Source organism: Pinus tabuliformis, chromosome J, assembly GCF_031772625.1.
Source record: "Pinus tabuliformis cultivar Carrire ecotype Pingquan chromosome J, CPIR1, whole genome shotgun sequence".
NCBI lineage: Eukaryota > Viridiplantae > Streptophyta > Pinopsida > Pinales > Pinaceae > Pinus > Pinus tabuliformis.
Window position 1 is genome coordinate 1,052,151,963 of NC_142295.1, and position 72,089 is coordinate 1,052,224,051.

General features: G+C 38.7%; 1 protein-coding gene across 1 annotated transcript; it reads left to right on the plus strand.

Annotated features, from left to right (window-relative positions):
* The first annotated feature begins 27,128 nt into the window (after positions 1 to 27,128).
* On the plus strand, positions 27,129 to 28,507 carry LOC149230537 (metallothionein-like protein EMB30). The gene is made up of 3 exons (XM_089379014.1): positions 27,129 to 27,285; positions 27,586 to 27,636; positions 28,075 to 28,507. Exons 1-3 carry the CDS (start codon positions 27,236 to 27,238, stop codon positions 28,154 to 28,156), a joined length of 183 nt encoding a protein of 60 aa, XP_089235140.1. The 5' UTR covers positions 27,129 to 27,235; the 3' UTR covers positions 28,157 to 28,507.
* Positions 28,508 to 72,089: the final 43,582 nt, after the last annotated feature.

The following is a 72,089-nucleotide window of genomic DNA, read 5'->3' on the forward strand; positions in this document are numbered from 1 at the left end:
AGGTTAGTTTTAAATAAATTTATTTTTGTACATAATTTCAAATTAGATGTAAATAATAAATTTTGTTTCATTTTGATTATTCGTATCACATTTTTACTAATGTTTAACTTGTACATACAGGTAGGTAATAAAACGAGAGAATGGTTACATTGGAAGTATGACTATACCTAGTCATTTTCCCTCCATTCAGTTAGTAATTAGGAGTAGATTAATTTAGATTAGATTCTTTTTTGTTTTCATTGCAGATTTCAATAAGCAAGTAATGAATTTAATATTTTCAACATATATTTCTCATTTTATGATAAAGTTATTTAAAACATATCACAGACTTTTAAATCACATGATTGCCTTTATTTTTCAAAACTCCATCACACTAAAAATAGCGCTTTTAGAAAAACATTTGTGGAGAATTCTATGTTTTGGAAATATTTGATTCACAAGTACTTCTGAGAAAGTTATAGTCATTATTATTGTCATCCTATGTGAAATCGAGGTGAATGTAATCCTAAAATTCATTACTTATCATTTTAGATTTAATAAATAATGATTTTGAGTTAGTTACCTTGAATTGGAGAAAGTCATATCTCTCAGGAAAGATTAAATGAAGTTTATTAATGGTAAGTCCATCTACTCACTTTCATTCATTTCTTTACTTTTTAGATTTAGTTTTGTTTTTAGTTTTTACTAATATATGACTCTCTTTTGCATCTCTTCACAAGCATTTTTACACCTCCACCAGATCAAACTTTGAGCTCATTTTCCTGATTTTCAGTTTCATCGAATCAGTCAAAATGGGGGATTTCTAAACCTTAATCTTTTTCTTTAAATCATTACTTTGATTTAAAGATGGTTAAAAAACTTTTTGCAAGTTTTTCTTTTGAAAAAGAAAATCCATAGTAAACAGAAATTTCCTCATTTGAACTAAATTTTATTGTTACTAAATGCTTATAACTTTACAAGTCAAAATTTATATAAATTTCAACATAAGAAGGAATGTTTACATGATTATCTTCTTCTTTTTCTTTTGTTAAGAAATTTATAGAAGCAATCTTTTGGAGTTTTCCTTTAGATTTGGTTTTGGTGATTTTACCAACATACTTGTGAATAGTCATATCTTGAGAAAATTTTGTTATTATATCACATTTACATTTTTATTTTAGATAATAATGTTAATAGCATACCTTTGGATTTTCACAAACATCTCTTGAAACCATTTTATGATTTTTTCAAATTGAAAGTAGAAATTTTTAAGAAGAGGTTACCAAAATTGAAAACTAGATAAAAATTATATAACTCAGAAATTTTTCCATTAAGTTGTAAAAATTATATCCTTTTACCCTGATTTCAGTCAAAAAGGTTGTCTTTAAAAAAAATTAAAGACTGTCGTACGACTAAGCACTTTCAACTCAGATTTGTCATCCAAAACTCTTAAGGAGTCAATGATTCTCCCCATCCATTAAAAAGATAATTTTTAGAGTGTAATTCTAAAAAATAATAAATCTAAAAGATAAGAGGTCTCATCACGAGCCTGCTTACTTTGATCACAGGGAACCAATTACACCAACATTACCAATACTGAACACCAAATCAGGGTAATGGCTTATGATTGTTTCAATTATAAGACAAGGGGTCTCATCATGAACCAGCTTGTTCAGTTTGATTATTACCAGTGAATGGAATTGTTCTTATCTGGCCACCAAAATGGGACAATGAATTTTAGCATCAGTTAAAATAGGAAAGAAAAGACAAAAAAGAAACTTACCTCTAATTATTGCACTATTAAATGGATGGGATACTGGACTATTGTTGGTTAAAAGCTAACCCTATTGAAGCTATGAATGCTTTCTGACAGTAGTGACTCTACCTGTGACAAATGAGTACATCAGAAGCTAAGTCGTAAAAGGCCCCCTACTTTATCTCTATATCTGATTAATGACTGATACAAGTAAATAGGTGTTTTTCATTCACAAAAGGTTTTTAAAGAAATTACAATTAATGAGTTTTATAGTCAGATTAATTTTATACTTCCTAAATTATTTTCACTGAATTTTTGAAATGTCTTTATCATTCATCAGAGATAACTGGTTCTTCTAGTGAAACACCAATTGTTGTACTATTCAACAACCCCCATTTTAATATATTGTAAATTTACTATGAAATTTATTATATTAAAATAGGGACCTTTTAGTTTTAAAAAACCTTTGATTTTATTTCTTTAAAAATGAAAAATTAAAAAATAGAAAATCAACATAAAAAAATGTTAATAAAATCCCATTACCAAAGTTTAATACTTAGGCCTTTTAATTAAATCCAAGTATTAAACCTTGATTATCAAAAACCAAATTTTAAATAGCCCCCGAGACCAAGATCACACTTAGGCTTTAAAAGCCTTAAGTATTAAACATGGGTTATTTAAATTAAAAAACAAAATAATCGAAGCTGTTTAAATTCCCAAAGGTAAAAATATTTATAACCCCTCCATACTGTCGCATCGTAAATCAACATAAAAAACAACACACTGTGATAAAATACGCTGCCTTCACGAAATGCAATTGCGATTTGATAAGGTCGAACTCGACAAGGTCGTGAACGTCACTTGAATAAAAATATCACATCCGCAAAGATCGCATAAACCATAGCCCAAGTCCCGTGACCTATCCCTTATCCGATTGTGATAGCTGGGACCCAACGGAGTCGTACACTCCATTTAATAAGCTCCCTGCGTCAGGGAAATCAAAAAAAGTCACAAGTTGACACCTCTCTGCGATTGCGATTTTCTTTTAACAAGAACGGTTAGTATATTTATTACCAAAAGTGGAGCATGCTCCTATTACAATCGATAGTAGCTTTTAAAAACTAAGCAATGAGAATGAGCTATGGATGTAGTCCCTTCTCCTATGCTTAAATTCAAAAATTCATTGGATTCTTTGGCTTTTCATGTTTTCTGTCTTACATATTGTCTCTGTAAGATCATATTCTGTGTCCTTTCCCTTGTGTTTTTCATTAGGCTGTTCCTTTAGTTTGTTGTTCCTTCTGCTGATGTTCTTCCTGCTTGTTGTTCCTTCCGCCTGTTGTTCCTCCTGCTGTTGTTCCTTCTGCTTGTCGTTCCTTCTGGTGTTGTTCCTTATACTATTGTTCCTTCGGTTGTTGTTCCCTCTGCTGTTGTTCCTTCATCTTCTTGTTGTTCCTTATGTTGTTGTTCCTTTGGCCTGTTGTTCCTTCGGATGTTGTTCCTTCTGCTGCTGTTCCTTCTACTTGTTGTTCCTTCTAGTGTTGTTCCTTTTGTTGTTGTTCCTTCTGGTTGTTTTTCCTTTTGCGGCAGTTCCTGCTACCATCTGCTACTGTTCCTTCTACTTTATATTCTTTCTGCCTGTTGTTCCATCTGCTTGCAGCTTGGCGATCCTGAATGTGACTTTCAGAGTTCCAATTACCACTCTCAATCTGACTATTGGGGCCATGTAGATCGCCTTCTGTAGATTGTCTAAGGCAAAGGATGAATCGAGCAGGTTCCTCCATTAATGCTAAGTTTTCCTTGAGATAGTAGGCAGCCTTTATTGGCCAGCGAGTCTGCTTGTTTGTTTAAATCCCGCAGAATATGATATGAGTCTACTGTGTCGAAGTCTTTCAATGTATTTCGAATTCTCTGCAAGGTTTTGTTTAAAGCTGGGTTACGAAAATAATCTTCGGAGTTTAAGAGATTAATCAGTAGCTCCGAGTCTCCGAATATTTGGATTATTTTATAATCTAACTCCTTCGCAATCTGGCAAGCTTTTAAGAGGCTGTAACTCTCTGCTTGGTTATTCGAACTTATGCCTAGGCCCCAACTGTAGCTGGTTTTATTCGATCTATCTGGGGAAAGAATCAATCCTCCTGCTCCTGCAGTGCCTGGATTCCCCTTGGACGCTCCATCAAAGAAAATAGTGGCTTTTGAGGTCCCCTGCCACCACGAAAGAAAGTCACCCTCAGTGAGACACAGGCGCCAAGTAGGAGGTTTCATTGGTTTGCTGATTGATTCTTTCCTTTCTCTTGTCACGCAGGGTCCTAGCCACACAGAGACTTCTGCAGATAAAATAAAGGCAAAATTTGATTTATTTACTATTTCCAACAAGAGAGCTTTTACTTTGGCAGCCACTTCCACTAAATTCAGGAGCCTGTTGTTGAAAACGCATTCATTTCGAGCCAACCACACTTTCCACCAAAGGCATTTTGGAATAGCTTGCCAAATGTTTTTCCAGCCTGCGTTTTTTGTTTTTTTCTCAGGGTTTTGATCTGCCCAGGAGGTGTAGAGAGAAACGACTGATATCTAGGAGGGGGTGGGTACACTAAGTCCATGGAGGACCATCTTCCAGACTTCTTGTGTGAAAACACAGTCAACAAATAAGTGGTCAAAGGTTCGAATAGTAGAAGTGCATAGGCAGCATCTAAAGGGGCCGCAGAACCCTCTTTTGTTTAGATTTTCTCTTGTTAGTGCCTTTTTATGCATGAGTAACCAAGTGAAGAAATTCACCTTTGGAAGGCAGAAGGGGGACCAGATGGATTTCCAGAGCTTCGATGTCAGCAATGATGCGTGTGTAGATTGTAGGGAGGAGAATCCTTGAGGTACTATATAAATTCCAGTTCTTCCCCACCCCCATTTATCTTTGGATGAACGATGGAGAGGGGTGAGGCCAAATAGCAAGTTTTTTTGTGATTCCAGAGGGTCAAGAACCCCTGGAAAAGTCCAACCTGTCCAATTCCCTTTGCTATCCCAAGAGCTTATGTATGCCAGCCGGAGGAGGCCCTTGTTCACTAGCTAGATCTTCAAATTGTTGCAGGCGTTTAGGGTGGCCAATGGGGCATTCCCTTGAATGGTATCCTCCCACAGTAATGTTCTTTGACCATTGCCTGGAATTTTGTATAAATGCTGCTAAATATGATCGATGCTTCTTTTGACTAAGTTCCATATTGTTGTTCCTGTTGGAGTAGAAGTTGTTGTAAGGTTTCTCAGGGAACCTCCCTTAAGGTATTTCTTCCAGAGGATCTTGATGACTAGATGATTTTTATCTACATACAATTGCCATATGATTTTTCCTCCGAGAGCCAGATTTGCTAAGCCTGGATCCCGTATCTATAACCCACCTTGCTGGAGTGGTCTATTGAGGATATCCCATCTTACCAGATGAAACTTGCTCTGGTTTCCCTTGCCCCCATTCCATAGGAAGTCCCGAAGGAGTTTGGAGATTTGTTCCATGGTAGAATTAGGAGCTAGCGGGAGGGAAGACTGGAAGATGGGAAGGGCGGAGAGGACTGCCTTTATCAAAACCAACTTCCCTACCTTTGTTAGCCATTGGCCTCCCCAATATGCTATTTTTTCTTTTATCTTGCTTATTACTTCAGTCCAAAGGGAGGGAGGGCTTGGTCCCAAGGTTAAGGGAAGGCCTAGATATTTGATCTTTTCCCATTTGTCATACCCAGGGAATCCCAATATGCAGGCAATTCACGGAATAGTTGGGTGATCTACATTCCAGCCATAAATCACACTTTTTCTTTTATTGATCAGGCTCCTGTGGTTAAGCAGAAGTGTTGAAGGATTTCTTTGAAAGTCGTTGATATCTTAATTGAGGCCCCTCCCAATAGGAGAGAGTCATCCGCAAAGAGGGCGTGGTTTATAGGTTCCACCCCTCTTGCTACCTTGATACCTGGAATATTACCTACTTCCATTTCCTATGTCAGCTTTCTACTTAGGGTTTCCGCCAACAAGATATAAAGAAAGGGTGACAATGGGCATCCTTGGCAAAGCCCTTGAGTAGCTTCGAAGAATTCAGAAGGTCTGCCATTGACCAGGGGGGCTATCCAAGGTCTGTGTGTGTAGGCTTTTACCAAATTGACAAATTCAACACTAAAACCGAAGGAGAGGAGTATTTTATAGAGAAATGAAAGTTTAACCCGGTCAAAAGCATTTGACATATCCAACTTGATGAGCATGCCTTTTTCCTTCTGAGTGTGGCTAGAGTGGAGGGCTTGTTACACTTGGATCACATTGTCTATGAGGTGCCTTCCTTTAATGAAACCACCCTGTAGAGGGGAGATCAAGTTCCCTAACAGAGACTTGAGTCTATTGGCTAAGAGTTAGGCAAGGATCTTGTAGGAGGCATTGCAGAGAGAAATTGGTCGGAACCTGTTGAAAGTCTCAGGATTGACTTCTTTCGGGATTAGGGTAAGGAAGGTGGATTTGGTGCACCCTCCCACTTTGGCTTTCTTTTGAAAGGTTTTCACCATTCTAAGAAAATCAAATTTTATTACATTCCAGCAAGCTCTGTAGAAATGGATGGTGAATCCGTTTGGCTAAGGTGCTTTATCTGGCTGCATTGACCAAATGACTTCAACTATTTATTTTTCAGAAAAATGCATTATTAACCTAGCGTTAACATCTGCAGTGGCAAGAGAGAGGATGTTTGACAAAAAATTGGTAGCCAGGGCTTCGTCAAAGGAACCATCCTCCTAGAACAAATGCTGAAAATGGGTTGTGGTTGCTTGTTTGAAGAGAGGTTGTCCTTTGATGATTTCCCCCTCCCTGGTGGATAATTCGAAAATGTGATTCCGAGAGAGATAGGTTCTGCATTGTCTATGAAAGAAAGTTGTATTTCTATCTCCAACTTGGAGCCAGAGGCTGCGAGACTTTAGGCGCCAGTATTCCTCTTCCTGTCGAAAGGAAAGAAAAGAGTTGAACTGGGTGTTCTATTCGATGAGAAGCTGAGCTTTGGTGATTTCAAATCCTTCCATGCCTAACTGAATCTCAGCTAGAGCCTGAACTGTCTTTTGTCTATGACTCATTGGGGTGGAAAGGGGTTTTTTCTTTGCCCAGGCTTTTAATGCAGACTTAGTGTATTTGAGTTTTTGTTCCCACACAAAGCTGGGGGACCCATCAACTGGTTGTGACCAAACGTGAGCCACTATGTCCATAAAGCCCTCTCTCGATACCCAAAGAGGGTTGAATCTAAAGGGAATAGGGCCCAAGTCCTCCTCTTTCTCTATCAGCAGCGAGATGGGGTTATGATCAGATGTTATTTTGGGCAGTATTTTTGAAGAGATTAAATGCTTCCCCTCTAGCAGAGTACTTTGAACTAGGAACCGGTCTAAACGGGCAACAATGTTGGCGTTACCAACTCTATTATTTGTCCAAGTATAACGACCTTTCTTAGATTTGAGGTCAAGAAGGTCCCAAGCAAGAATTAGAGACTCCACTGAGGTGTGGAAGGGATCTTTACCCCAAACTCCTCCTTTTTTCTCCTTTGGGTCTAACGTGATGTTAAGATCCCCCGCCAGAATGATGTTTGGGGGTGCATAGATTTCTAGGAAGTCTGAGAGAGAATTCCAGCAGTCCTTCTTTTCCAGGAAGTTAATAGGAACATAAAGATTGAAGAGAGCTAAAGAAATCTTACTTGGGAGATGTAGAAGATCTGTATATATCCAGTGTTGGGTTGCGAAGGAGCTTTTAAGCTGGAACATATCCTCCGACCATAAGGTTGCCAGGCCCCCTGAAGTACCTTGGGCACTGACCGCTTTTCCTAAGTTCTTTTTCCATTTGGTTCGACTTAGAGATAGAAGAGAATATTCTTCTAACCTTGTCTCTTGGAGCAAGAGAATGTCTGAGGTTTCCATTCTTAATAGATCTTTTACTGCTTCCACTTTTAGAGGGTTTCCCAAACCCCTGCAGTTCCAAGAGACAATCTGCATTATTTACTAGAGAGGGGTGGTGCAAACCCACCCTTTAGGGGTCTGGTCCTTGTGTTTCTCCCTAGTGACATTTTGATTGTGGACTGACTTCCCTGCATCTTTAGTCGCTCCGCCTCTTCTTCTCTGATCTCCTTGCGAGACTTCCTTCCTGCCTTTTTTTTGGATTGCTCAAGAGGTTCATCTTCGGAAGAACCAGGACTGTCTATCAGCTTTTTCTTTTTGGTGATTTTTGCATATGAGGGTGGGGAAGTGGCACCTACTGGAGGGCCCTGTTTTTCCTGTTGGATTGCATCTTTGCAAGAGGTTTCTGAAATTGCTTCTGCAATTTGTTCTTGAGATCCTAAGTTTATTTCTGCATTTGCTATCTATTCCTTATTCTATTGCACATCTCCCTCTTCAAGTTCTGGTTGGTCTTCTGTGGGGTTTAGAGTAGCAAAAGGATTTGTTGAGGTGGTGGCATTTGTTGTGGCTTGACCTTTGGTTAAACTATTCCTAGCAGAGGGTCCTCCGGCCTCTGGATTCCCTCCTTTCCTTTTCGCTCTCTTGGTCTGTTTGGATGTGCCTGCTTTTTCTGGCTTGTGTCCATTGTTCGCCCTTTTCTTTTTCAGATTCTTCCTCGGTTTTCTTCTTGCAGTTTCGAGCGAAATGACCATAACCGTGACAATGTCAACACTTGAAGGGGAGCTGTTCATAATCTAGTTCTCGAATATGAGACCAACCAGCTATGGTCAACTTGATCGCCTCAGGTAGTCCTATCTCTAGATCGACTTCAACACATATTATGGCACACGAATATTGTTCTCTCCTTTCTACCCTATCAATGTATTTTCCTAATTTGTTCCCGATTGTTTCCATAGATTCTGAGTTCCAGCAATGAAGAGGAAGATGGGGTAGCCTTACCCAGACCAGTACGGCTGAAGGAGTGTCCTAGGAAGGATCAAAGTCCAGCATCCATTTATTCAGATAGAGCCCTTGGGGGCCCATGAAATATGGACCGTTTCAGAAAATAAGATCTCGATCTTCTGCTGATTCGAAAACAAAAACATAATAACCTCTGCCTACCATGTGGCTTCGGATTCCTTCAGAGACAAGGGGCCTCCAGTTTCGCTGGACCCATCCATCAATAGCTTTGGGAGAGGGCCAGAGGCCCGTGAATTGTCCAATGAGCCCTCGATCTGCCAGGTTCAGCGCAGTCCGGCATGGATGTTCCGCAGGCAGTTCTACCGAGGGGATGGAATCGGCTTTCTTTACAAATTTCTGATGGTTTGAGTTTGCTTTCCTCTTGCCACAGGAGGCTACCAGTCATTTGAAGGCATCAATCTCGGGAGGGGGAGGAGGGGGACCCCCTCCGGCGTCCATGCTAGTTGGACTCAAATTTTTTGGGGAAGAGACTCACCGCGCAGGGCTTTCTCCGCTCTCTTTCTGGTTGGTCTCAGCAGCGGGAGGTTGCTGAGAGAGCTCTGCAGGAGGCGGCTAGTTCTATTGATGTGCCAGAGTCGAACCCTAAGGTTTGCACTTACCTCTTTAATACTATGCGATTGCGATATTTAAACCAGACCCGATCACGCAATTAAATCCAATGAATCAAAATATCGCATCCATGGCTATCGCAAAAGTTCCAAAGGCTTAATTCCATACTCGTCTACACCATCGATTGCAATATGCGAGATAAGTCAGACCCAATGGGATTATATATGCTAGTCCATAAATTCCCTGCATTCACGGCTATTGCAGTTACCAAAAGGTCATGCCTCCTGCCTCATGCCGATTGCGATTGTGATAAGCCAGACCCAACAGGATTATACACTCCAGTTCATAAATCCCCCGTGTTCGTGGCTATCGCAAATTCTAAAAAACATGACCGCTCCACTCCAAGTTTGATCTCCCGATACGAAACACAATTTTTATAAAAATAAATATTAAATGAAAAAGCGTTTAAACAAAGGAAGCCCCGACTAGACCCATTCCACTTCCACATCACCCATGACGTCCTCCACCATGTCTGTTATATACCTAGGGGAGATAATATGGGGTACAAAGGGAGGTACCCAAGGGAATAATGTAATAATTGGATGGGCCATAGTAATAAATAAGGTTGTTAACCCGTATCATGTAAAGGACCACAAGTAGTTAGTAATAATGTAATGGGCCCACGATATTAGATAGATGGTATTGAGGGAACCATGGTAATGACCCATGGTATTGTATGTATGAGGCCTATATAGAGGCTAGAGACTCCACATTTAGGGGTGTCAAGGATTATTGTATGAACAGACATATGGCTTGTGGAGTGTACTCCTTCCTTAAGGAGTGAATGTATGGTGTTGCCCTACCTTAAGGGTTTGATCAATAAAGAAGCATTTCTATTCTATATTCAGATCTTGTTATTTATTGGGTTATTTCTATTATCATATATTTTTGGGTTAGATCTATAACAAGTGGTATCATAGCACTTTCTTAGGCAAAAGTGGAGAAATTTTTTTAATTTTTTACAGGATTTCTGGGTCGGCGAGTTTGCAGATCAAATCTGTACATTTTGGGGCAAAATCTGCAAAATATAATTATAGATCTGGATTCTTTGTGAAAAAATACCCGATTTCTAAAAAAAAAATTGGCCGAATCGGAGTCCGGATGAAGGAGATATCGCTGATCTAAAAATCAGTGGTGTTGCAGACAATTTTTTGGGGCAGCGAGTTTGCAGTGCAGATCTGGACGTCCTGGTGTAAGATCTACAAAATCTAATTGCAGATCTGGATTCTTTGTGAAAAAATACCCGATTTCAAACAAAAAATCAGTGGAATCGGAGTCCGGATGAGGGAGATATCGCTGATTTAAAATCAGTTCTTTTTCAGAATTTTTGGTGACGGCGGGAGAGTTGTAGCGCAGATCTGAAATTCCAGTACCTGGATCAGGATTTCTATCACATGGGTAGATGCAGAATGGTTGTTCCATTTCTGAAAATAGGTCATAATAGGGATTCTGAGCAATATTGACTAAACTGTGACAATTTCAAATTTTCGCCAAGTAAGTGATTTTTTTCTTTTCAAAACACCCTTCATGGCGATTCTATATTTTATAGGAAAAGATGATGGTCCTACTATTGAAGAATACATAAAAGAAATAAAGTCAGTATGGGAAAAAAATTGGAAATTTTGGGTAGTGTACCAATTTAAAGATGAGGCTTACAGATGGTGGAAATCAATTTACAACACGCAGTTGCCTAAACTTTCGGATAAAGAATTTGAAAAACTCCTTTTGGACAAATGGTCTCAGGCTAGAAAACAAGATAAGGGGAAACATGTGGGGTTATTTCCTACTGGTATATCCTTATTGCAGGTTCATGGATTGATTCAGAAGGAGAAAATCATTGTGTCTATAAATCCGAGTTGCAAGAAAAATCTCATAAATGTCAACTTGGCAAAAAAATTGCAAGTGCCAGCAAAACACATTGATAACACACAAGTTGATGATGAGGAAGTTCAAGTTTATAAGGATTTGAAGCTTTCTATGGATAAGTATGTGTTGCATGGTGATTTTTATACTTCAGATATGGATAACATGGATGTTGTTTTGGGATATCCTTGGATGGAATCTGTGGGTACTATCAATATTAATGTGCAAAAGAAATTCCTGAAGCTCTGGTATAAAAAGAAGAAAATTACATTGCAAGATATTTCCATTAAGACCCAAGCAGAGACTATGGAGGCAGAAGCACAAAGCTCTAAGGACACTTACACATCAGATGATGAGCAGTTGATGGTCGACAATCAAACACAAATAGAGGCTGAAGCAGAAAAGGTTACAGGTGCTGACACATCAGATGAGGGCTCAGTGGTTGAAGTAATATTGGAAGATAAGACACCACAGCAGGCACCACAACATGCACCAGATAACAGTCAGGCTCCAGTAAGGGGTGAATTAAAGAAAAAGACACCGTGGGTTAAAACTTCAACATATCATCACCCACATCACCCCGCAAGAAAACAACCAACAAGATGGAAACCAATTAGCCACAAGGACAACAACCCCCGAATGATAGATAGAGAGGAGCAAAGATCCACCTACTACACATCAACATAGAAGAGTTGCCAAGGTCAACTTCCATCTCAAGCAAGCGAGGCACCAGCGAGATCGAGGGTTCACCTTTCTCTTGGATGGCTAGATGCACGTGCATGGTACCAATGGACTACTCTTTTGAGTAGATCTTATTATTTGTGTTCTTCCCATGTTTCGGGGACGAAACATGTTAAGGGGGGTGGAATGTTATATACCTAGAGGGTATAATATGGGGTACAAGGGGAGGTACCCAAGGGAATAATGTAATAATGGGATGGGCCATAGTAATAAATAAGGTGGTTAATCCGTATCATGTAAGGGACCACAATTAGTTAGTAATAATGTAATGGGCCCACAGTATTAGATAGATGGTGTTGAGGGAACCATGGTATTGTATGTATAAGGCCTATATAGAAGCTAGAGACTCCACATTGAGGGGTGTCAAGGATTATTGTATGAATAGGCATATGGCTTGTGGAGTGTTCTCCTTCCTTAAGGAGTGAATTTATGGTGTTGCCCTACCTTAAGGGTTTGATCAATAAATAAGCATTTCTATTCTATATTCAGAACTTGTTATTTATTGGGTTATTTCTATTATCATATATATTTTGGGTTAGATCTATAACAAGAAGTTTGCAGATCAGATCTATACATTTTGGAGCGAAATCTGTAAATATAATTGTAGATCTGGATTCTTTGTGAAAAAAATACCCGATTTCAAAAAAAAATCGGCTGAATCGAAGTCCGGATGAAGGAGATATTGCTGATCTAAAAATCAGTGGTGTTGCAGACAATTTTTCGGGGCAGTGAGTTTGCGGCGCAGATCTGGACGTCTTGGTGCAAGATCTGCAACATCTAATTGAAGATCTGGATTTTTTGTGAAAAAAATCCCCGATTTAAAAAAAAAATCAGTCGAATCGGAGTCTGGAGTAGTAAATAAGGTGGTTAACCCGTATCATGTAAGGGACCACAAGTAGTTAGTAATAATGTAATGAGCCATCCCATTATTACATTATTCCCTTGGGTACCTCCCTTTGTACCCCATATTATCCCCCCTAGGTATATAACAATGTCATCTGCCACATCAGTAGTGACGTCAGATCCACATCACCATTATGTCATCCCATAGATCGCAAATCACAAATCTTTCAGAACCGATAACCATCCACCTTTCCATTGTTGCAATATCGATATCATAATCGTAAGTTTTCATGGGACTTAAGTCATTCCTCCTCTTCCCATTCCAATTGTGATTTGGTCCTGATTCATATATTTGGTTTTCATCTATTTCAATAGGGATTCTCCCTGCTCAAAATATGATGATAATTCATCTGCTCCTGGCTTAATTGCGATTGTGATTCAATCCCTTTCGCTATGATTTTGATTTGATTCTGATAGGGATGCTTCCAATCCTAATGCGATTGCGATTTTATTTCAAATTCCCCCATCGGATTTTAATTATAACTCCCTGATTGTATGTGATTGCAATAAAATGAGTCATGTTTCCAATTAATAACAAATTGCGATAAAATGAGTCATGTCTCCAATTAATAAGTGATTGTGATTTAATTAAACAACCTGCTTGTTTTCAATCGGTCTTATCTTTTTCTGAAAACACAACTTCAATTTATGATTGCTTATCCATGTTTTATCATTTTCCAAGTATAAACGAATAATTCAACAGTGAAGAAAACGAATAAGAGAAAGTTACACAAAAACAGAAGAAGATCAGTTCCACAGAATATGCAAATGCAAGGATCTTTTGATCGAAATACGAGGCCAATAAGCCAGAATGGCATTTCAAAAGATTATCTTTGAAAACTGTTTTTTATTTTTTCAAGATTTGAGGGATTCCATTAATTTCCTCAGCATTGTGCGCAAACCTGTTATTTAAAAAAAAAATTGTATTTCTATTTAAACCCACTTAATGGATCGAATAGGGGGTCCAAAATCTGAATAAGAAAGCCTTCGGTGCTTGCATTTTTGTATCTCCAAGTTTGTCCTAATAGACTAGGCCGGGTCCAGAATTCGAAAAAGAAAACCTTCGAGGCATGCATTATTGTACCTCTTAGTCTTTTTAATAGAATGATAGGATTTGAATTTTTTTTTTTTAACTTAAGGAAGCTTCAACTAGTTGCATTTTTTGTACTTTTGGAGAGCTTTGAGATGAAGAAAAGGGATCGAGACTGTGAATTTTACAAAATGAGCGTGCTACATTGAGTATTTTTATCAAGGTTTTAATGTTGTATTTTGTATAATTTGCAGTCATTCCATATTTCAATTTTCCTATGATATGTATATTATTAACACAGTTCAGGATCATCTCATTTCTGAATATGTGAGTGCTGTAATTTTTCAATACATATAGTAGCAAATTGTTATTTTATTTGGATGGCGATATATGCTTGACAATTCTTTTAATTAATTATTTAATTAAAAGAATTAACTTAAAAGTTTTCATTTCTTTTAGTATATGATTAATTTTTATTACCATGTACTAAAGACAACCATTTTAGATCGCATTCAAATAACAAGTAAACCCGGGAAATAAATAGATTTTATATGCATATACCTTAGGAATTGGATATACTTCAATCAAACACTTATGTAACTACTTACTAAGTGTTTGATTGTTAGTATTTAGATTAACAAGGAGTCAAATCTCGAGAGCTATCTCCTTGATCTAATTCCTTCATTTTTACTTCAATTCCTTAATATTTTCTTTTAGTAAATCAACTCTTGATTGGGAGAAGGATTTTTCTTTCCTTCAATCAAGATAGAATAGATTAATTACATACTAGTTAAATCATGCATGTGTTATCTTAAAAGTCCTCTCTTCAAGGCAAAACTTTAGATTGGTTTGGTTGTTCCACAAAAACAACTTAAGGGTCATTCTTCTTGCTTGATCAATTAGAAGAATTGACCTAATGTCCCTAGCTATTAACAATTAAAGATATATTTAAAGCTGATAGTGATTGGGAAAAGGTAATTAGACCTAATTTAACCAGTTGGAGCCACTACCCCAAACGAAAAAGGAGCTTCTTTAAGATCCGGACCGAGTGGTTTTCCCCCATGTTGGTGCAGCGAATTTCGAGGCATCAACAGGTTGATAAATGGTAATCTATACCAAAGTTAAGGTAATTATGTGACCAAACCACTTCAAGCGAATGTATGGTTCATCAATCCTTCCTTTACCGCTAGACTCATAATGAAGTAGAAGTAGGCAATTTACTTGACCACTTGGGAGCATAATTTTCTACAAGGCTTATTTCTTCAAACATAATGCATTTAGGATATATGATGCTTGGTTTCAGGTACATTTATTTTCAAGAAACCGTTTATTTGTATCTCATCCCAATTCCTAGTTATAAGGAGCCCCTTCTTCATGTATAGCTACCCTGCCCCCAAATTTCAACAAGATCCAATCTCCTCTACAATTTTGTGTCACCTTTCATTTAATTTGTTTCCATTTTAGTCATCTATTTCCTCACTTTGGTTCTCCCCTGTTGCACATGTTTCCTCCTCCCTTAACATCTCAACTTCTTGCTTCCCCCCTATTGCTCTCCTTTCACTCTCCCTGCTCTTGTGTTGTCACTGCGTGACAAGATTCAAACCCCTTCTGAATTCTCATATTCATTCCTCAGTCCCTCTTCCTCAACTTTATACTATGCTTTCTATCTTTATAGTCGTAATGTAGCCTCTCTTTGGCCTTCCACTAAGTTCTCTATTTCCTTAGTTCGAATTCCCATTTGGTTCAACATCCTAGTCTTGGTGAAATTGCCCCGACATAGAACAATTCAACATAGTAGGAGCACATTTGGAAAGAAGGACCAACCTGATACAATGTGTAAACAAATGCAAGAAATTGAGGGACTACTTTGAAAGAACATCCCCTTACTATTAGATTAAAAATAAACATAAGAGAGGAGGCGGCTAGAGAAAATAGGATATTTTTACATGATGATGATGTAGTTAACATGATGTAAGCCAATGTATTCCAAATACAGGAACCAATAGAGATAGGTTCAGTAAATACATGCAAGTTGTTGACATATAATGGAAAATCAACATAATCATGGGGAGCATCCTAGTTGAAATAAGCAAAGCACGACAAGAGATTTTGTTGTGTATAAATGCCATAGCTACAATTGTAGACTTTGGAAAACAAGGTCACTCAACTCAGAAAAAAATTAGCTAATCTTGAGTTCACGAAGCCTAAAGAAGAGGAGGATAAACTAGAGAAATCTAATGACATCACAATATCTAATTAGGGGTACAAAGCATTTTCTATTTTGATATACTTTTATTTCATATTACAAATGATATCCATGCATAGATAGAACAAACTCACTCTAATGATGACAACAATCTGAAAACTATCTCATTTAAATTATAATCTAAATTAGATAAGTCAAAATTCAACTATGATAATGTTCGAGAAGCTATGTTATTGGTCTGGTTTCCATAGTGATAGACTATTGATTAAACATATGTAGATTTTTATTATGTCCTAGATTAATACAAACTAGAGAAACTTACCAAAAAAACAAGATATATAAGTAAGGCTAAGTTGCACGAAACGGGGAAATGGGTATGAGTTTCCAAAACGGGCACGGGTACGAAACGTGACCCCCCCCAAATTTTGGAAATGGGGAAACACAATCTATATATATATATATATATATATGGATGGACATTTAATAAATATGTGCAATCATAAAACATATATGATACATTCTAATTTATTACATTATGATTAAATTGTTAATTGTCAATGCATAAACTATAAGTCTCTAAATTTACATCACATTTACTCGTGAATGATCACATCATGAAAATAGCAATATCCAAACTCAACCACGAGAAATTTCTAATTTCTTGTCTCGTGCTTGATTGGGAGTCTCCTCCTATATAGTCAAATGAACTTAGTGCTCTTGATTAAGTACAAGTTCCATACCCTAGTATCCCACATGCTCTTGATTATTGGGAGTCTCCCCTGCATAGAGGGCTTGGTTCTCTTGCTTAAATACAAGTTCCATACCATAGTACATGACAAAATCCAATGGAAACATTACAATCCCCCCAATCCTGAAATCCTGAAAAACAGATAAGTCTGCTGGATTTTGAGTGAGATATAAAATTCTACTTTCTCCATATGAAATCCAATGAGGGCGAAACCACTCTCAAACATCATGAGTCATTTCATGGTAATTTTAAAAAATTTAAGTAAAAGGATGAAAATGAAAAATAAAGGAAAATGTCACTTTTACTTTGAGAATTTAACATTACCATGAACTGCATATCAACACCACTTTTACTTTAAGAATTTAACATTACCATGAACTGCATATCAACACTAGGGCCATAGGCTTGAACATTAGGCTGCCCCACTAAAAAAAATCCTCCATTTTATAACTTGAGAGGCATCTAGAAGATGTTTTAGTTGCCCAATAAAAAATTAGAAGCGAAAAAATAAAAATAAAATACAAGAAAAAGTCAAGTTAGAAGAGGAAACTCTGTCGTACGGCCTGGAAACGCGTTTCCAGCCGTACTTGCCACGTTTCCTTCTCGAGAAACAGGCAAATACAGCCGGAAACGCATTTCTAGGTTGTATGGTACGATTTTCCTCGTTTCCAGCCAGAAACAGACCCTTATACAACGTTTCCTGCAACTTAGAAATAAGGTAATAAAATTATAATCTTAATTTTGTATATTATATATGGTTATATTTCATTTTTTTCCCATGAAAAGGTTAATTTTGATTTTTTTTATTTTAATATAGATTTTTTTATATTGTTTTATGTTTATGTTATTTTTTTTTTTGTAAGTTTGGCTTGACTACATCTTCATCATGTCCAATATATCACCCCAGGGTGGGGAATTGAACCAATGACTTCACATCAAAGAGGCGGAATTGAACTCATGACTTCACATCAAGGAGGCAGAATTGAACCGATGACTTCACATCAAGGAGTGCCTTAGAAGAGCAACCAATCGCCATGTATCCAAGACCCTATGGACTTTTATGTTTATGTTATTAAATTATTGGTAAAAAACAAAGTATTTTAAAAAATATTAATAAAATAAGAATAAAATTGTTTTTAAAATTTAGCCAGAAAAGTAAATTTGTATTAGAGATTTAAATTTTGAAGGTCTTTGTTGCCATGTTTATGAAATTAAGGGTAAAAGATATTAATGAAAGTTAATTTAAAACTAGATTAGAGGTTAAATATTAAAATAAGAAAGTTAAACATTTTGATTTTTAATTCTTTTTAATTTCTCAATGGGTTTGGGTAGATTTTTTTAATTGTAAAATTTCAAGTTAATAAAATTGTTTTTAATAATAGAAAATGGATTTAGCATTTTAAAATAGATGGACATTAATCAAATTCTTTAATATTAAATTTCAATATTTGCATCTAAAATTATAGATAAATGTCTTTCGAATTAATCACATTATTAGGATTTGTTCAACTTTTCGAACCAACTAATGTGGTCCATCCCCAGGACAAGGTGAAAAATCAATCGATCTTTATGAATAAACAGCATGGATGCATCATTGCCCAGAATTAGCCATTGGTAATTAGTTTTTTTTTTTGGTAGGTAAGCAACCATGGGGGATTTGAACCAGTGACCTATCGTAAGGAGTGCCTTAACAGTGCACTCATTCACCGTCAATCCAAAGCCCCATGGGCCATTGGTAAATTATTTAATAAGGTAAGTAAAATATATCTAAAAATCAATGGCAAGGAGTTATCTATTAAAATATTATATATTTAGTTAAAAATATATTTAAATAATTAAAAACATTGGCCAAAGCCTAATAATATGATTAATCCGAAAGACATTTATCTACATTATGGATCACAAAAGTCTTAGATCTAACATCTAAAATTGTTCCAAAGATAAAGTGAATATAGTAATTCATTTAATAGTTTTTAAAAAAGAAAAATCAAACTGTATTGTATTGTAATCAAATTATATAGTTTATTCACATCATTTTTTGTTTAATATTAAATCAGTCTAGATTCATTTTAGCTCTAGATTCCCATATCAAATCTCTTTTTATTTTAAAAGTAATTTTCATTTCAAAATATTTGATCCCTCTTAGTACATAGTAGATCCCAAGTTAAAATAGATTTAAGATGATTTAATTATTAATTATAATTATAATGAAATATAATTATCTTTGGCCCATGGGGCTTTGGATTGACAGTGATGGGTGCACTGTTAAGGCACTACTTGTGATAGGTCACTGGTTCAAATCCCCCGTGGGTGCTTACCTACCAAAATATATATAATTATATTTGTAATTTTATTTATATTTTTATGAAATTTGATAGAGTCAAAACACTTTATTGATAATTATAATTATTAATTATTAATTATTTTATTTTTATTTTTATGTAATTTGTCCAAATCAAAATGTTAAAAAGACAATATTTATCGTATAGAATTTGAAAATACCTCTCAGCTCAATTAAAAATATATATAATTCAATATATAAATAAAATAATCTATATGATACTATTATTAAATTATATTTTGATTTTTTTCAATTATTATTTTTGTTAAAATTATAATTACACTTCACGATCACTAATATCAATATTTTTAATTTGAATTATTTGAATTTAGGAAGAAAAAAAAACTAACCAAACAAATTAATAATAGGAACATCAATACATATTAAAAAATAATAAATTGAATTATTTAAATTAGATTTTTCCTTCAGGAAAACAAGTATCAAAATATAACAACAACAACATTAACATTAATAATAGAAAAATCTATTTTTTAATCATCACATGTAATAATATAAAATTCTTAACATGTATTAAAAGATTTTAATAATTATATTGACAGGGGTGGTAAAAGACGACTTTGAGGTTCAAGGGGGGACATATAATTCCTCCTATTGTATAGCAAAGTTTGGCAAGTTAGGAGTTGATGATGGCTTGGGAGATATTCAAGGTATATTGGTCTGGGATCTTGAGTCATTGCGACTTGTAGTGGCAAAGAACAAGCACCAGGAGCTTGGCATGTTGGACCTCACTTTGGGCAAGATGCCATTGATTTTACTTTCAGGCTCTGCGACATTCCTTTCTTCTAGGTAAAATTCCCAAGGCTGGTTGTTTTTCTTGGTGAAAATTTATGTTTTGGGTGGTTTGAATTAGGGTATGCCGGAAGTTTCATGGGGTCACTGACGCCAATTGAGGAGGTAACCAAAGGTGGTGTGTGTCAGTTATCCATTCAAATTTTCCTCTTTAGTGAACTAGTTTGGTGGTGAGTCCATTGTCTTTCAGTGATTTCTTCTACTGGGAGAGTCAGGGTATGCTCTTAGCCTCCAGGTTGTTGGGTGGTGGTCGTGTTGTAGGTCGTGGGGGTCTGATTTAGGCTACAGGATGCTCCATCTGGTCAAGTGGTTGGAAGTTGGGCTTAGTGAACGTTATTTGTGTGGGACTTCTCCCAGGGAAGGTTCTCGGGGCTGGAGGTGGGAAATTGTGATGGGAGGTTCAGTGGGTGTTATGCGCAGTAGTAGGCTAGAGGATTATGCAATGACAACGAGGTCATTCTCATTGGGGGATAGTGATCCGAATTTAAACAAGAACGCAACAAATTATAGATATAACCATAAATACAGATATGCGGCAAAAATAACACTTCATTTCATTAATGTCAAATATTGAAATATGCTTACAAAGAGAATGGAAATAAGACTAGCTCGGGCGATGGTAGCTTATCTCTGAGAAGAGATGTGGTAGCAACATGCCTCTAAGCTATGTCATAATGAGGCTCAAAGTCCTATTTATTATTGAGAAATAAAGGAAAACCCTAAACATCCAAAAAAATAACCCTAGGACTCAGATGTAGTGCCAAACTATGGGCCCCGTTTGGGTAAATTGGTACCTCAACTTCCTGGGGTCGTAACTTTGGCATACGATCTCTATTTGACGCACACAATACCTCGTTACAAATATCTATTCTAGGACTACAACTTTTGAATGGACATCAACAATCTATATTTCATGTTGGCCCCAATTTTCCAAAAAAAGTTGTTTAGGGCCTCAAAACTGCTCCAGAAGTTTAGGACCCAAAAAACTGCCAAAAATAGTAAATTGTGCTACAAATAAGGAAACTGAAAGAAACAACGGTGGGGGTCCAAGTGAAATAGGCGGGTGGCCACCAATATCCACCTGGATCAGGTAGGGCCTCGAGACCAAGGTGTTGTCCACAACATGGAAGAGCGGGATGTGGGTGAAGCAGTGGACCAACATCTTGCCAATTCACCAGGGAGGATAAAGTTACCTCCCCCATTTGATTACCTAGAAGCTTAGATTCGTCATGTCACCCTTATAGTGGAACGACTAGCTCAAGATAGGAATGATCACTGCAATGAGGTGATAACATTCATGAACGACCTACAACTCAACCAGTGGCATAGGATGGAGGTTGGTCTCACTCCGTCAGGGGTTTGACAAGGATTCAAGACTAACATGACCGACTTGAAGGCCAACTGGCACATATGGAGGCCCATGTGCATGAAGCCTTCCGTCCTCCTTAGCCACATGGCAGGGGATCATATGCTCCAAGTTCGGGCAATGTTGATGATCACATATGACTATAGGTTGTATTCTCATCCTTAGACTTTTCTGGTTAGTTTCAACCATTTGCATGAGCTCTTTTAGTTTCCTTTTATTGTTTTCTTTATGTTTTTGCCATTATATTTTGGTCAACAACTCTGGTAGGAATAAGGCCAGAAGCATTTTGAAACCAAGCTCCACACGATGTACTCTTACTATGACTTAATAGAAAAAGTTGACTTATAAATAAAAAATATTTTAATAATTGAAAAATTTATTCTAGTTGTCTGAATCTTTCAGAAATAAACTATGTGGTTTTTACCATGCCCAAAGTTTCGAGTGGACACTTCACCCATCATCCCGGACTAGAAAGAAAACATATGATAAGAGTGTGTGTTGATAAGACCTTAAATAAGGAGAGATCGAGATTAGATTAAAGTTTAACAAATTTTAAATTATCCACCCATCATCACGTATGATAAGAGTGTGTGTTGATAAGACCTTAAATAAGGAGAGCTAGAGATTAGATTAAAGTTTAACAAATTTTAGATTATTAAAATAAAGTTTAACAAATTTTAAATTATTCACCCATCATAGGACTAGAAAGAAAACATATGATAAGAGTGTGTGTTGATAAGACCTTAAATAAGGAGAGCTAGAGATTAGATTAAAGTTTAACAAATTTTAAATTATTAAAATAAAAAATAAACGGTCAAATGACTAATGAAAAAGTGTGAGAGGAATTGGGGAGCAGAGATTTGAAGGGTCTGGGAGATGAGAGCTTTAAGGATGCCAAATTTTTTGGAAGGGTGGTGGTGAGATAGGGCGTGACGGTAATGTTTAGTGTGAATCTTTTTATAATTAGGTAGCAACATGATCCATTACGAAGTCGGGTGAAGAAAACATCAAGAAAAAGAAGGGATTTGTTACATTTAGTTTCCATGATAAACTAAATATGGGGCTAGATGCTATTAAGATGGGTAGGAAAGGCATTGTTGCAGACCATGCTGCCAAACAACAAAAATGTCATCAATAAAATTATTCTTTAATCATCATTGCCATAAAAATCACATTCAACCCACATATGTGGAAAAAATATGCTTTAATCATCATCACAATAAAATTAACATTCAACCCACACATGTGGAAAGGTCATTTGCATGAGCTATATAAATTATCTTTATATTTGTTTTGGTTGAAATTCATGGTAATTCAACATTTTTAATATATATTAATTATCTTATATTTTAATTTTTTAATCAAAATTTTATGATATAATTTTTATTAGAATTATGATTTTCTATTTCAAATATATTTTTGAATTGAGGCTTCTGTGATCCATATTAAGTTTATGAGAGATTTTTCGGCGTAAATCACATGATATTTCATTTGTCGACGTGTTTCGAACCAACCAGTGTGGTTCATCGTCAGGACAAGTTGAATGAACAGATCTCGCTTTGCATATTAAATAGATAGAGCAGAACATCCAATGGCTATATTTCTTGACCAGGTAACGGCTATATTGACAACGGCTAGATTTGAAGCTTAAACCCTTAGTTGGTCGTACAGGGTCCTTCGTTAAAGACTCGGCTTCCTTTATTGAGGAGCTCAAGGACATTAAGCTGGACTCTGGAGACATTCATGTCAGTTTTGATGTTGTTTCCCTGTACACTTGCATCCCTATAAAAGAGGCCTTGGAAGTGATCAACCGTCTAACAGATCCTGATACCGCTCGATTAATTGAGATCTGCCTAACTTTGACCTTTTTCAGTTTTGAAGGTGAGTTCTTTGAGCAAACCTGTGGGGTTGCCATGGGCTCACCCCTATCCCCTGTTGTTGCAAATCTTTTTATGGAGGATTTTGAATCCAAGGCTCTAAACTCAGCCCGCCTCCTGCCTAAGCTTTGGAAAAGATATGTAGATGACACTAATGTCATCTGGTCTCACGGCCAAGAGGAGTTAGATCTCTTCTTCGATCATCTCAATAGTCAATCCTCGGCCATTAAGTTCACAAAGGAACAAGAAGTCAATGGTTGCCTCCCTTTCCTTGATATTCTTATCTCTAAGAATAGTGATGGTTCCCTCTCCCACTGAGTGTTTCGTAAGAAAACTCATACGGAGCAGTATCTTCATGCTAGTTCCCACCATTTCCTGGCTCAGAAGTTGGGGGTTCTCAACACCCTTGCTACTCGTGCCTTAAGGATCTCTGATGAAAAGAGCTTCGAGGAGGAGAAATCCCATCTCCTTAATGTCTTTGTTGAGAACGGTTATAGTAGACACATGGGACAAAAGGCTTTCCTCAAAGCAGCTAAGAATTCATTAACTAAAAGAGAAACGAAGGAACGGATTCCTGGTGTCCATCTTCCGTTTGTTCAGGGGACCACGGATAGGATTGCGAGGATTCTTAAGAAGCATAATGTCCCCTCGACCTTTAGACCTCTTAACACCATTCATAAGTCCCTCAGATCAGTGAAGGATCCTATCGACCCTAAGGACATGAAAGGGGTATATATTATTCCTTGTTCATGTGGGGCACCCCTATATTGGTGAGACTGGTCGCTCCATTAATCAAAGGATTAGTGAGCACGCAGCTGACCTTAAGCATAGGAGAACCAAGTCTTCTGCTTTAGCAAAACATATGGAGAAAACCAATCATCATGTCTGTATCGAGGAGGCTAGTGTTATTGCTAGAGTGTCTCATTTCCATCACCGGAAATTTAGAGAAGCCCTTGAGATTGAAAAAAGGCCGAACAATCTTAATAGAGATGATGGTTGGAAGATCAGTAGTTGCTGGGTCCCAGCCCTCTCCTAGTCATAGTTTTCTTCCATTCTTCCCCTCCCTAGGTATAGCTTTATCTTGTTGTCTTTTAAGTAATTTCCCCTTGTTTCCCGTTTCTTGTGGCCTTTGTTCTTTGAGGTGTGATTGATATAGTTGGAGGTATTGTAATAGCACTTAATTTATGCTATTAGTTTTATTCTAATAACAGAAGGAAAATAATCTTGAAATTAATCTATGATAATATACTAATTTTAACCCTTAAATAAACTATTAATTAATTTTAAATATTCTTTCTAACCCTTAAATTACTCTAATATTTATATATTTAATAACTTTTATAAATAACTATTAATTTAAAATTAAATTATTTTAATATATATTTATAAATATAAGTGTATGAAACAGTACATTTAACTTATATTTTAATAAAAATATAACTAACTATTTATATATTACTCTAATATTTATAACTTTTATAACTAACTATTAATTACTCTAATTATTATATATAATAACTTTGATAACTAACTATTAAAATAAATTAATTTATTTTATAATTTATTTATTTTAATATATATTTATAATTATAAGTTTATAAAATGGTCCATTTACTTTTTTTTTAATAAGAATATAACTAACTAAATTAACTTATTTAATTAAATATAGGTTATATCCTTAATCCAGTCTAAACTAACCGTTTCCCGATCAAATCTAGCCGTTGTCTAGCCGTTACCTGGTCAAGAAGTATAGCCGTTGGATGTTCTGCTCTATCTATTTAATATGCAAAGTGAGATCTGTTTATTCAACATGTCCTGACGATGAACTACACTAGTTGCTTCGAAAAGCATCGACAAATAAAATATCATGTGATTTACGCTGAAAAATCTCTCAAAAACTTAAAATATATTTTTAAATATATAAATATTTTAATTTGTAATCCTTTAAATTATGTTTTTAAATAAATAAATATTTTTTTTGAAATATTTAAATTATATAAATGTGATGTAATCCAACTAATCACATAGATTTAAAACAATATCAACTAAAACATATAGCTTAAAAAACAAATAAAACACTCAGAGGATAAATTTTAAAAACAAGTAAAAACTAAAAGATAATTTTTATTTTCTTGATTTTTAATATGAAACTTCAAAAATGAGCGATGATAAAGACAAATGTATAATAGTAAAAATTAATTCCAGGTGATAAAGACAAATGTATAATAGTAAAAATTAATTTCAGATGATAAAGACATAAATGTATAATAGTAAAAATTAATTCCAAATGTCTATGACATTTAGAGGACAATAACTTCAGAAATAAAATAATATAATTTTGTCCATATACGAAAGGCATCATTGGTGGATGGTCCATCTCGCAAACGACTTGGAGTCAAAAAAATCAATCTTTACTACGGACGAATCAACACCAAATCTTTCCAAGAAAGAACTTGGAAAATAATAACACTCACCTCATTAAATCCACAGCCTGTCAGGTTTTTGACAGAATAACCCTGTGTCAGGATTTTTACTAAAAAAATCATATTGAATTTATATCTATATTAATTATAAATTAATTTTCATATAATAGGGAAATTGGATTTTAAATTTTTTTATCCGTGTTATTTCAAGAAAATTAAAAATTAAAAATATTTTCTCTTATATTATCTGTTATTGACATTTTATTTAATTTTCAAAATATTTTATTTCACTATTAATTGTTTAACTTTTTAAATAAAAAAATTATAATAATTTAGAAAATAAGAAAATAAAAATAAAAAAATATTTTCTTTAATATTATCTATTTTGTATTGACATTTTATTTAATTTTCAAAACATTTATTTCACTATTAATTTTTTAACCTTTTAAATAAACAAATTATAATAATTTAGAAAATAATATGGAAATATTTCTTTTGTTTTTAAATATAAAAATAAAATATTAAATTTTTTTATTAATTTTTTATTTTTTAAGTCAATATTAATCCTAATCATTAAAAAAAATTAAATATGAATATTTTATATAATAAATTTTATTTCCATAGTTGATTCCTTCTCTTAACCTCTACTTATAAAATTTTAATTTCAATTTCCCTTTTTAAAATTAGAACTTGTGCAATTTTAAATTTAAATCCCTACTCTTTACTTAATTGGATTGCGGATTTTAAAAATATATCAAAATTGAATTCTCTTTTATGTGGGTAAAATATTTTTAACAAGTATAAACACGTTATAGGTAATAATAGAAATTTCCTGGGGCGTTGTTCCTTGTGGCCTCTTCTTTTCGGCGATTTGTAACGGCTATGCTGTATTCTGCTGGCTTCGGCCATAAATTCTGATGGCTTCGATCATATTGATTGTAAAAATCTGTAGGCTTCGGTCATATGAGGATTTCTCTAAAAAAAAATAATAGAAATTTCAACATAATTTTGCAAAAATATATAAAAAATTTTGAAAATCTATGCCCCAAATTAATAATACTGCTAATCTATTTTCCCATTAAAAAAATAATATAAACATTTGCACAATCAGATTAAAAAAAAAATTCTCACCAAATTCCAGGATGTTTGACAACGCACTTATTTAAACCCAGAGACATTAAACCCAGAGACATTATCACTAGCTTGACCGAAACCACGAGTGGCCGACTTTGGTTAGGTTTTCACACACAATTCAAAGTTATTGTAAGCACGCCATGGAAAATGTACAGTAGAACCCACACCAATAATGAAAGATTCCTGTCCTGGTTCATCCAAGTCAAGCTTGTGGGCCTAAACATGACGTGCGCGCTCGGCTTTATCGAGTTCAGAAGATGCTCTGCACTTCCCATCCCACAAATCGGATTTCCAAGATAGGAAGGCTGCGACCACCTGCCGGCTTCGTCACTTTCGAGGAGGGGTCTTCGGCACGCTTCCCGAGGCCTAGATTCCATATTTCCCGTGAGTGAGTCGCCGGCAAAGAGCATCGACAAATTTTCCCGGCCGTGGCCTGCACTATATATATGGGTGGGCGACCAGAGACTCACAAGCCAAGGGAGCATTTGAGAACTTAGAACTTCAGAAGTGTAAGTAATCTGTTTTTCTGATAATTGTTATTGCAGACATGTCGAGCGATTGCGGAAATTGCGACTGCGCTGACAAGAGCCAGTGCACGTATGTTTTCTACTCCTTTTTTCATCACAATTTATCTTCATTCGCTTTCCAAATTTCATTCACTTGGTCATGCGTTCGAATCTAAGCTTTTTTCGAGAAAGAAAAAACTAAGTCTTTTCCGAGATAGAAAAACTAACAACTTTTTATATGAGATGGGTTTTAGGGTTAAGTTTGTTTGATGTTTGGATTGTTTTGGTCAGGGTTTGAATCTAAGTTTTTCTCAAAAAAGAAAAAACCAACGATTTTATATTAGCTGATTTTTGTGACTAAGTTTGTTTTTTGGATTGTTTTGTTCCACAGCAAGAAGGGATTCCAGATGGATGGTATTGTGGAGACAAGCTATGAGATGGGGTACTGTTTTGTTCATAGTAGTTGTTATCAATTTTATTTCATGGTTTTAGAGCCATAGGATAATGGATTATAATATTTGTTTTGTAAAAAAAAAATATTCGATAATGAAAATTTATCTAAAAGTTTAGAAATTTTAACTAATTTTATTAGTTTTTAATATCTAAATTATAAAATGTTTGGTCATATTTTTTAAAACATATTTAAATTTCTAATAATTTTATATAGTTTCTATATAATTTTGGTAAATTTTAAAGTAAAATAATTTTTGCTGTTAAATTTTGGTGAATTGAGATTTTTTTGAGAAAAAAAAGAAAGATGAAATTGCTTAAATAATTTTATCACATAATTGTTATTTTTTTTTTGAAAAAATAGAAAATTAGCTCAATTACAAAGATTAGTTATTAAAATTTTCCATATATTTGAAATCGCTGTAAACAGATATGGTGCAGATGTATCTCTGGAAAATGATTGCAAGTGCGGGCCCAACTGCAAGTGTGGTACTTGTACCTGCCACACCTGATTTAGTCTCTTCAATAGTACTAGTCTCTCCAGCGGGTGTCTGATAAGTCCAGTATAACATGTGATATGTATATTTCATCAGACGGTAGACCCCATGTATGGTCCTGTAGTGTCATAGAGACTACTGTACGTGGTACTCCTAAATAAAGGTTATAGTTTTTACAGACTTGGGGTTTGCAGTATGGCATGTTAATTACTGTGCTGCTCTGCAGCTTAAGCTATTTCTTATTTCTATAGACTTTAGACATATAGTTTTTACAGACTTGGGGTTTGCAGTATGGCATGTTAATTACTGTGCTGCTCTGCAGCTTAAGCTATTTCTTATTTCTATAGACTTTAGACATTTGGCTTTGAGTGGTTTCTTTAGTTTTGTTAAAAATTAGATCTGCCATTTTTAGATCTGAAGATCTAATCATTACAACGATCCCAAGATTTGATCACCAATTTACAGTTTTCACAATCAATGGATTAGCCATCACACTTAAATTTAGAATTTAATCTCCACTATCAACCTTGTAACTTTCAGCTGCATATAATCGATCCACTATAAACCTTGTAAATTTCAGCTGCATATAATCGATCTCACAAACCTGCAACTCATCGTTATAAAAGAAATGGCGTTCATGGTGGTCATGGAGATATTTACTTAAATGTCTATCTGCAAGATAGCGATCCTATTTTAAAGAAGAAAACCTTGCTTTAAGCCAAGATCATATATGTGTGCATTAGGGAGGAATTAGATTATGTTGTTTGGGAATCTATATCGCAGTTTTATTGTTTAACTTGAACTTATTATATTGGATGTCTTCAAAGAACACTGAATAATATGTGAGTAGAGTGTTTTGATTGGGTGATATGATTTTTGATAAGGTTAATAATTTTAGTTGTTTAAAATACCAGAATTTGATATTCTCCCAAAAGAGAGGGACACATTAAAAAGATCGAAAGGAAAAGATCCAAACAAACTTGTGACAGCTAAATTTCTTGAAATTTCTCAATTACATTTTTTTAAATTAGAAGTAGTATTGAATCTGTCATGATTCTATATGATATAATTAAAAAATAATATTATGATAAAGCAATGAGGAAGAATGGGTCCTTAAAAGCAACTGATGTAGAATTGGATTTTTTCTTTTTTTAATTAACATTTTTAATTTTTAGAATAATAAGTTTTTAAAAATATATATTATTATTAAAATGAAAATTAAATTTAAGATTAAAATTATAATTACAATTTATAAAATATTATTATTTTGGATATATAGTCATATTCTTTTAAGATGATTTAATTCACTTATTGGAAACAAAATTCCAAAAAAAAATTACAATTTCTAAAATAAACATTAAATAATCTGTATTTAGCCATAACAAGGACATAAGTTTATTTTTTGAAATTTATATAGGGTAACTACTCCCACAAGATAAGGCTTGATAGAGATAAGTTCAAACAAACACTATCATTTTAAAGGAGGGTTTATAATATAAAATCTCTCAAGACTAACTTGCTCTTTGTACATTAAACTCAAACAAGTCTTCTCCCATAAACAATTTTTGGATTATATTGTTGGTATCTTAGCCAATTTATTATCCTATTCACAACACATATCCCCAATTCAAAAATAAATATTAGAAATTGAAAATATGTTCATGAAAAAGCTACTTGGTGAAGAGACTATGTAATGACTCTCCATTAGATTGAAACAAATACAGGGTTAATAAAATATATTAATATAGATTTTATAAATGATTTTGTTTCCACCCAGTAAGGAGTGATATACATATTCATACATTGATGACCCAAAAGACAACATTTTTGCTAATTTCTTTGCTTGGTTTCTCCTTTGGGAAAGAGAGGAGGAAGCATATTTGGGTAACTCAAACACTTTTGATATCATTAAGCGATGCAAAGAAATTCATGTTGTCAAAACCTTCATTAATCTCCAAATAGTTTATTGGTTCTATTAAAATAAGGAGGGGAAAAAAGTTGTCCATATGTTTTCGTAACCCTCATCCAAGGTTTTTAAGTGTTGTGTCGACATAATAGGGGTAGACATAAAAAGGGGTATTAAAAATATTACAAAAAAATGGAGGTTTGTGTTAACTAGTGAAAATTGATTCAACTGAAAAGGTTTATCGAGATGGGGCTTTAATAAAAGGATTTTGGGATGCATTCTGCAATATCTAATAAACTTAGAGGTATTATTTAATTTTCTATGAACTCATGTGCTTTGTCATAGGTTCATGGAGTGAAACCTCATGTAATTGAATGATAGAAGACCAGTATTCCCTCCATGTCCAAATTGAATGAAAAGCAAAAGCAACCCCTGTCCTCTTCCATTCCATTGACAAGTAAGAGAAAACAAAATCTTTTTCAAGTTTCCTAAATTCTTTATAGCACAAGAGACTCATCAATTCAATTTTTTTATATAATAGTCAAACTTCATTGAGGAGGATTTGTCTTGTAATCATGTTTACATGTTTCACATTATAAATATTATGGTCCCTTGCATAAAGTTGAGGGGAAAAAAGTATCAATGGGGTGCCCAGTACTGTGTTGATTTAAAGACATGCACTTGTTCTAAAAAATGTGCATGTGTTCCTTTTCATATAGATTCGAGTCCCTCTAAACCATCATGTAGATAACAATTAAATTTCCAAGTTATGATTTAAAAGAACATGTGAATCCCTAAGCACATATGTATTCTTTTGTGTATTTAAAAATCACTACACCTTCTATTTCTATTTTAATCTGCATTGCATGTTTTGAGAAGGATGCATAATATAAGAGGAAGCAATAGTGCATATGACCACCATAAGGAGAATGGATGTTTCCATCACTACTATTCATTTGAGGTAGTTTTATCCATCCATTTGTTTTGTTTATATTTCACAAATTCTTCAATTTCAGAAAAGAAATAAAAAATATTATATTCTTGTGTAAACACAACACATAAATTTTATTTTCATGGATCCTACACGTGAACAAAACCTAAACCCACACGAGTCAATTAAGAAATACCCAACCCTAACCCCCAATCACCAAGTATAAATGCAAATACTATAATTGACAATAGCCTTGAGTCATTGAGAAAGTTAACTATCGCTTTCATCAACCCCAAAAATCCCCCACACCTTTACTTGCAACATCACTTAAGACTATTACATCTTCCATTGTGAACGAATAGGGGCAATTATTTGTTATGTTCAAATACAAGGCAAAGACATTTGAATATTATAGGACAATTTTTAAGTAGAAACCAAGTGAGATATTTTCAAATTTTAAACAAAAATTCATGACCTTATTTATTGACCCTAGAACTGGTTTATACCCAACTATAACAAAGAAGCATATTTGTATGGACTAGTGACAATACCATCCATTTATAGACTATTGGATGGATAGGTCGTTTATGTTTTTTCAAAAGCCTCCGTACTATAGCATGAAGGTGCAACCCTATTTTCATAGAAAATATTGGGTTGAAAGTGTTTCAAGTCATCATGGCAACCACTTTGACATTAGCAAATTCCAAGGGGGACAGAAGGCTACATAAGATCATCATAATGTCGGTTCTAACCCATTAAGAGGGCCTTATTGTCTTATGAAGAGGCCTAATTCCTCTACCCAATATCTTGCAATTTCAAATAACAATTATTAGACCCAAAAATCAATTTTTACTTTAACTAATAGTTTACTTAAGCATGCCACATTCATTTCTTTATCTCACTAGGAGGGATCTTCAAATAATGTGTAATCTAACAATAGAGGAGGAGGTTTTGGGAATTAGGCCCTATCATGGAGTTTAGTTAGGTGAGTTCACATGAACAAACTAGGTTTTTTTTTATTGTAGCTCATGGAATCCTCATTGACTTGAAGTCAAAGTTGTTGTGGACCAATGGAGACTCCCATGTAAGATAATTTCATGGATGTAGTAGTATGAATCCATCTTTATGGACTTCATTTATTATCCATAAATACATACTATTGGCATTATGGTTGGTTTTCATGTTGGCATTGATGTCAACTTGGTGGTGAGCTTGCTTGATGAGGTCCCTGATGTTTGGAAAATGTGTTTGGAGGTTATATAGGTCCTACACGTGCTTGAGGAAGTATTGGAGCAAGTGGCATTAGTTATGTGTTATGCAACCAAGTCACAAAATAGAAGAAAAGATAGAGCAACAACTTGAAAATTAGCCTCTTCAAGGGGGAAACCTCCTTTACATCACATAAATGAACAATTCTTGGATGATACAAATGATTAGACCTTCTTGATATATATAGGAGTATAAGAGGTCACAATATAATCAGAACATACATAACAATAATAATATAAGGGCACAAAAATAACAATAGTGGGCTTCTATGGGGCACAAAAAGAACAATATGGGGCTACACGGGCACAAAAATAAGAATAGGGGGCTACACTAACAATAACAATAAGGGGTCTGCACTAGTATTATAGGGGCCTAACATGCTCCTCTCCTTCAAAAAAGTGTTGTCCTCAACACTTGAGTAGTTTCGAATGCTTTTGTATAAAATTTTCATCCTCCCATGTGGAATCCCCAGCAAGTAATTTCTTCCACTTAATGAGATAGTTTGAAATTAATCTATTATGTAGCTATCGAGTTCTTGTTTCCGTGACTGCTTCAGGCTCAAATATGATTTTTCGTTCTTCGTCAAGTTCTAGCAATATTGTTTGAACTGGGATCTTGTCACTGATAACCTTCTTTAAGCATGAAACATGGAAAACTAGGTGTACTCGAGAAGATGAAGGAAGCTCCAATTTGTATGTCATAGTACTAATCTTTTACAACACCTTGTAAGGACCACAGTACTTAGGTGATAATTTATTATCCTTCTTAGCTTTTTGAAGATACATTTTTTTTGTATGGTTGTCTGCATAAAAATACCCAGTCGCTTACATCAAAACTTCTTTCACTACGATGCTGATATGCCTGTTGTTTCATTCGATTTTTCTCCAGAGTGAGGTTATCTTTTAAGAGTTGGAGAACTTGTTTTTGATGCTCGATGTGATCTTACACTGCATGAACCTTAGAATTTTCTCTTAAAGATGATGTGATGGACGGTGGATGATATCCATAAAGTTCCATAGATGAGATCATTTTTTCTGCAATGTCGAAGGAAGTGTTATAACACCATTTAGCCAGAGGTAATCACTTGACCCATTGTGTTTTTTATTAGATACAAAGCAATGAAGATATCCTTCCAAACATTTGTTTACTATCTTAGTTTTCCTCTAAGATTAAGGATGATAAGATGGGCTATGATCTAATTGAGTACCAAGAGAAGAAAATAATTCCATCCAAAAAATTCCAGTGAAAATGGGATCTATGTCATTTACAATAATCTTTGGGTTTCCATGTAGCTTGTGAATTGTTTCCATAAATGCAGTAACAATTGTACTGGCTTTAAAAGGATGAGATAATGCATAAAAGTATGCATACTTGGTAAGTCTATTAACTACCACCATGATGACACTCTTTCCTTTTGACTTAGGTAAACCTGTGATAAAATCCATTGAGACCTCCTCCCAATGCTGACTTGGAATGACTAAAGGTTGTAATAGACATGAGGTCTTAAATGTATCAACTTTATTTTTTTGGCAAACTAAACATTCTGCCACAAACTTCTGAAAATCAGATTTAAGGGCATCTAAAAAAAAATTCCTTCTTGACCATGTGGTAAGTTTTTAAAAATCCTAAGTATTGATTTTCCACAAATTTGGGTCTGGTTAGAGTCTTAAAATCACTGACGCTACCAAACCAAGAATATCAATCATAAAGCAGTAAATCACATATGCACAAAACATAGACAACTTTTTATTTTTTCAATCCAACTTCGTTATATTAACAACATATAATACAACAGTCTAGGGCTCTCGTACCAAGGATAATGGCCCTCATACATCCACTAGTACAAGACAAGATACTCTGACCTTCTGGTTGTAGCATCTAACATCTCCTCTTGGTCGTATAATGTAGTTGTCTGTTCCTTCGGCTCCCAATCTGAACCTCCTGCCTCTATCAATGCTCCAAGTCCATTTAGCCATTGAATCTTGGCTATCCAATCTGCTCTCTGGTTGTGCCTTCATCCATCAAGGCCACAACGCATTGAGAATCCTATTGAGTTGATCAAAACTCCACTTATGAACAACTCTAAATCTGCCCACTACTTCTCCTCAACTACTTTGGGACTTCATCCCACTATGGTCTTCCTGTGTTGCAATGATGAAGGCCAACATAGGGCACAAAGGGCTACCACCTGTCACTGAAAGATGTCCATCTCCTATAGTGAACATGGGCTAAGAGGAATTCCCTTCATCTGCTGCAGAAGTCCTTCTCCACACACATGCCTCGGGCTACATAATCTTGCTCTTGGTTGATCATACCCTTGAGCTTATCAACAACTGCCAGGCTAGCAGTCACCTTTGTCCATCAAGGTGCTGCACTTCAACTTCAACATGGAGACTAACACGTTGTCTTCCGGTAGACCATAAGTCTACAATCTCGTCCACACTTGGTCTTTTCTCACGTTGACCTCCAACAATCCTCGAGATACTAAGTTCATGTTGTAGCCTCTACTCCTAGTTGGGGAATCCACACACTTGGGAGACCCTTACACATGGTTGCCCACAGACTCCACCAATCTACTATGTGTCCTTACCTAGGACACCAGAAATCCATCGTACATGAGTTAATCTGCAACATACCTTGTTGTTGTCCTCTTGCCTCTTGATCTAATGTGATTGTGGTCACCTTGGCTCCTTGGTAGGCCTCCCAACAATTCACATGGGATCCACCAAACAACTCCTAAGGGTTGCTACAATCGACACATCAAACAAATCCTTGCAAGAGTCAACCCTTGACGCAATACACCTCTAAGCATGTTGTTATTCACCATGCTACACTATCTCTGTGGGATTTGTCACTAGGGCATCTAATCAATAGATATGTCCCCTGTCCTTGACTCCCATAGGTGCCTTTAACTGATCAAATATTGGTCAATACAATGACACAAAAAACATCAAATTCTACTCCAAAAGGCATACATCAATTCATAGTTTTAGGGCTCTCTGTTTGCTGCATTGTTGGACTGGTTAGGGCACTCTAATATCACTCATGACAACCTTCAAAATTTGGCCAGAATATCCCTCCACAAGTGCAGTTTCCTTTCTAAGAGGGGAGGAAATCCTTAGCTACAATGTTGGGTTGTTCCAACCCCATTCCACCCTTCAGCCTCCTCTTATCCACCGTGGCTTGCAACAACAAGTTGTCCCTTAGCTGTGACAACCCTTATAAGGGCTAAATTCCTTCACCTAAACACCCTAAAACAGTCCCCCCACCTCTCGTCCTCTAAGATATGGGCTACATCCCTCTTCAACAGCTCCTCAGCCTCCTGAAATAGCCTCCTAACACCTCGTTGTTCTCTTCTTGGTTTGTTGTGGCTATGCAGAAAAATCTGAACCCTTTCCTTGTGTTTGTTGCCCTTAAATGGATCCTAAATTGTTCAGAAAACACCCTAAGAAACTCGGCCTTCCTGCAAGGTTTACTTGGCTTCCAAACGGTCACTAAGATACCTAAACACAACCTCTTCTCCTTCATTGGAATCAGGCCTAACCTGCTACCCTAAAACAAAAGTAGTCTCCTCCTTCTTGCCTTAATCAAGTTCCTCTCCTTGTGCCTCCAATATGATTAGAATTACTCCACTCGTCCTCAATATATATCCTTTAAGGCCTCCAACGAGTAATTTAAAGCGACACCTCTATTTGATTTTCTCAAGTCAGCGTACTTTAAAAATCAATAATTATGTCAACTTCAAAAATTCATATCTCCCAAATGGAAACTCAAATTTGGACAATTTTTGATGCATTGGAATCATCTTTCCGAGAACTATCATCATCATCCATCACATGCCATAAATCCATCATGGATTTGTCCCAAAACACGATGGCTTCCAAAATCCCCAAGCTTGGGTCCTCAAGCCCACAAGGCCATTTGTGGTGCTTTGACTTCCAACCCTCGAATGCTAGGGCTTGGAGTACCTCCCAAGCTACACAAAAAATCAACACAGAGTGCCCTCCTAAGGCAGAGATGTGCACTTGCAAAAGAATATTTTCTTTGAGTTTGGAATTCTTACAAAGATATAAGCAATCTTTGTACCATAATGAATCATTTTTCCAGCTAAATGTACTAGATGTACTGGGATCTTGCTGTAACTTTTGAATGAGTGTCCACACCTCTTCGTCATTATTTCATTCATCCCTTGCTTCGGTTATCTAATCAGGTTATATAAAATAAAATGGAACAAAGTAATACTTCCACATCCTCATCCTTTCTTGAGATTGCATCTGCAACAACATTTTTCTTTCCTTTTTTGTAGATGATTTCAAAGTCATAACCCAACATATTTGTGACCCATTTTTGCTACTCTTCTGAAGATAATCTTTGTTCCAAAATGTATTTTGTTTTTGTAAGTTAGTATAGAAGATTTATATTACTAGAAAACCATAGAGTAAAAGAAAATTAGTTGGCCTACCAGATTGGAAACCAAACCAGCTACAGTAAAAGATAGTGTTGACCACACATTTAACCATACATTCCATAAGGTTTTTCTGTCTCTAGTATCCCTTAAACATATCTACAAAATTAAATTTTCTACCACTGATAACTATCATTTTATAGCTTAATCTCAGTCTGTCTATCATTCTGTCTACATATTCTGAAGCTACAAACCCAATTAGCACAATATAACTACTATCTGGCCTAAGCAGTCATGCGACTAAACTAAGCAAAAAAATGGACAAAGTCATAATCATTTGACAACAAACATTGGTGTTATTTATTCCAGACCTATTTCAGTCACAGGCGTTGCTCCTTCCAATGGATTTGCTGCAAATGCCAACCCCACTCCTTGAGTCATCTGTTGACGACCACCTGCTCCTGTAGTCTGCCTTACATGATATTTCATCAAACGGGTCAGATCTCCTTGTTCTTGCCCTAGCCTGATATCTAGGCTGTGGATATATTTCAGGTAGATGGAGAACATCTTATTCATGTCTCCAATCCTGTCATCTTTCAGTCGCTCTATATTCACCAGCCTTTTGAGGGTCTCTTCTATAGCTTTTAGTCTCTGGTCAATCACCTTCAACTGGAGTTGGTTCTATTTTCAGTATTTTTAACATTCCAACAATGTTAAAATACATTCGTGCGAGTCTAGGGACATCTTCCTTCTCATTTCCCCTTTCCATTGATCTTTGCAGAATCATTATTACCATGGTCCTATTCTAGTACTCCTCCCCTCTAGGATTTGTACTTCTCCACTCCTAACGCCACCCTTTCCAATTAATGTGACATTCTGACGGACTATTGTTTGAAGCTAAATTCCTTTCCCTCCCATCACCAGTCGTCACTTCTTTTGTATGCTCTAAACATGCACCCCTTCTCATCTCCCTAAGAGCCACTACCTATCTTACCATAATAAACATTATTAATTTATATCTCCAAGTGGGTCTCTATCATGATCCGAGCCCACCCCTTGCCTGTCTCCCTTCCTTCCTGACGTGGAGTAATCTCGCTCTGCCAGTGTTCTGACATATTCCTTTAACTAACCCTCTGACAAGTCCTCCCACGCCACCTCAGTAATCGACTTGGTCCTCTCTACCCCTACATTTTACACCCTGTCTGCTAACGCATTAGCTGAGAAACGATCCAAGGTGAACTCCACAATTTTCAGCCCCTCCATGTGTCCTAGTATCTGTTGGATTATCCGGGTGAGGCACCAATTCTTCGTGACTTTTCTCAGTTGTGTGCCACATTGCAGCAGACGTGTCTCTTGGATAGCTAGGACATAATACCTTCGACTATCACATTCACCATTTCTTCCCTGTGTAATGTTTCCAACCCATGCTCTAGGGCCTGGAATTTTGCTGCATTGTTCAAAGCTTGTCCCATATTGATGAAATATAGTCTTCAAATTTTACCTGTCTAGTCCCGAATGATCCCTCCAGCCCATGCCTTTCCTGGGTTTCATTTGGACACCCCGTCAAAGTTCAGTTTAAGAAAACCTTCCAGGGGAGCTAGTGTTATCAGGAAAACTAGTGTCCATTCAGAGCTGCCAGCCCCACTAAGACTGGTAGCTATCTTAGAAATAAACAAACTAAAGTTACTTGCGTTTCCCTTTATGAGAGATAGATGACAGAGAAGCAGAGAGTACCAACCTCAGTCTTTCACTTGGCTCCTTGCTTGTTTCCTCCCTCCTTTGATAGAACTTCGCCACTCCTTCCTTACTTGTCCCGCTTCAAAGAACACCTGTAGAGTCAAAGCAGTATAATACCATCAAAGCATAGAGATCTATAACCATAAACAATATAGGATGAGATGTATATTAACCATAAAAATGCATATATCAATACAAGATTCAGAGATATACAAGAATATGGAGGAAAACTCAAATAGATTTATTGATAGAAGTAGTAGAAGAGAGGATTACAACCCATTGGTTTGACCCAGTGCCATCCTCCCAGCATGAAAGCCCTCTTCACCTCATGAAAAGCTAGATCACCCAACAATACAATGTTGCATAGAGAAACCAACAACACTTCCTTACAAAATACAAAATTCCAGCCTTTGGATCTCTAGGATGAGGGATCCATATATAGATATTTGCAGGTGGGTGAGTCAGCTTCTGGGATTTTGATTAGTGTCATCTCTCTGATAGTTCTTAGTTCCACTTGGAGATTTCATGATCTCTTACTCATCCCTGGGCGAATTCAGAGAGGCAAGTGTCAAATGGGCAGTTTCTAGAAGATTCTCTGGGTTTCCACCTATCCAACTGCCTCTACCATTTGTCTGCTCTCGCTCATCACACCCTACAGAAGAGATTTTTAGTATGCATCGCACTTTTTGCATGTGGTAGGTGAAATGCATCGCACCCTTAGCACTGAGCAGTCTATATGGTCTAGTTTTGACCGGTTCTGAGTAATTTTTCAGGGAGAAATTCTGGGAGATAATGTAATCAGCTGACCTTGCTCCTTTAGGGTATGAAACAACACTTTTAGGGGCTTATATGCCCTTGGTTTATGGACATATGTGATTGGGGTTGTAGTGCCCAAATATGTCTATAACAGTTTCCCCCTAAAGCATGAGGTCGTAAATCTTCTGATGTCGAGTGAAATGCTTTATCGTGAGGATTCGAGGTTTTTTGAACTGGAAGGTGACCTGTAATAAGATACAATACAATACATTATCTTCATAATATTTTCATGATCTAGCTGAGGAAGGCATTCCCATGGTCAGCTTTATAAATTCATTTTCATGTACGTAGGACAGACAACCGTTTGTATGGCAGAATGATGATTCTGGTAGAGCCATCATCCCTTAGCTTGGACGATTATCTGTGCAACTATGATGTACATTTGATGTCTTTATTTTTCCTGAATATATCATAGCCCGGATGGATGAAACTAGATCTGGGGTCTTCAAACTCGTTCAATCTTCGCTCGAAGTACAAGTCAATCCATGTGAAAAGATGTTCTGGTGTCGAACATGGAAATACATTGTCTGATTACCAGCGAATGTTGTAAGCTATTAACAGGCGTGAGAGGAATCACCGATAATGATAATGACCCTCAAGGTACTGCAGTACAATTCACGTGGTGTGAATATGAGACTTGATGTTGAACACCATGCAAAATCTTTCGGTCGAAGGCCATTGATGTAAACCTGTCGCCAGAAGTGAGAAACTTGCCATTGAGGCATGTAAGCTTCAAAGTACTGAAAGGGTTGTTCCTAAGTCGACTTCTTGGATAATGAGCTGATGTCGACAAGAAGTGACCTGTCGTAGGAGGGCCTTAATGAATCCCACATCTACGACACGGAATGAAGCAAATGATTTTGTGGAGGTGAAAACAATCTGATGATACAAGGTTTAGGGTGGCGGTCATGAAAGAATGAAGTGTGAAGGTATTGTAGCGGATGAGACATAAGCTGGGTTGGTGGATTCTTTGAGCGACTTCTCTTGAACATATCGGCGACACTGAAATGGATTGGTAGCGTTAACCCCAAAAAATGGATGGTACGGAGGACCAATGGTGATATGACCAATGAACGGAATAACCCAACCCGACTCAATCATGGTGATGGAGTGAAAGTGTCATGTTCAAGAGCGACTTGCTACCAATAAAGTTTCTTTAAGTTTTCTTCCCAATTTTTCCCCAGTCATTGCTAACCAGTACCTCTTTATTTTTGTCAAGCTTGAGGAGGATAACATATGCTTGTTCTATAATTTTCCCTTCGAGCAAACCTATCACTATGTTTTAACGAGCCTAGCGACAATGAAACTCGCTCTTGTTTGCATGCACAAGTTTGTCGCTATTGTTTTAACGAGTTTAATGACAAAGATAACTCGGTCCTTTTCAATTTTAGAGAGTCTAAAAAGAGACAGAAAGGCAACCCCAGTATTCCTTTTTCGTAATATAATCCCTTAAGTCCAAAAAAGTATAAAATAATACGAAAGGGATGACTTTTTGATAATTTTAACGAGTCAAACAAGACAAACGCTCGATCTTTTTGTGTAATGATCTCTCAGGTCCAAAAAGATTAAAATCTAGAGGAGGGATGGCACTTCCGATCACCTTAACAAGCTGGAGAGACCAATTGCTCGGCACTCTTTTTATATTTTATGAGTCAGATGAAAAGAGCTTAAAGTAGACTTGTTTTTTGAGGAACGAGTGATATTTTCGGATAGCAGCTGGTTCTAGGTAAGGTTTGGAACTTTTCAATCATGGCAGTGTAAAGAAGGTGGCTAATAGAATCACTCGTCGCAGCTGTTCCTCAAAAGGGGTAAACAATCAAATGGAGGTGTATGATCGGCTGAAAAAGAGTGGAGGTGATGGTAAGAACACAACCAAGGTTCAAAAGCTGATAATTATGCGATCGCAATGGTTATTTACCGAAGGTGGGTTCATTTTTTAATGAGCTTAAACTCTGGTGGAACATATGCTCATTGCTAGGTTTATTTTTTAACGAGCTTGAACTTCGCGTAAAATTGTTCATGATAATGGTCAGATATGTTTGATTCATTGTTAACACTATGTTCTCTTGACAGTTGTGCTACCTATTCAATTGCTCCATCAAACTGATTAGAAATGTACATACATGCTTGAAAATGAGTAAAAAAACTAATACCTTACTTGAATTACGTGAGTAATAACATAAAAGTAGTTTTTACCTCTCATTTTACCATTTCATTCAAATTTGGGATTGTTGGAGCTCTGGAGGTGTTCTTCCCCCTCGAATTTCATCAGTTGATTCCGGGAGATTCTGTGGATGATTTTCAGCGCCGTTTGGACCAGGTAGGAGCTAAACTTGAGCTCTTCAATTGCATTCTTTCCTTTTCTGATTCTGAGCATGTTTTCTTGCTTTTCTAAGCCCCTGGGGTTTGAACATTTTGTTCTCTCCCCATTGCACCTAGTACACATCGAAAGGTGCGATGCATACTAAGCTGGCCATTGGCTAGTCAGTATGCATCCCACCTAGTACACAGCTAGGGTGCGATGGGCGCAAGGAGGAAAGTTTGTGCACTAATTTTTCATGGAAATTTTTCCTGTTTTTTGCCAAATCAGGATCCTAATTCTTCTCTTGTTTGTTTTTCATAGATTCATCAAAGCAAGATGGTCATTACATGGCGTGAATGTGAGTATGAAGAAGAGGATATGATTGCCCTACATGATCCAGGTATGGTAACTGCATTGCGGAACCGTGGTTTTCTCAAGTTCTTCCGCATATCTAGCATGAGGCAACAAATGAACTTGTTGCAGTATTTTCTCGATGCATGGGATCCTACCAACCAATTGTTCCAGATTAGAGGTAAATCCATCCCTTTGACTGTTGAGGACATCTACTTTTTGACTGGTTTATCGAGGCGTGGTGCCTCTCTCTCACTATCAGGTTCCGCCCGTGGGGGCGAATCCGTGAGGGATTACATTTTCCAATATTGTAGAGATGGATCTCAGCTGAGCATGGATGGCAAGATTAGTATTAGAGACGTCACTGACCGGTCCTTGAGGACTATCTTATTCACCTTTGCTAGATTGGCTAGTAGTGCGACTCTTCACTTCGCCAACAGGTCCTATATGCTGTATGCCTTGAACCAAAGGTATTCAATTGGTGTGATGCAGTACTTCCGATGATAAAAGAATAGATTACCAAGGTGAACAATGGAAGATCAAAGAAATTTGGTTATGGTTCTATTCTAACTACTTTCGCCTTGGAGAAGATCCCACTGATGCAGCTACAGTACATTTCACTCGGAGTGCCAGCGCCGACAGAACCACGGATGCAAAGATGGGTTGATCTCATGGCCAGACTTGTTGGTCAGTCGCATATTTCATTCTTTGATGCCTTCTTTGAGTGGTTCAACCGTTAGCAGATGGTCTATGCTGAGTATCCATATGCCGGGATGTATTTCCGGGGTGACCCAGATTTGGTGCTACCGGCTGGCGAGTAGTGGGGTGTTATAGATAAAAGATCTCTGACCATGTCCCTGTTTATTGCTTTTATAATTTTCTTGTGTTTCTTTAAATGTTATCAAGACTAATCAAAACTCGTGTTCGTGCAAATATTGGACCAGTGCGACTAGCAGTGCATCGTGGGTAGCAGTTGCCATTCCAGCAAGAGAGGTTGTAGGGAGGGCTGTCCTTCGCGATCTGGATGTAGCCGAGACCCTTGCAGTATTGCAGGATCAGATTGAGGGCCTCACCCTTGGTATTCCGGGTGTGAGGACCGATGAGTTACCTCTAAGATTACAGCGCCATACCACTAGCGTGTCGAGCCGATGGACTAGGCTCTTACGTATGATCGCACAAGCGGTGACTTGTTATCACCAACACCATTAGTTTAGGGTGCTTCCTTGCATTTTTTAGTTTTTGGGTCGTATGACTAATTCTGTCCTAGACGCAGCACATTATGTAAAAACTATAAAGAGTTATATATATTTTTGATTTTTGGAGCTTTATTTTGGTTAAGTTATATGATCCTGATGCAAATGTTGATGAAATGCTTTTCTTTTATAAATGTTGCAAATGTATATCTAACACATAATTTTCTAATGAATCAGTTAATGTGTTTAAGTTTATGGAAATGTGTTGATATTGAATAGAATCAAACTGCCTTTCCAAAATCCTGACCCTTAGGAACATATGATAGATAGCTGGATTCCAATCGGAATAGATGCCGGTAAGCTGTAGAATGACGAGTTGTGAGTCTAGCCTGACGACAAGTCGGCGTATGCCATGTGCGATGGCATCAGAGAGGAGCTCTATCAACGTGCTATATTTAGCGATGTTGTTCGTTGATCGACCAATACATACCCCTCTGAAACTCACTAACTTGCCGCTTGGATCAAAGATGACCCAGGCTGCAGAAGATAGGTTTCGCGTACTACGACTAGCTCTGTCGACATATCCAAAAATTATTCCAATAGGTTTGACATCTGCAACAAATGAAAAAGTGGATTACCTAACCAAAACGATCACTCTTTATGAAAACAAAAACATAACAAAAACATGTGAAAAGATTACTATGCTTAGTTAAGCATAGTAACGCTTAAGGTACAACCTGTTTCGGGGTTGCGACAGTGGAATCCCATCGTAATCTACTAGCTCGTAGGCTCTTTTTGCTAATACACACTTAACAATATAGGGACCCATCCACAATGATTGGAACTTACCTGCTCCCAATTTATCGGATTCCTGATCGTAAAGTAAGACCAGGTCACTTTCTGAGAAGACACGGGGTTTGAAATTCTTGTCAAATTGCGCCTTGACTCGTTTCTTATGTGCTTCGTAGCCAAGGCGGTGTCACGACGGGTTTCATCCAGTTGGGTTAATTCCAAGAAACGAGCCTCTTCTTCTGAAGTTTTGGGGAGAAGGTCGACTCTGAGCTTGAGAGATGAAATTTCGCACTGAACTGCTAAGACCGCTTCCAGGCCATACACCAGCTGAAAGGGTGTAAATCCAATCGCATTTCTCACCGATGTCCGGTATGCCCACAAGGCTAAGTACAGGATTAGGTGCCAACTCCGTTTATGGACTCCAATCATCCTTTGCAGCATGCGCTTCAGGACTTTGTTGATCGCCTCAACTTGCCTGTTAGCTTGCGGATAATATGAAATAGAACTGTCGTGGGACAGTCCTAATTTGGTAGCCAATTCAACCATCATGTGATTGCGGAAATGCGATCCATGATTTGTGACTATAGCTTGTGGAACATTGAATCTAGAGACTACATGATTGAAAAAGAAAAGAGCAGTCGTTTCCCCGCTATTGTTTAATGTAGGCATCGCCTTGGCCCATTTCGTAAAATAGTCAATTGCGATTACGATATACCCATGCCCCTCGGCCGAGGTGGGGTTACATGTCATGAAATCTATGCCCCATTTGGTGAATGGCCCAACAGCAACTACTAGATGCAGAGGTGCGGGTGGTATTTTGGTTTTGAGGTCGAAGATTTGACAATCATGGCAACTTCTGACTGCGGTTATGCAATATTTGAACATTGTTGGCTAGAAATAACCTGCTCGTAAAATCTTTTGTGCTGTAGTGTAACCAGATTGATGCCCCCGCACGTGCCTGAATGACAATCATTCAAGACTTTTTTGGCCTCCTCATGGGTGAGGCACCTTCGCAGAACTATATCGATACCACGACGGTAAAGTGTATCACCGACGATCATGTAGTCTTTTGCTTGGTATCGAGTACGTTGTTGTTCTGAGCAAGAGGTATTAGGCCTATATGTTTGGGTTTGGAGATAGATGATTATATATCCATACCACAGATCGCTCAACGACATCAGAAACAAAGATTCATCCACGATTGATGCTCTGGATGTTGAATCGTTGGACGATGATGGGAAGTCACATAGTAACTCCGCGAAAACTAGAGATTTCTTTGATTTGGATTTTACAAATTCCAGATCAAACTCTTAAAAAATGGCTATCCATTTCCAATATTTGCCCCCAAGTAATTGACACAACAGAATGTAATTCATTGGGTTGCAATCTGACAAAATGGTAGTTTTTCGAAAGAGTATATAGTGTCGAAATCTCTGTACTGCTTGAACAGTTGCAAGAGCCAGATTTTCGACATAAGAGTACTTGCTTTCTATATCATTTAATTTTCGACTTAAATAATAGACAGGATGTTCAATTCCATTGTCTTCTTGAACTAAAACCATTGTGATGGTCGTATCTGCTGCAGGTAGATATAGGTTAAAGTATTTTTGATAGTCAGGAGCGTACATTAATGATGTTTTTATTAGGGATTCCTTTAGAGCATCAAAGGAAGCTTGTGCAACCTGATCCCAGTTGAAGGGCACTTCTTTTTTCAAAAGACGCGTATAACCTTTAGCAAGTTCGGCGTAATTTGGAATGAACCTCCTCAGAAAGTTTGCTTTCCCTTGGAGTTTCTGAATCTGAAGCAAATTTGAAGGTGGAGGCATATCGACGATCGCTTGAACCTTACATGGGTCGAGATGAATCCCATCCTTTGAAACCACAAAGCTAAGTAAATGACCAGAACTGACACAAAACACACACTTGTGCGGATTGAGTCGTATCTTGTAGTGTCGGCAACGTAGAAATATAGCTCTCAAATGCTGTGGATGATCAGTCCGCTTTCGCAAATGAGCTAGAAGATCGTCGAGATATGGTTGAACGATGTTCTTGGTTTCCCCTGCATTCTTTAAACCAAAAAGTAGCTTGCGGTACGCGAATGTGCCCCACGGACAAATAAATGAAGTCTTTGACTGGTCCTGTGGGCAGATATTTATTTGATTATACCCGGAAAATCCATCCATAAACAAAAATATTTCGCATCTGGCGCATTCATCAATTATCTGGTCGATGAAGGGTGTAGGGTAGTTGTCCTTTGGACAAGTGGTGGGCTCCAGTATTGCAACAATAATGCTGCAACTCCTGGGACTCCCCTATTTACTCTTATCAACCTGGTAGTTCGTAACAAACTTGGAAGCGATGGTGCTGTATGCACAAGTACTAGCTCTTGCCACAGCTATCACTTGGTCAGCTGGCACAAGTCCACTAGGAGCTTAAGCCAACTTCTATGAGCTCTGAGAAGAAGCTTTCTAACTGATGGATGGAAGCTAACTCAAAGGAGGCTAATCTATTTGCAGAAAGAGACTGAAAAGCTAAAAGGAAACACAAACCTTAACAAACCCTAATTTTACTATCTAATCCTATTGAAGCGGGAAAGAGGATGAAAGCTACTGAAGGAGATTCCATTGACTTCTAAGAAAGTGAAATGCATGTGTCTAAGCTACTTCTGTAGTAAAATCTGGAAAAAATGTTAGAAAATTATATATTATGGAGCAATGGAACACATAAAATATTGCAGAAATATAAACACAGAAAGCGCATAAAACAAGAGAGACACAGATATACGTGGTTCACCCAGTTTGGGCTATGTCCACCCCGAACAGCCAGTCCTTCCTTTCTATTATCCAGCAAAATGAAGAGACACAACCTACAGCAGATCCGCTATAATATCCTCTATTTTCTCTCATAGTCTCACCTCTCTATTTCCCGCTCACAGAAATACACATCTATCACACAACCTCAAATACAATGCCCTCATACAAAGAGAGGGGTTTCCTTCTAGGGCAAAAAACCCTAAACTAAACATAAGTTATACCGTTAGATCATCCGCCTAATCAATGGCCCAGATTGACTAGAAATTACTATACTTTTACAAGGCAATTTTACAGCTGTTTTTAGCTTCGGGGGCGCTGCCCCCGAAACCCCCTGCCAGGGGGGGGGGCTCCCAAAGGTCGCAGCCGCCCCCCCTGGACCCCCCCTGCAGCGAATATTTTACGGGCGGCGTTGCCGGCCCCATTTCGAACTGGGGTCCAATGTGGTGATACCTTTGAATATAGAAGATAATCAGGCTCCACACCCAACAAAAAACTTCTTTTTGTATTTTTGTGTAAAGTGTCAGAATTGTCACGCATGTGCTTTAACTAGTTTTTGACTGTGCAGAGGTGGATTGGCGAGAGGAAATTCTTGCAAGAGGTTGGGAAGGTTAGGAGAGGGCCTAAGGGGTCCCTAGCACCCTTCCAGAGAGTTTCACCGATTTTGGCTATCAAGAAACCGCTTTTGTGAGCTTCTACATGAAGTCTGCAGGGGTTCTACAGGATGTTCTGTATTTTCTACAGGATGTTTAGAAATGGGATTTTGGAGGGTGGATGGAGAGAGAAAGCCGAAGAAGTGAGTATGGAGGTAGGACAAGGGTGTGAGGGGGTCCAGGACTTGGTGGATTGAGCTGAGGAGAGATGAGGATGGCTAGATTTATTCAAGGAGGAGTGGAGCAATGTTGCACAAAAATATGGAAAGTGAGGGAACGTAGCAAATGTGAGGCAAGAATCAGAGTTAGGGGATGGAGCAGATGGGATTGATGGAGTACGGGTATATGGGGAGGTTTTACAGGTGCTCCACAAGTTACTTCTCAAACTGAACAAACAATGACTTGGAAAACCAATGACCTAGCTACCTTATTCTAATCTGGCTTAAGTAACAGCAAAAGAAATGAACAAAAGTTTATTTGCAATGAAATCACGTGAAATAGTTATGCAACTTGAGCAATCATGAATCTGAATGCTTAACCACAACTAGTATCAAATTTTGCAAATGAGAATCTAACACTAATGATTGCATGGTGAGGCAAAGACAATGTTTTTGTTGGCAGCAAGGTCACCTTTGTCCTAGCTCATGATCCCATTGAGGGAGAGGTGAGATCAGAGGTCCTTGATGGCCTTTTTTTGAAGATCTTTCCTGTTAACAACCTATCAACTCAATCTGAACATAAAAAGCTTTTCTAATCATCAACAATGACCTAGGTAACCAGCAAGATTTTAATCTACTTAACAGAAATTATTTTGCAAAGACATAAAAAGCAAATAACAGTACACAAAAGGAAGCCTTGGCACAAGGGTTGGGCCCAACCCCAAGAGCTAGAGGCTCTTAAGAAAAACTCAGAACTGATGCCAAGTAAAGCTGCTCTTCATTACTAAAAAATAATCATGTCATAAGAAAATTATACAACAATAGCTACAAAAATGAGCTGAGATAATGATAGCACTATAGTGCAAAACCCAACAGTTCCAAAAGTAAACGATGAAGGTTGAAGCCTTCCTATTTATGCACTATGAGGGTCCTAGCAGCCCTCCTTAACTCAAGGGGCTTGGCTGTTCAAACTTCCAGTGAATAGTCACTCTTCACAAAGCTGCTCGGCCACCTTTAGGATTCGTTTTGGTGGCCCGCTGAGCTCCGAGTTGAGGGTGGAGATTTCGAGGAAGGGCCATTTAATGCAAGAGACACCCTTACTATGAATCCTCACCCTTGTTCCTTCATGCTTGGCTGTCACCTGGCTCATAATTGCTTGGCCTTGTTCCAGAATTTGTCCAAAAAACCTGAAATAACCACGTATTAGCCTCCTTGGTAAAGTGACCACCCTCATTTGTTCAAATAACATAAACATACTCAAAAAACATGCATAATCTATGAAAAATGGTGGATTGATGAAGAACAATAGGCAAAATGAGCCCAATAAGTTACCCATTTTTGGGGCTTATCATCACCCCCCTGCTAAATGGGTTGCTCATCCTTTGAGCAACTAATCTAGCTCATCATCCTTTATAGCTTTGACCGCCTCCTTCATGTCCCAGGCCTTCGCGGTGATATCTTCTTCTCGGTCATGAAACCCTGATTTCCTTTCCACTTCCTCCCACTGTCTACTTTCCTCCTCTTCCTTAACTCCTTCTAGCAATCCCAAAAGCAAGGGAGGACTGAATTTCAGGCCGATCCAATTTTCCTGCAAATTTTGCATCGATTGTTTGTAGAAAGGTACCCTTGCCAAGGCCTCCCTCATCCTGGTGGGAGAGTGGTATTCTTTTATCTTCAAGCTGTGAGGCAGTGTGTTCCACCGCCTTGTGCAGGCATGAAGGAATTTATCCCCCAACAGTGTCTCCATTTCCTCAAAGTGGGCAATAGCTTGAGCCTGTTGCTCAATGTATTCTGGTAAATCCTGAGGGCTGTTGGCCAAGTGCTGGTGGGCGCTTATCACTACTGAGGGGTCCTCCGGCTCTGCTCTGATCATTAGTGGCTCACTGAGTTCCCTGCTCATAATATTGCGGACCTCTTCTGCTCTCTTTTCCTCATGATTCATCCAGGAGGCCATGGCCATAATTTTGACATCTCCTACCACAGTGTTGGGATCCCATGAATTCATGTTTGGAAGGGCTAAGTTATGCAAATAAAACTATGATAATTTGGCCTTGTCCTCTAATGAGCTACTGTCACATAAAGCCACAAATTGATGATAATTTTGAAATGGAGTGATGCCCCTTTGGGCCAAGGTGTTAATCTGAAACTACAACCACTGATCCTTAAGGTATAGGGCGTATGATTTGGCAAGCTGCCTACACTGCAAAGCTTCCATCGCCCAGATGACCATGCAGGACAGTTGGGCCTCCTTTTCTTATACCTGTTGTTTCAGAGACTGTATCTCTTGGCCTGCTTGCAAGTCCTTCTCCTGTAGCTATCTAGTTAGTGTCTCAATTTCAGCCTGCAACCCTTCTCTTCTCTGTTGTTCATCAGGGGTTTCTTTGTCTGTTGTGGGCTCCTCCTGTTGCTGTTGTTCTCCCAAGATGTGAGGCCTATCTTCCTTATGCTGTCCTTGTAGTTGTAGTTGCTGTTTAAGCAACTCATTTTCTTCCTGTAGCTTGGCCCGTTGGCTGCTTTCCACATGTCGTACCATAGCCAATTCCTTTCTTGCCTCTTTGAGTTGTTCCTCCAGGGGACCTATATCTGCCACACCCTTGGACTTAGCGATCTTCATCCAAGTGTGGGTCCTCACTCTCTCTTCTTCTAGTGCAAGGAAAAGTGGCACTGCGAATTTTTGGGGAATGATCTTTTCGGCCTCTAACAAGTTATAGTAGGAGCCCAAGCTGAGCTAGGGGCTAGGTTCCACAATGTTCTCCACCTTTTCTTCCTCCTGTGGTGATTTAGCTGCCTCTCCTTCCATTTCTTCGGTCTCCTTTAGCCTAGCCAGTGTTTCCTATAGAACAGTCTCAGCATCCTGTAGAGAGGTCTTTGTGTCCAACATTTTCATCCTTTCTCTCTAGGTGGATGTTTTCAGGCTTCCCCATTCATAGGTGATGGATGCCTTTGAAAGCGACCTTTCCTTTTGTTTAGCTGGGGTGTCCACAATCGTAATTGTCTCTTTTGACTGTGGCTCGGGTCTGCCAATTTTTATTCGCATGCTCCTTCTAGCCTTAAAATACATGGAAGGCTCCCTTTTTCGCTTCCCTTTTTGCTTTGGAGATGTGCTTAGGGTAGCCAACACTGCTGCCACCTCCCTAGCCAAAATCGCAGGCAATTTCTCCCTTTGCTACTTCGTTTCCAGGCTTCCTGTAGAAAGTCCTGTGTCAACTGTTTTCATGCTTCCTGTAGAAACAGTTTCAACTGTTTCGGTCTGCTTGGCTGGATGTGTCTTTCCTTTTAATTTCTGTGTGGTTGCCTTGGTTGTGCCCTCCTTTGTTTGGACTTTTTCAGTCCTCTCTGCTCTGCTCTACAATCATTTCTCCCTTAGTGTTTGTGCCTTTGTTCCTCCCACAGTTTTGGGCTCAGTAACTTTACCTTTCCCTCGTTTCTCTTCTTGTTCTTTCTGTGGTGGTCTGTCCTGTGTTTCTTTATCACTGGCTTTCTCCTCTGCCTCAATGTGTTCCCTTTCTTCACTACTGGATGAAGTGAGTTCCTCGATCAGAATTTGAATATCATCATCCCTCGACATGTTGCGGAAAATCTCCCAGGAGAGAGGGACAATGTAGGTATGGAGGGCATCTTCCACTAGAAGCTTGATAAGCCCATGATGGGCTAGCTGATCCGATGTCCCTTCCTTCAATTTGGTGCCACACTCAATTAATGATTGCAGGAGAAAATAGGGGATGCTTAACTTCTGTTCTGGAAGTAAATCCATCCCATGTCTGAGTTCACTCAGCAACCGGAAGTGATAGCCGTAGACAATATTGAACCGCCCTCACAGGTAATGTATTTCATGATCTAGAAGCTAACTTCGCTCCAAAAAGGATGTAGGCTGGCTCTCCAGACCCCGTTCTTGTCTTCTGCAAACTGTTCCTCTGGTAGGAAGAATTCTTTCTTGGCTTTTAGGCCCAATGCCCTCTCCTCTTTGCTCCAGGGTATCCCCAATGGCAAATCAGTAACTCGACTAATGAGTTGTGGGGTAAGCTTTAGGGTCAACCCTATGAAATTCACAGTGGCTAGTGTCTTTGATTTAGGTTGCAGGGACATTAAGAACTCCTTCGTTATCTCATCGTCATGACCCTGAATTCTATCAAAAAAGGTCATCCAATTGGCACGGGTGAAGAGGTTCACCACCTCGGGATTTTCACGCAATTTTCTGGAATCCGAGGGTTCCTTCCTGATAAACCCCCCTGGCATGGTGAGAGTGCTTTGTTTTGTGCTCTGAGTAGAGAGGACTTTCTGTTTTATGGTTTCCTCCTTCGAACTTGAAGACAGTATCTCTCAGGTGTTTATATTTTAACCTTGCACCAATTCCTTGGTTTTAAAAACTCGACTATCCGTGTAAAAAAAGGAAGACTTGGGTTTCCCAAACAGAGTGCCGAGCTTAACTTTCATCCCCAGCATACATATAATCATGTAAAATTCACATTTTTCCTACACAGGTTAGCCTTGACAGTGCTTTACCTTTTCTACAGGAGGAATTTTCTTAACAGGAACTGTGGAGGAAAACTTGGAAGCAAAACCAACGAAGAAATTCCGTGTAACCACAAGTAAACTGCTATTTTTGACTCAGAGGCAGACTTGCCTCTAACCCTCCAATTCAAGACAACTCAATTCACCATGTTTTCATAATATACCGTGCATGGAAGAGTGTTTTCGAGCCTACCTCTCTCGAAACTCCAAATTTGACGAAGAAAAGTCCAGACTTCTCTGCTCCGGAAGGCTATGCTGTATTTCCTGTAGAGCCTCTTCCTGTAGAATGCTTTGCAGCTTCTGTAGGATGTCACGACACTTCTGAACGAGCCTGGGATGTGGGAGAATTTTGAAACAAGCCGAAAAGCTTGGGTTAACAGACTATGGAGGCAGATGATGCGTACTTCACTGAGAACGGTTGTAAGTGCGAATGAATAGCGGTTAACGTGAGTCTTTGGCCGAGCATTTTTGAATTATGGTGAAATTCGTGGCGAGGGGGTGAGGTGGCCGGGCCGATCCATTAGCCAACGTCACGGCCATCATTCCTCTGCGTGTCCCTGACCACCATTACCTCTCCTCTGCCATTAACCGCTGCCACCACTACCAGTCCCGCCGATTCTCCCCAACTGGACACTTCACACGTGTCGACTGCACATCTCGTTGGCAAATTTGAACGTAACCGAGCTTGTTCAGATCCCATGAAGCTATGCAACTGACTGTGGGTGGCCAATTGACTGGCCACCTAATTCGTTTAATTTGAACAATTTTCACAGACATGCAGTTTTCGAAATATAGTCTATGCAATTTGATGAATAAGGTTAGACACTTACCTGTGTGGCCATGGACGTGTTCTATAGGCTTCGGGACTTGGAACAACTGCCTCGCTTGCTTCTGCCTCGTGCACAGGTGCTAGAACTCATGCTTTCATTGGTTGATGCTGTATGCACGGCTTTGGAACCCGATCCTCGGTTGGCAATGCTGCATGCACCAGTGGTGTTTGGTTTCAGCCATCGAGGATGCTTTCACGTCTAGGAGGAGCCTTTTTACATGTTTCCTTTTGCTGGTTTTAGCTGCCCCTGCCTCTAGAGTATGTCTTCCAGAGGGATCAGCCGCTACAAGACTCCTGTAGGATGTCTTGTAGCTACTTCTACTCCTGGGATGCAGGCTAAACGAGCAGGGCTAAATTCACTGATGAAGAGTCTAAATGGAGCTTGAACAGGTAGAGTGTGCAGGCCTTTGCTGCTTGATTTGTCACTTGAAAATTTTCTGTCCATCTGAAGAAAATAGGATTTCTTGTATGACTGCAGGAACACATAACTAGGTGGTTGCAATGGCGGTGGAAAGAGATGAAACAGGTGATGGATGGAATAGAGGGGTGGCTGCAGGCCTAACCAACAGACTCCAAGCTTCAAATCCCCTTCCGAAATTGAATTTGGCCCACCCGAAGGCTCTACAAGATGTTTCCTGTAGAAATACAGAACTTCCTGTAGAAAGCCCAAAACTTCCTATAGAAAGCCCAGAACTTCCTGTAGGAGGTGGAATCTCGACCCGAATGTGATCAAATCCTGGGAGAAGCTAGTGGCCATGGAGGGAGTGTTTGTAAGGAGGTCTTGTAGCCTGGTACGGACCCTTGTCCTTGTTTTGCGCGACCTTCTTTATCTGCAATGTATTCCCTGCAACCTGCAATAATTTTACAGAGATTAGGCCTGTTTCTTTTTTCTCTTTTTTTTTTTCCTTGAGAGACAGTTGGGGCGCCTCCATGAGGTTTTCACCCCCACTATCTGCCCTGGGCGCCTCAGAGAGGTTTTCAACCAAGGATATTTTTTCAGTTCATTTCTTTATTGTTGAGAGACAGCTGGGGCACCTCCATGAGGTTTTCACCCTCATTGTCTGCCCTGGGCGCCTCAGAGAGGTTTTCACCCAAGGATCTTTTTATTCCTTTTTTTTTTGATGATCAAGGTGTGGGTGGAATAGAGGTAGAGCCCTGCTCTACTACCAACACTGATTTTTCCAAAGTTTCAATGAACTCCTGCCTTGAAAGGGGTTTCTTGTAGATTTTCAATCGATTCCCATTGACAAGCATGGGGATGGCTTCTTCATCAATGGTCCTGATAAGGACTGAACCATTGTCATTGTATTTTTCCACTGTATATGGTCCTAACCATCTTGTCCTCAGCTTCCCATTGAAATCCTTGTATCTTGAGTCATACAATAGCACCCAATCTCCCGGCTGGAATTGCTTTTCACTAAGGTGTCGGTCGTGCCATCTCTTCCTCTGGAGTTGAACTACTTCTGAGTGGAGGAGGGCCTGCATTCTGTGTTCATCTAATCCATTCAGCTGCAGTAATCTTTCACGTTGAGCATGGCTGAGATCTAAGTCCAGCTGAGTTTCCACCCTCAATGTGTTGTACTCGAACTCTATGGACAACAAAGCTTTATTCCCGTAGACTAGCTCATAAGGTGTGAAACCTGTTGTAGTCTTCCAAGTGGTGTTATAGGCCCAGGTGGCCTCAACCAGGCGATCTGCCCAATCCTTTCTGCTGTTGCTCACCACCTTAGTCAAAATCCCTTCCAATGCTCTATTAGTGACTTCCACCTGCCCATTTGCTTGTGGATGATATGGGGTGGAAGTCCTGTGCTTGATCTTGTGATGAGCGAGCAAGTCTTCAATCAGGTTAGAGTTGAACTGGCTTCCTTGATCGGTGACTAACTCTCTTGGGTAGCCAAACTTGTAGAAGATATTTTCCCTTAAAAACCCAGCCACCTTTTCTTCTGTCACTACTTTGATTGCCTTTGTTTCTATCCACTTTGTCAGATAGTCGATGCACACAATGATGTAAGGCATTTGCTTTGAAGGAGGGTTGATAGGACCCACAAAATCCATGCCCCACTTCTCAAATGGCTCGAAGGTCACTTGAGGTTGGAGAGGAATTTCATCCCTTGGAGTCGGTTTCCCCATCCTCTAACATCGGTCACACTAGCTGATGTATCTTTTGACATCTTGATGAAGAGTAGGCCAATAGTGGCCTGCCTGTAGAATTTTGAAGTCAGTCCTTTTTGCTGCAAAGTTGCCTCCACAGGGTCCATCGTGATAGGTTAGGAGGATGTAAAAGACTTCCTCCTCCCTAACACAATGCCTCAAGATCTGATCTGGGCCAAGTTTGAACAGGTTGCCCCCGATCCAAGTGAACGGGGCACTCTTCCTCACAATTATACTCTTCTCCTTTGAGGATAGATGCAGAGGGAACTGTGCTAAGACCAAGTAATTTGCTATATCCGCAAACCATGGAGAGAGTACTGAGATAGCAAACAGGTGTTCATCTGACATCTGGTCATCCACTGTCCCTTCTTCACCTGCAGGCAGATCCAATCTAGACAAGAAGTCAGCAACGACATTTTCCTTACCTAGCTTATCGACAATAGTCAAATCAAATTGCTGCAACAAAAGTAACCATCTAATGATAGGAGCATTTACATCAGGCTTATTCATTAAATATCTAATCATAACATGATCAGTGTGTACGAATGTTTGATAACCAGTGATGTAGTGTCTGAACTTGTTTAGGGAATGGACTACGGCCAGGAATTCTTTCTAGGTTACAGTATAGTTCATCTCTGCCTTGGACAGGTTTTTGCTGATGATGTATATGGCATATGGTAGTTTCTCCTCAACTTGTCCTAAGGCTATCCCTATGGCTTTGTTCAAGGCATCAGTGTGGATGTGGAAAGGTAAGGCCCAGTTTGGACCTCTTAAGATCGAGGCGGACACCATCTTATATTTTAACTCATCCAGAGCCACTTGACAGTTGTCAGTCCATTTGAACTCAACATCTTTCCCTAAGAGGCCAAACAATGATGAGGATAGCTTACTGAAATATTTAATGAATCTTCTATAATATCCTACTAAGCCTAGGAAACTCCGAACATCTCTCACCTTTTGAGGAGGTGGGACCTTCTGGATGATAGCAATCTTGTTAGGATCCACCTGTAATCCTTGCTGAGAAATTGTATGACCTAGCACAGTCCCTTCGGTCATCAGGAATTCGCATTTTTCGGGACCGAGGGACAGGTTCATCTCAATACACTTGGTTAAGACTTTTCCCAGGTTAGTCAATGCTTCTCGGAAGTTGGACCCATAAGGAGTAAAGTCATCCATATAGATTTCTACCGAATCGTGGACCAACTCAGAAAATATGCTCAATACTGCTCTCTGGAAAGTAGTAGGAGCATTGCATAGCCCAAAGGGAAGGACTCGGTAGGCAAAGGTACCCCATGGACAAGTGAAGGTGGTTTTATCTTGGTCCTCCACGCTGATTTGGATCTGATTATACCTGCTGAACCCATCTAGGAAAGAGAAGAACTTCTTCCCTGCCAGTCCATCCAACGCCTGATCTATGAAAGGCAAAGGGAAATGGTCTTTCTTGGTGGCTTTGTTAAGTTCTCAGTAATCTACACATATTCTCGACTTCCCGTTCTTCTTGGGCACAAGCACTAGAGGTGAGACCCACTCACTGTCGAAGATGGGGTAGATGAATCCTGCATCCAACAGCTTTTGCAATTCTTCTTTGACAATGTCTTTAAGGGGTGGATTCATTCTCCTCTGAGGCTGCCTGACTGGTTTACAATCTTCTTTAATGTAAATGTGATGGGTACAGACCGAAGGGTGGACTCCTTTCATCTCCTTATAGTTCCAAGCGAAAGCATCCAGATGTTTGTTCAGTAAGCTACACAGCTCCCTCTCCTGGGTGGGAGATAGGGAGGAGCTGATCTTTAAGGTTCTTTCGGGGCCAAATTCCACATTCTTAACTCTGGGAGAGGTCGGATTAGTCACATAGAGGTCCACTAAAGTGTTGGCTTGGGTAGCTTCCACCAACTCCTCTAAGGATAGTGCACTGGAAGGTGGATTTTGAATCAAATTCTCAATCAAGTCATCCTCAGTTTGAGGGCCTCCCCTAGTGGTTTCTACTGTGCACAATGGTGCAGAGTAGACCTCATCCTCATCTCCCTCTTCCAACCAAAGTGGTAAGTCATGTTCTAGCAGAGGTTGGGTAGGAGGGTATAGGACTAGCTGTTTGGACATAGGCCCATTCTTGATGGTCATGCTTCCAGCTCGATAATTGATGTAAGCATCCGCAGTGGCTAACCAAGGCCTTCCCAAAATGAGGGGGTATCCAGTGAGCTTTGCCTTTGGCTGAAGGACCAAGAAGTCCGCAGGTTACTCCCAAGAGTCAACAGAGACCAAAACAGCTTCCACAATCCCTTCAGGAGTCACGGTGGAGCGATCTACTAATTGAAGGACTGTCAAGGTCTTCCTTAAGGAAATCTAAAGGTTGAGTTTAAGCATGGTGTCCCTGGTCATCACATTAATGGCAGCCCCTAGATCAATCACGGTATGGGAAATTATGGTGCCATTGATGTGGACATCAACTATAGGACTCTTAGGGTCCAAATATTGTGGACAGATTACTTGCCCCAACATTAGATCGGACAGTTGTCCTATGACATTGATAGTCGAGGCATCTCTCTTTCGCCTGCCTGGGTTCCTGAAACACTTCTCCTTAATCAATTTGTTGTATATTGGTACATATTTTATGGCCTGGAGAAGTGGTATTTTCACACACAACTGCTTAAGTTCTCCTAGAAGTTTAGTCTCCTCTGGGTTTGGTTGCGTGGTTATCGTTAGTCGTTCAGGAAAGGGTGGAATGGCTTTGGGTTCACTTTCCTGTTTCTCTTCCTCGTCCTCCAGGGGAGTAGGTCGGCGATCTAGGAGGACCTTCCCAGATCGCAGGTTGATCTCCTGGATCTCCACAGCATAGGTAGGGCATGTTGTCTCCCCAGTGTATACCTGCTGGGCATGTCTGTTGTTGGGGTTCAGGTTTGGTTGAGCAGGCATCTGGGGTTGTCTTGGAGGAGCAGGAGGCAATGGTTGTGGCTAAGCCGGTGGTGGAGGAAGAATGGCGGGAGGAGAGTTGTATTGGGGCCTCCACCCCGGTTGAGGTGCATTCCACTGAGGTTGTGGCTGGACATGTGAGTGAAACAAATGAGCAGTGGGTTGAGTATGGTATTGAGATGGATAAGACCACAAAGGAGGTGCGGACCAGGAAGGATGAGCAGGGGGACCCCAAGAAGGTATGTGAGCAGATTGGTTGGGGCTATAATAAGCTTGGGATGGCCCTTGCATCCCCTGCTGGTAAGGTCTGGGCCCATGCGGCCTCCTTTGGTTGAGGAGGTAGAGAGGTTCAGTGGTTGCCTCAGTCCCTTGGTACATGGCTTTAAATCTGGGTAAGGTTGGGCATTGGTTTGTGGGGTGGTCTTCCTCACAAACGAAACATACCTCTACTGAGTGCAATGGACACTCGTTCTTAGGGTGCTTCCTCGTACATCTGGGACAGAAAATGGCCAAAGCCCTCTCAGCTTCCTCTTTCTTTTGTTGGATTCGGAAAGTATCAAGTTGCATGGCAATGGTCTGTCTCACCTCACTTTTGAGGTCTTCCATCTGATTAGCAAACTCATGCTTGGAGAAGGCGGTACTAGCTGAAAGCGGATTCCCCCTACCTCTTTTCTGGGCTGCCCTAGAATGGTTTCTAAACATAGTCTTTATGTCTTCATAAGGTAGTTGGTAGATGTCCCCTCCAGCTAGCAAATGGAGGGTATCTAGAAGGCCTTCAGGGACTCCTCATAGTAGAACCAGCTTCAGAGATTTAGGTTCAAGTGTGCACTTGGCCCGTTTATAGCTAAGTTGGAACCTTTCCTCGTAGTCTTCTAAGGACTCATCATTTCCCATGGTCATCCGGAAGATTTCTCCCTTTGTTTCCTTAGACCTACAGTAGTCCTGGTATTTGTTTTTAAAGGCTTGCTGCATCTGAGCCCAAGTGGTGATACTGTTTCCAGGTAATCCCATGAACCAGCGTAATGCTGCATCCTTGAGGGTAGAGGGAAAAAATTTCAACTTTTTCTCGTCTTCTGCATAGTCATAAGTTCGACAAAGGATAGAAAACTCAAACAGGAAGGTATCAGGGTCTTCAGTGGTCAATCCATGGAAATGAGGTAAGGCTGAGGGACTTGTGTTCTTCATCTTCATGTCCCCGTTGGTCTCTCGGATAGGGAAGGTACCTTCTATTCTCTCATCATCTTCTCTACCATTTCTATTCTCAGCCATGGTCTCAAAAGGAATGTTTTCTTGCTCTTCTGTTATAGGATCTTTGTATATCTCAGGAGGTTCGCCTATAGGTTCTTCTGGGTCACTGCCACCAAAGAAGAGAGAAGGGTGACTCAGTGAAGTGGTGGGGGTGTTGGGTAGGAATTTTCCAGTATTATCTTTGTTCCTACGAGGCATGAAAAGATTTTTGGTTGCTTTTTATTTTTCTGCTTATACCTGCAAAACTGAAATAGATGGAATTGCAACTAACTAAAATCTATCTTGCGGAAATGAAAATGGTGGAATTAAAAGGAAAGCAGGAAAGGACTAATCTATTTTGCTGAAAGAAAATTGCAGGAATGAAATGCTAGACTACGCTTGCAGAATTGAAATGCTATTCTACGCTTGCAGAATTGAAATTCTATTCTACGCTTGCAGAATTGAAATTGCGGAATTGAAAGGCTAATCTATGAAAGCAGGAAATGTCTAATCTACTTTTGCAGAAATGAAATTGCAGAATGGAACTGGAATAAACTACTTAGCAGAAGGTTGAAGTAGAAAAATAGAAGAAAAGCAACAATCGCAAATAATCTGACGCTTCCTCGGCAACGACGCCAGAAAGATGGTGGGCTCCAGTATTGCAACAATAATGTTACAACTCTTGGGACTCCCCTCTTTACTCTTATCAACCCGGTAGTTCGTAACAAACTTGGAAGCGACGGTGCTGTATGCACAATTACTAGCACTTGCCGCAGTTGTCACTTGGTCAGCTGGCACAAGTCTGCTAGGAGCTTAAGCCAACTTCTATGAGCTCTGAGAAGAAGCTTTCTAACTGATGGATGGAATCTAACTCAAAGGAGGCTAATCTATTTGCATAAAGAGACTGAAAAGCTAAAAGGAAACACAAACCCTAGCAAACCCTAATTTTACCAGCTAATCCTCCTAATGCGGGAAAGAGGATGAAAGCTACTGAAGGAGATGCCATTGACTTCTGAGAAAGTGAAATTCATGTGTCTAAGCTACTTCTACAGTAAAATATGGAAAAAACTTCTTTTTGTATTTTTGTGTAAAGTGTCAGAATTGTCACGCATGTGCTTTAACTGGTTTTTGACTGTGCAGAGGTGGATTGGCGAGAGGAAATGCTTGCAAGAGGTTGGGAAGGTTAGGAGAGGGCCTAAGGGGTCCCTAGCACCCTTCCAGAGAGTTTCACCGAGTTTGGCTATCAAGAAACCGCTTCCGTGAGCTTCTACAGGAAGTCTGCAGGGGTTCTACAGGATGTTCTGTATTTTCTACAGGATGTTCAGAAATGGGATTTTGGAGGGTGGATGGAGAGAGAAAGGTGAAGAAGTGAGTATGGAGGTAGGATAAGGGTGTGAGGAGGTCCAGGACTTGGTGGATGGAGCTGAGGAGAGATGAGGATGGCTGGATTTATTCAAGGAGGAGTGGAGCAATGTTGCATAAAAATATGGAAAGTGAGGGAACGTAGCAAATGTGAGGCAAGAATCAGAGTTAGGGGATGGAGCAGATGGGATTGATGGAGTACGGGTATATGGGGAGGCGTTATAGGTGCTCTGCAAGTTACTTCTCAAACTGAACAAACAATGACTTGGAAAACCAATGACCTAGCTACCTTATTCTAATCTGGCCTAAGTAACAACAAAGGAAATGAACAAAAGTTTATTTGCAATGAAATAACGTGAAATAGTTATGCAACTTGAGAAATCATGAATCTGAACGCTTAACCACAACTGGTATCAACTTCTGCAAATTAGAATCTAACACTAATGATTGCATGGTGAGGCAAAGACAGTGTTTTTGTTGGCAGCAAGGTCACCTTTGTCCCAGCTCATGATCCCACTGAGGGAGAGGTGAGATCAGATGTCCTTGATTGCATTTTTTTGAAGATCTTCCCTGTTAACAACCTATCAACTCAATCTGAACATAAAAAGCTTTTCTAATCATCAACAATGACCTAGGTAACCAGCAAGATTTTAATCTACTTAACATAAATTATTTTGCAAAGACATAAAAAGAAAATAACAGCACATAAAGGAAGCCTTGGCACTTGGGTTGGGCCCAACCCCAAGAGCTAGAGGCTCCTAAGAAAAACTCAGAACTGATGCCAAGTAAAGCTGCTCTTCATTGCTAAAAAATAATCATGTCACAAGAAAGTTATACAGCAGTAGCTACAAAAATGAGTTGAGATAATGATAGCACTATAGTGCAAAACCCAACAGTTGCAAAAGTAAACTACAAAGGCTTAAGCCTTCCTATTTTATGCACTACGAGGGTCCTAGCAGCCCTCCTTAACTCAAGGGGCTCAGCTATTCAAACTACCAGTAAACAATCACTCTTCACAAAGCTGCTCGACTGCCTTTAGGATTCGTTTTGGTGGCCTGCTAAGCTCCGAGTTGAGGGTGGAGATTTCGAGGAAGGGCCATTTAATGCAAGAGACACCCTTCCTATGAATCCTCACCCTTGTTCCTTCATGCTTGGCTGTCACCTGGCTCATAATTGCTTGGCCTTGTTCCAAAATTTGTCCAAAAAACCTGAAATAACCACGTATTAGCCTCCTTGGTAAAGTGACCACCCTCATTCGTTCAAATAACATAAACATACTCAAAAAACGTGCATAATCTATGAAAAATGGTGGATTGATGAAGAACAGTGGGAAAAATGAGCCCAATAAGTTACCCATTTTTGGGGCTCATCAACAAGCTTGGTTTACATCCCTGTAATCGACGCACACTCTAATCGTTCCTTGCTTTTTCATCACAGGAACAATGTTCGATACCCAATCAGTTAGAGGAACCGGGTAAATGAAACCAGCATGTAAAATTTTTTCAACTTCCGCCTTGATGGAAACGACTTTCTTCGGGTGCACCTGCCGAAGCCGTTGTCGTACTGGTTTGACATCTGGATACATCTTAATTTTGTGTTCAACTATGCTCGAGTCAATCCCTGGTATTTCTTCATATGACCATGCAAAGACATCTTTGAACTCGCGAAAGAGAGCGTAATATACTTCCAGTTTTGAAGAAGAACAAGATTTGCCGACATGAATATTCTCTACAACATCTAGCTTGGTCGAGATATTTATGGTGATAGTTTCTTCGATATTGGACAGATTTCGCTCGGAATCCACCGTATTTACAGTATTTGATAGGAAATAAAAAACTAAAGGATTATTAAGGTCGTTGGAACAATCTTTGCGGTAATCCGGAAGATGGGAACGATGGTGGTAATCTTCCTATGGTGCCTCTCCTATCATCATTGACTAAAGAATTCCTTCGTCTGTAGAATGTACATGTGACCAAGGATATGAAGAGGTACCATATTCTTTTGACCTATCTATCCAAACACTCGATGAGCGTTGATTTGGGTTTTCCACCCAGGCCAAGAAAATTGATTGCTACAATATTTCTATTGGGCTTGGAGGCAATACCTAGTGATGATCCATGCTAACATCATGTTCGAAAATCTTCTGAGTCTTTTTAGATATAGAAGATACCATATTGCAGGTCTCCACCGTGGCTACTTCCGCCAGATTACTCAAAGGCAGTAAAGAAAAAGTACTCATCAATGTAGGGTCTTTTAGGAGGCCTACTCCAATATTTTGAAGCGATTGAGAGCTTCCATGGATCATTGGGATGCTTCCCGTAACTTGTGAACTGTTGGGGAGAAAGGTTTGTTGGTCAATGATTGTAATTCCTCCTTAAAAAGGAAATGCAATCTTTCTAAAGTATGTTGACACAATAGCAGCTATAGCATAAATCCAGGGCCTTCCTAGTAGGATGTTGTAATCGAGATTTCCATCGATAAATTCGACATCAATTTCTATTGTTTTGCCCCCTCAGTTCAACTTGAAAGTTACTTAAATTCCCATACGGGGTGTATGTTCGTCCATCGAATGCTTTTAATGTTGTTGATGATCTTGACAAGGGTGGTGATCCTAAAGTTTTCCAGCAACTCATTGACATAATGCATGTAGATGCCCCCTCATCAATAATTATTCGATGAACAGTTTTGTTGAGGGCTTTCACTTGGATGAGGAAAGCGAGTTGAGCTGGTAATTGAGGTTCATATCCTTTATGATTAAAGGCCACGAGATTGGAATCCGCTGGGTCAATCCCACCTATTGCTGATAATAGAGCCTGCTTTTGGGAGGGGCAATTTTGCAGTACTTCAAGTGTCAACATAGCGGACGGCGATTGGGCCAGGTCCTCTACTATATTATAATTCTATGTTGCTCTGGCATGAGGATTAAATGTTGATTTGTGTACTACTCCCTTAAGCCTGCTTTATCGTTAGCTCAGGAATGATGGGTGGCACAACTTCGGTCGAAATTTTTGTCGAACTACTAGGTTGATCAATAGCCTTGTTTTTTGACAGCTGTGGATTCCCGTAATCTTTATTCCTTGTCGATATCAAAGCATCATTTTGCTATTTCGAAATGGACAACATAAGCACTTGGGACGGGGAAGCATTGTCGCTAGCAACCAGATTGGTTTCTGGGTTTGAAAACGGATCAGTCAATACCGATGAGGTTTTTGAGTTTTTGAAGAATTTCTTAATCTCAGCTTTATGCGAAAATCTTTCGTTCAATGATCCTCATCGCATATAAAGCATGGATGACCCGGTTTTTTTTGCCCAGAAGGGTTTGCAGAAGATTTTTCAGGAGATGAATGATCCTGTTTCTTCTTTTTGCTTTTCCCTTTCTTCTTGCCCCCTGGTTGCTTCAGTTCTTTGCCTTTGTCGATCGACATGGCATTAACCTCTGAGGCAAGAATCTCTTCATTTGCATTTTGACCATAAAATGTATGGGATTTCTTAGATGTAGCCTTTGCAGTTTTTGTGCTGGTTGTACCTGTCACGCCATCGCCGACATGAGAGTCTTTGTTTGATTTAGGAGGAGGAGGAACAGAAAACTCTGGTCTAGGAGCATCAGGGATTTTGTCATAGAGCATGCCAGGTTGAGTATAAATCAGGTCTAGATATTGCGCATGAGCAATGACTTGTTCTTCAGTGACAACCCCCCCTTTAGCCACATCTTCTGTAATAGAAGGTAACAATGACTTAATAAACCATTCAGCTAGCAGTTGATCAGGAACATACGTTTTTACCATTCGACGACAACGTCGCCACTCATGAATATGATCAGATATGTGAGTGGTTGTCATCTGCTTAAAATTGGTAAGAAGATCTGTTCCTATTTCGTACCTTATTGGTAACTGAAAATGGGTTTAAAAGGTGGTTGCAAGGGCGCTGAAGTTATCGAATGAAGCTCTAGGCAATTTGATGTACCATTTTGCTGCTGGACCAATTAATGTTCACTGAAAAAGGCGAAGCCTAATCGAATCATCATTGAGAGTGTTGGATGAACACCACAGATGAAAGGTCATCACATGATTCGACGGATCTTCACCCGAATTTCCATTGAATTTAGGAATATCTTACGTAAGTTTATGAGGAATCACCGGCCACCAAGGGGCGTAAGCAATTGGATCATTTTTTAGCTGATTCAGATCTGGTAATTCTAAAGTTGCAACGAAAGGCAACTGTTGATTCAGGTTTGGTGAAGCATACCCAGGGTAAGATGGGATCGCCTGAGCAGTGGGTCTTTGCATACCAGCATAATGTATTTGATGTTGATAACTTTGATAAGGTTGATGGGCATAACCATTATTATATGATTGTTGGTAACCGTTTTGAATATATGGCTGCCCATTACTCGCAAAGCTTTGTTGCTCAGGTCCTCGGTAAGCTTGCTGGAATTACGTTGTTGATATTGCACTAGCCATGGTTGTGAGACCATTTGCTATTGCCCAATACTGGATGTTTGACCAAGATGAGGGGTTATAGTACCCGTTTGAGCCTGCATTGCTTCAGATAAGGATCCACTAATCGGCGGTTGTGATTGAGTCACAGAGACAAAAGGCTATTGTATTACGACCTGAGAAACTGGAGGTTGACATACAACAGGCAACGCCTGTACTTGCAACACTGTCACAATAGCCGGTGTAGTGGGAATATTTGACACAAGTTGATTTGGTTGTATAGAATATACAACTCTTGGTTGTTGAGGCAGTATTGGTATCCAACCACTGGATGTGATTCCAGCCTGACCCGAATTCTGTTGTGAACTCTCATATGGTTGTTCTCCCGGAGGGAACAATGAAAAGGCATACTGCCCCCCATATGGTTGCAATCCAGTGTTCAAAGGGAAAATTGGCCTTTGGAGACTGGACTACCCAAATTGATACTGTTGCGAAGGATCAATTTGCTGAGACTCAACATAAGAGATTCCAGATAAGGTTCCGGATGAACAAATAGGAACAGACCATATTGTCGAAACAGTCCCTGAGTGGACTCCATCTAGTGGTTGAGAACTAGTTGGGACAGATGGTATACCAACGAACATTGTTGGAGTAGCAGCAAGAGGTTCTGTTGCTACTGTGTCAGATGACATAGTCCTAGATGTCAATGGTTGTTCAAACATATTGAGTCTATCCAAAAGACTTCTTAGCAATTCTACAGGAACTTGCGATGAAGGATGACTAACTTTTGTAGTAGAAGGATATAGGTGGATCCCAGTTCCAAAATGCAATGGGGTACTGGATGGAAGATCCTCCACAATCTCTTCTATAGCAATCAATCCAGGTGGAAGAGATAGACTGTCAGGTCCGTAAAATATTTATGGTGCCCAAGAAGGTACAGAATCTGCAGCGACGGATGTTGGAGGGGTGACACCTTCCAAATTAGCCCTAGATGGAGCTGGTTCAGGAATAGAAGTGTTTACCATTACACTAGGATCAGTTCTAATGTCCTCTTGTAACTACGGAACTTCTTCTGTAGAGGCAGGGATACCAGAAACAGTTGGAGTAACTGGAGTCTCTGAGGATGTTGAAACACAAGTTTCAAATAAACCAGGAGATTTTGACCCAGTTAAACGAGATCGCTTGGCCCAAAATGGTTTCATTTCTGGAGTCAAAGATGGTTGACTCGTTAGTCTCCGCGAACGACAGGGTTTTGATTGACTTTCTTCCACGATTGCGGATTACTTGATCAACTCAAAATAAAAAGGGGAAAATGTGATTCTGAATTAGTTGAATTTTATGACGCTTTGACACAACTTTCTTTTTTAGTTTTTAAGAGTCGAGAAAAAACTAAAGATGACTCTAGTCGCCTTCGATTTTTAATGAGCCTAAAGTGACAAGTGCTCAGATGGACCTTTTCTTTTAAGGAGTCTAAAAAGGAACGAAAGTGACTACTATAGAAATATAGACAGAGGGATTACCAAACCAATCGCAAAACTACATAATACTTTTTATGGTATGACAGTCAATCTTCCCGAATGCTATGTTTAATGCTATGTTTAGTGCATTGCGATCTATAGGGTGGTAGACACGACTTCCTAAGGATAAAGGATATAGCCTATTGTGGTCTCCCAATATATACTCGATGGTACGTGGGAGCACAATTTCGTACTGGCACTTGTCGTCTCAAAGAGGAGGAATCACCCAACCTACGATGAAAGCGATAGTTACCAAGTTTTACGACGCCGGAATACATCTCTAGCCTAGACTTCTAAATGTTGTGTGTTAGGTTCCAAAGCATTTTTATGTTCATTGAAATTTATTTTATAGTTGATCTTTCTTAAGAAGTTTGCCTTTAAGGTTCACCACGTGATGTAGATATACAATTCCTAAATATGCAATCTAAGATGACAAACAGTCATTTATTCTTCTTTTTGCAATGAAAATCCTAGCTACTAAGGAAAGAGAAGTAAAATTCTTTCAACATAGAGTAGAGAGCACACACTAAGATGCTCTGTCGTAAATCAATTTCCACAAGCAGTCTAAATGCAAATGCACATGCATGTATTTGTTTTTCCGCTTTCTTAATGTGTGAATGACAAAAAGAATGCTAAGTAAAGATCTGAACTATTTTTCTTTCAAAGCGACAGTACTAACAATTTTCTTTTCAAAAAACGAAAGGAAGACTAAGACGACACTTTGCGATTTCGAATTTAAAATTGCTTTTGACACTTGAAATACTATTAATTCAAATCAAATACAATGGCAAAAGTGTAATCGACTATCAAAAGAGGAAGACTCTTTTCTTTGACTGAAAACGACACTTGCGACACTTTCAAATCAAAAGATGACAGTTCGATTAAGCTACTGTTTGCAAAGGAGAACTGTAAATGATGAAAAATACATAAAAACATTCACAATTCTTTATCAATGGAGGCTGAATAATGCAAAGGAAGGGAGTTTCAATAGTGATATACTGATCACAGACAGCAAAACTACTGAATAAAGCTGAAGACAATGAAGAGAAAACCAAAATCTGGAGGCAGAAACAGTCTTACCTGATCATCGCACCTGTAACACAGGGAAATAGGGATGCATCTCACCTATAGCACACGGGAGGTGTGATGCATCTAGACTGTCAATGAGAGACAGTGCGATGGTCCAAGGACGAGACTGAGCTTGGTTTTTTCTCACAGTTTGCAGCTAAGTTCAGGGGTTTAGGCTGAGTTAATGATAGGTAGTAAACACAAAGTACAGGGGCTGATCTAATGAGGTTATTTGAGCTACTACCAGGGTACTTAGGATGTTTGCAAGTCAGTTGTTCAGTTCATAAACAAACCCGGAGATGGACTAAAGCAGCGTTGATCTACTTTGCAGTTGCATAGCAAAAGTAGTTCGAAGGCTAGCTGGCTTAACTTCAGGCTTCGTCTATAGCTTATAAAACAAACAAATAGAAACAACCAATCAAACTATTCGTTCCCTAGTGGAGTCGCCATTTTGTTATCGGGAAAACTAGTGTCCATTCAAAGCTGCTAGCCCCACTAAGACGGGTAGCTATCTTAGAAATAAACAAACTAAAGTTACTTGTGTTTCCCTTTATGAGAGATAGATGAGAGAGAAGCAGAGAGTACCAACCTCAGTTTTTCGCTTGGCTCCTTGCTTGTTTCCTCCCTCCTTTGATAGAACTTCGCCACTCCTTCCTTGTCCCACTTCAAAGAACACTTGTAGAGTCAAAGCAGCATAATGCCATCAAAGCATAGATATCTATAACCATAAACAATATAGGATCAGATGTATATTAACCATACAAATGCCTATATCAATACAAGATTTAGAGATATACAAGAATATGGAGGAAAACTCAAATAGCTTTATTGATAGAAGTAGTAGAAGAGAGGATTACAACCTATTGATCTGACCCAGCGCCATCCTCCCAGCATGAAAACCCTCTTCACCTCATGAAAAGCTAGATCACCCAACAATATAATGTTGCACAAAGAAACCAACAACACTTCCTTACAAAATACAAAATTCCAGCCTCTGGATCTCTAGGATGAGGGATCCATATATAGATATTTGCAGCTGGGTGAGTCAGCTTCTGGGATTTTGATTAGTGTCATCTCTCTGATAGTTCTTGGTTCCACTTGGAGATTTCATGATCTCTTACTCATCCTCGAGCGAATTCAGAGAGGCAAGTGTCAAATGGGCAGTTTCTAGAAGATTCTTTGGGTTTCCACCTAGCCAACTGCCTCTGCCATTTGTTTGCTCTCGCTCATCACACCCTACAGAAGGGATTTTCAGTATGCATCACACTTTTTGCATGTGGCAGGTGAGATGCATCACACCCTTAGCACTGAGCAGTCTGTATGGTCTAGTTTTGACTAGTTTTGAGTAGTTTTTCAGGGAGAACTTCTGGGAGATGATGTAATCAGCTAACCTTTCTCCTTTAGGGTATGAAACAACAATTTTAGGGGCTTAGAAGCCCTTGTTTTATGTACATATGTGATTGGGGTTGCAGTGCGCAAATATGTCTATAACAACTAGCCACACTGCAGAGCCTAGCTGTATATGTATCATTTTGGGTTTGTGGTTCAGACTACTTAGGCAATCCATGTTAAAAAAATTTAGAATTCTCGCTTCCTGATGGGAGGGTTGATCCTCTAAGGTTTGAATGCCTCTGCTAATAACTATCTCCTTAGGCTAACGGTGAATTTCTTCCTTTAGTTTGCAAATGGGAGCTTCTTATCACTGAAGATGCAACGGTTGCACTCCTTCCAGACTTACCAAAGGATGAATCCTGGAATTAAATTCCAAGTCATATTCACCACTTTTTTGTATACTGCAACTACCATTTATTTATTATTTCTTGTATGCTTTTCTTGTTTCGGTTAGTTTGTCTAAAGGTGAGGGTCAACCACTCCCATAGGGATTCAGTATAGTTGCAAGTGTTTAGAAGGTGATTAAGATTTCTTACTGCATTCTCACTTAGACAATGCCATGATGCGCTTGTAAAACCTCGTTTTACTAAATTTTCCCAGGTTAAACCTTCCTATGGAAAATCAACCACATAAAAATTTGAATTTTTGGCCAGTGTGGAGCCAACCATACTTTTCTCCATGATGGATCACAAGATTCATTATGTCTTGCTTTGAGGTATACCTTGGCTTCCTTAAGGTTAAAATATCTCCCCTATTTTTGTCACCATCTAAGTTGATCTTATTCATTGTTCACCAGGATTTTTCTTTTGCTCAGTTCCTCTGTGATATTCTAGATTTCCAAATCACTCAAGGCAACCTACTGAAAAATGTTTAGGTTCCATTATCTCAATTCGTTATTCTCCAATCCTTGTGCCCAGAGTTGGTGGAGTTCCTTGTATCCCTGAATGTCTTTGGTTAATTGGAGGGGTAACCATTCCTATATGTTTAATTATGTTTGTTGTTGCCGATAATCCTCCCATAATAGGGATTCCTTTCCATTTATTATTTCTTAGAAATAATGTTATTGTATGATGTCTCTGTTATTCCAAGCCAAATTCCATATAGCCGACCCTTGAATTGAACTCAAGAGCCTAACCAAGTCTTTTGTTTGGCAACTTTAAAGGTGAGAGGGCTTAGCCCAAGTTCAACTTTCTTGCGACTAGTCACCACCCTTGCTCGGGTTTGAGCACAAGACATGACCTTCATTACGAGTTTGACTTTACCATCCAGCCGCCTTCGCCAACCTTGTTCCAAAAAGTATTTAAGACTATCATGATCCATTTTCACCTTGAATTTTCTTCCCATTAGGTAAGGTCGTCATTGCTTTAATTCATGTAGTATTTCCAACATTTCCTTTTCTTAAATAGGTTTTTGTAAATACTTTACCTTGATTGGATGAATTTCAAAAGCAATGGGTCTTCCTTCTTACGTTAAAAAACCACTAATTCCATTTCTTGAGACTCACATTCCACAATAAAGGTTTTTGTGAAGTCTTGCATAACTAAGATCGGTGCTTGGCACATTGCCTCTTTAAGATGTTCAAATACCATAGTTGCTTCTGAAGTCCAAGAAAATAAATCTTTCTTTAGTAGTGTTGTTAGAGGTGCTACTATTCTCCTATAATTCTTAACAAACTTGAGATAATACCTTGTCAGCTTGAGAAATCCTCGAAGGTTCTTTATGGTTGTAGGGATTTTCCATTCTGTAATGGATTCAATTTTGTTAGGGTATACCTTAACACCCTCATGAGATACAATATGACCCAAATATTCCACCTCTTGTACTCCAATGAAATATTTGGAAGTTTTTGCATATAATTGTTTCTCCTCCAATAGTTTAAGAACCTTGTCAACATGTTGAACATGATCCTTCGAAGACTTCTTGTAGATTAGTATATCATCAAAAAATACTAACACAAATTTTCTAAGGAAGTGTTTGAAAATGGAATTCATCAAACCCTAAAATGTGGAAGGTGCATTAGTAAGGCCAAAATGCATGAACAAAAATTCATAATAACGTTCATGAGTTATGATTGTTGTTTTTAGAATGTCTTCAATCTTCATTCTAATTTGATTATATCCTAAACGAAGATCCAACTTGGTGAAGTAAATTTCTCCATATAATTCATCCAACAATTCATCAATGACAAGAATGTGAAATTTATCTTTAATGGTGATCTTGTTGAGCTCCCTATGATCCAGACATATACGCCATGATCCATCCTTCTTCTGCACCAATAATACTAGAGCAGAGAAAAAAATTGACTAGATTGAATTATATTGGCCTCTAACATTTTTGTAACCATGCGTTTAATTTCACTCTTTTGGGCATAGGGATATATGTAAGGCTTGATGTTTGGAGGAACACTTCCTGGAATCAAATGAATTACATGATCATGATCATGAGTAGGTGGGAGGCCTTTGGGAGTCTCAAATACCTTGAAATAATTGTCCAAACTTTTTGGAGATCCAAAGAAATAGATGATTTCAATGTTTGAACCTCTAGTGAGCATAATTGTGTAATTACTCCCTGTTGTTCTTTCTTCAAAAGATTTGTCATACCATTAGAGTTGATTATCTTTCTTGATTTCCCTGCGATACCCCTTAATTCAACTTCCTTTCCTTCCCAAAACAAATTCAAGAAAAGTTTTTGAAAATTAAAATCTATCATCCCCAAATATTGTAACCATTGGACTCTTGATACAACATCAAAACCACCCATCAAAATGGAAAGCATTGGAGTATTCAATACATATTCCCCTATGGTTAGCTTGATATTATGGCACATTCCAAAGCAATTTATAGTTCCTCCATTTGCAACCATCACTTGACACTCTGGTTTTGGATATAGAAAGAAATTCAATTCCTTGGCTATCTTACAATGAATAAAATTATGGGTACTACCCGAATCAATCAGCACTATTACCTTTTTCTTCTTTATATATCCTTCTATCTTGAGAGTTTGAGGAGTGGTAATTCCCAGCAATTCATTACAAGATATGATTGGATTCATTTCTTATTTCTCTGGGGTTGGTTCCTGGTGTATATCCTCCTATTTTGATGTTTTTTGTTCCTTTTGTTCCTCCTCTTCACAATTTATCTAAAATAATTTCTTCTCAGCACACTTATGACCTTTAGTGTATTTTCTATCACAAATATAACAAAGCCCTTTTTCTCTTTTTT

Bases quoted from the DNA above. Each gene is read 5' to 3' on its own strand.
- LOC149230537 (XM_089379014.1), top strand. From the start codon at position 27,236: ATGTCGAGCGATTGCGGAAATTGCGACTGCGCTGACAAGAGCCAGTGC. The intron at 27,286-27,585 runs GTATGTTTTCTA...TTTGTTCCACAG, and splicing joins GCTGACAAGAGCCAGTGCAC to CAAGAAGGGATTCCAGATGG. The intron at 27,637-28,074 runs GTACTGTTTTGT...CGCTGTAAACAG, and splicing joins GAGACAAGCTATGAGATGGG to ATATGGTGCAGATGTATCTC.